General features: G+C 33.1%; 2 protein-coding genes and 1 long non-coding RNA gene across 3 annotated transcripts; 2 read left to right on the top strand and 1 right to left on the bottom strand.

The window, feature by feature from the left end:
* The first annotated feature begins 2,009 nt into the window (after window positions 1-2,009).
* Window positions 2,010-8,590, top strand: LOC120196546. The gene is made up of 5 exons (XM_039198333.1): window positions 2,010-2,063; window positions 7,473-7,613; window positions 7,742-7,846; window positions 7,962-8,067; window positions 8,432-8,590. The coding sequence occupies exons 1-5, from the start codon at window positions 2,010-2,012 to the stop codon at window positions 8,467-8,469; spliced, it is 444 nt and encodes a 147-aa protein (XP_039054264.1). The 3' UTR covers window positions 8,470-8,590.
* A 15,284-nt stretch (window positions 8,591-23,874) lies between these two features.
* LOC120196547 (protein JINGUBANG-like) lies at window positions 23,875-24,987 on the top strand. The gene has a single exon (XM_039198334.1). It carries the CDS (start codon window positions 23,875-23,877, stop codon window positions 24,985-24,987), a length of 1,113 nt encoding a protein of 370 aa, XP_039054265.1.
* A 26,841-nt stretch (window positions 24,988-51,828) lies between these two features.
* On the bottom strand, window positions 51,829-52,977 carry LOC120196723. Its single transcript, XR_005523205.1, has 3 exons — window positions 52,678-52,977; window positions 52,510-52,586; window positions 51,829-52,039 (listed from the first exon to the last, which is right to left on the bottom strand). It is a non-coding gene; the product is annotated as an uncharacterized LOC120196723 (long non-coding RNA).
* Between the last annotated feature and the right edge of the window lie 19,112 nt (window positions 52,978-72,089).

Genomic DNA, 72,089 nt, shown 5'->3' on the forward strand with positions numbered 1-72,089 from the left:
GGGTGATTTGTCAAGCAAGGTGTCATTTGCCAACGTATCCAACATCATACGAGTAGGTGCATTGACACCATTATAAAACATGATGACTTAAGGCCAGTCGTCAAATCTATGGTTAGTACACTTGCGAAGTAAACTTTTGTATCTGTCCCAGCACTCATACATAGATTCATCATCGCTTTGGTGAAAACTTGCAATGTCATTGCGAAGCTAGGTGTGCATATTGGGCGGGTTGTATCTAAGAAGGAAATTTTTTGCATAAGTCAGCGCAAGATTCCATAGAGCCGGATGGGGATCCACTCAACCACGCTCTTTCTCGGTCACACAAAGAGTATGGGAATAATTTTAGTTTCAGCATGTCCTCATGCAACCTTATTATCTAAATGAGTCGCACGCGTCAAGGAAAGCATGCACATATTGTCTAACATCTTCATTAGGCAAGCCATCAAACCAACTAATAGAAATGAGCATGTTGAACATCACCGGCTTGAGTTCGAAGTGAGCTGCATGTATTTCTGGTGCCACGATTCCAGGGTTGAGATAATCGAGAATAGGATTTAAGTGATCTCTTATAGTTCGTGGTCTTGCAGTATTTTGGGGAATATTATTTGCTGCGACGTCGAGATCTACCTGGTCTTTCATAGTGTTATCAGCTTGATATTACAATCGATTCATATAGTATATCTGGCACGCTGAGTACGTCACATTTGTCTAAATGATTGCTCGATCTCAAGGTCAAATGGTATTAATGATTTGTCAGCAAATCTTCTAGTCATGCAACGACTAAAACCTACAAAAGAAAATAAGAAAAAAAAATAAGTCAAACTAAATAAAGAAAATGTGACAAGAAAATAAAAAAATTTCTTTAGCATAAATTATCAAAATTCCTCTAGTTGTTAATCCCCGGCAATGGCGCCAAAAACTTGATCGCTTGTAAATGTATATGCTAAGGTAAACAAATCTGTACAAGTGTATACAATCGATGCAAATAAATAGTAGTAAGTTGAGTATCGTCTCCACAGGGATTGGTGGGAATTTTTGATGTTTTGCTACAGTTAGAACTAGGTGTCATAAGCTAGTCATACTGTTCTTGTCAAAAAGGAAAACAAATGGGATTACTATGCTTAGGCTGCCTGACATGATTACTAGAGTATTCAAGGACGATTGCTATGGTAATACTACTCGGTGTGAGCTACAACCCTTGGTTTGTCAAACTATTGCTATGACAATACCTCTCAACGTAAATTGTAGTATTTGCCTATCTTAGTCAAGTATTTACCCCTTTTAGTCGAATGAAACCCTCTCCTTATCTCTAAGGCATTTTAGAACCTCACCATATTGGATTAGTTTCGTTGTTCACTTAGATCTACCCTAACTATCTCAATATTAGACATCCTAGAAAAATTACAATCTCTCGAAAACTCTTACAAAGTCTAGGAATGTTTTGTCGAGGCATCAGGCAATCTTTCAAAAGCTCTTACAGTGTCAAGGCAAAATATTTAAACAGTGAACAAAATAACACTTAGCATAAACAAACTACATCATTCATTAACAAGAAAATAATGTTTAAACAAAACAATAACCAACTCCAAGTAAAATAGTTCATGGTGCAGTAAATATCTTCAAAAAATCATTCTTTTAAGCACATCCCTTAACATGATATGAATATAAAGAACAAAGCAAGAAAAACACCCAAAATACGAACTCTTCCGTGATATTCTGACCACCACCATGCCTGCTCCAGCGGCCAGCCTCTCTCGAGGGCCTGACTGCTGCTCCGATGAAGCTCAACTATGGAGGTCACCAAGGACGGTCGAGTGGGAACGGTGGAAAGGTAGGGTGCTACAGCCGCTTACTCCAAGCCTAAGGTATATTATCTCCTTGGTTTTGCCTCTTTTTGAAAAGCTATGATGGGGTATTTATAATGGGAATTTCTAGGGTTTAGTGCCCTTGGAAATTCCCTAAATACCCTCATTAACATACCCATTTTATAAATGACATAGTGGCTGGCAATGGTCAATTTCCTTGATGAAGGCATGATTGCACGTGAGGATGAAGCTGGACAAGTGACATCAGCAGTTCTGTTGAGCCACGTCAAACTTACAAGATAAATCTTGCCTTGGCAAAAATATTTGTTCCTCACCGTCGTCTTCTTGTGTTCCTGTAGCCCTGGAGAATTATTTTGTATCGGCAAATAAATTCCTCCTTCGTCATTTCTTGCATCAACACAACTAGCAAGCAACCTCCCTCTTCAGCAACATCAGTTAAACCAAATAAAGTTTTCCTCAGCTAAACTTATCCATCACATGCAAATGTATTCTACAGACAACTATTAGCAACTAAAATGCTTTGACAAATGGCTTTCAATCAAACAATAACCTAAATAAAAAGACCCAGAACACTGTCTTTTACGGAATTATCAGCACTTCAATACCAATGGTTCAACAAAAAATTGAAAAAGGTTGACAGGTAGAAGACATACTGTCTCATATTTCTTATGCACGTTCCAATCTACAATAACAACAAAGAACTTTTTATGGAGGGTGAAAGTATGCAAGTAGTGTTTGAAGTATGTAAGCACTATTTATAGAGGGTGAAAGTATGCAAGAAGTGATTTTAGTTAAAGTATTTTAAGGATACTATAGATCAAAAACTTGATTTTGTTGGCTTTCTTGTAGTTTTAGAAGGATTTTGTGACACTAACTGGATTACCAATAATGATGAGGTAAGCCTTACAAGAGGGTATTCCTACCTTAGGTGGTGTAACGATTTCGGGGAAGTCTACTAAGCAGACTTGCATCACTTTTTCTACCATGGAGTCAGAGTTGATAACTATTGACTTTTCTCGATAAGAAGCCGAGTGGCTTAAAATTTTGTTAGCAGAAATTCCATTGTGGGGAAACTGACTCCTCTGGTGTCCTTATTGTATGATTAACAGACAACAATATGTGTGGTTCATAGCCAAGCTTACAATAGTAAGAAGAGATATATTCACATAAGGCATGAATTAATGAGACACTTGATTAGGAATGGAGTACTCTCTTTAGAGTATGTGAAGTCGGAAAGGAACCTTATTGATCTTCTTACCTAAGGGTTAAGTCAGAAATTGGTTTTGTATTCATCGTGGGGATGAGTCTAAAGTTCATTGGTTGAGGAATTCACGGTAGATACCCAACTTAGTTATCTAAGTTCAATGTTGTCAAAGAATGCCATGGAAAGACTCATAGTGTACAATTACATTTTGTTACCCCTATGACAAATAATGTACATGCACAGTATGAGCTTAATTACTCTAAATAAATTCATAGTATAGTCTTTAGGTGGTCTTAGTGAGACAAATTGATGAATTTACTGATTTTGGTTAAATATCTACTTTTAATAAGTTCATAACTCAGTGTTGAGTGGGTAGTCCTATCGCAAATGACTAGATGAACTTGCCACTAGAGAGGATGTGTTTTCTTAAACTCTTAAGGAATTCAATCCCAAGATTTTGGGTGATCCTATTGAGAAGGGCATATTGAATTCACTAACTAATGAGGTTGAGTATTTATTCTTAATGATTTATTATCCCAGAGTTTGGGTGGTTCATCTAAGATGAACTTAAAGAATTCACCTTATTTGTTTTGAGGTTGAGCTCTTGTAACATCTCTTAATTATTTCATAGCCTGATTTTGAATGGTTTATGTTGAGATAAATCTAATGAAATAACATATGTAAGTGAGGACTAGCCACATTCTATGAAAATATTGGACCTTTTTCTAGTACACGTACTAGAATCCTAAGGAAATATGACTATATATATATATACATTCATATATGTACTTTGTAGACACATCGATGACTTTGGTGGATGAAGTGGTTTGTTGTGTGTTATGAGCTCACGCTAATCTTAGAAAGTTCAAGATTCATTCACTTATCTAAAAGAATAATTACTCATCTTCACTATGTACTAGTTCCATATACGTTTACTAGGGCTTATGCAACTAATCTTGTTATTGCTCTTATCGTGTTTTAATTTCAATGCTCTCATTTTTTATGAAAGAATTCTTTCTTATTAGTGGGGAAATGTTGTTAATGCTCAGAATTCAAACACTTTTAATGCAGTTTAATTTTAGTTTAAATAGCATTTTAATGTTGTTGAATGAAAAAACTTTTTATCCTCACTATTTAGTTTATAAATAGTGCACAAGTCTTCCCATTGGACATATGTCGAAATGATCTAAAAATAGTGGATTTAAGAGCTCGTCTCGACTAATTTCGGGTTTTATTTAAAAATTAAAAATATGGTTCGAAGAGTCGCCACTAATCTTTGATTAAGGTGTGATTAGGCACCCAAATGTTTTTGTTATTTTAACCAAATTTAATTTCTAATATTATTAAAACAACATTTTTTTAGGTTTATGTATCAAAAATTGAGTTCGAGAGTTTGTTACGTGCGGGGAAGGGTTAGCACCCTCACAATGCCCTAAATCGATACCTAGTCGATTAGTTAGTTGTCTTTGCAAAGATACTTACAAATTCAAATTTACTTTAATTTAAGATCCTTTTTTTAAACCATATAAAAATATTAGTCCTTGAAATTAAGAATGAAAAAGAATGATATTTAACTATTTCGTATCGAAAAGAAAGATCTCTCATGTGTTAAAGCAACCGGTTCTTTTTCCAATCGAAATGGAAAAATGTTGTCATTCCATTCAAAAATTCATTATTAATCCATATTTTAAATGCATGCATGATAAAAAAAAAGAAGAACAAATTAATTATAAATTACCAATTCTTTTAGAAAGAAGAAAGATGTTCGATTATTTAAAGACATCGAGATCAGACATATTATGCTTTCTAACAGTCTTTTATTGGTGAATTTAAGTAGACGAATATTTTTTTTCTCTCGTTCCCAAATTTTAGATGAGATTTCTCTTTTGGGGTTTCACTTGATGGGATACCTTTCATTTTAAAATTACCGAAAAAGACTTTATTATGCCTTAAGACAGTCGTTTCACAGTAATCGTAAAATGGAGGGGCATTACCCTTATTCCAGTTATTTAATTAAGTGAAGTTATGTTTATGAGGATATCATACATATTATGCGAAAATGATGTCATTTGTTCAAAGTTATATAAAAATGATGTATTTATCTATAATAGTATAGTATGTATATATTAAAGAATTTAATAGATAACTAAAAATATTTACTTTTAAAATAAAAGTCTAATATATATATATATATATATATATATATATATATATATATATATAAAAGTGCTCTTAATACTAATAAGTTAATACACGTAATAATCTAAAGGAAGCGATTACTATCAATATAAGAACTAAACATAGCTAATATATATATAGTATAATATATATGAACATCAACCTATATAATAAATATAATTAATACATATATACATATAAAATAGGTAATATATATAAACACTTAGTCAAAAAAACATATATGACACAATATATATATATATATATATGGACAGAAAAATACATAATAAATGTAATCAATACGTATATTAAAATGAAACTTACAAATTCAAATTTAATTTAACTTAAGATCCCTTTTTCAAAATCACATAAAAATATTAGTCCTAGAATTTAAGAACGTAGAAGAATGATATTTAACTATTTCATATTGAAAAGAAAATATCTCTCATGTGTTAATAGCGGCATTTGTAGCGGCGTTTTTAGAAAAAACGCCGCTAAAGACTCCTACTATAGCGGCATTTTTATACAAACGCCGCTAAAGAATGTAATTTAGTGGCGTTTTTATACAAACGCCGCTAAAGTCTATAATTTAGTGGCGTTTTTATACAAACGCCGCTATAGACTTGTACTTTAGTGGTGTTTTTTATACAAATGCCGCTATAGACTCATGATTTAGTGGCGTTTTTATACAAACGCCGCTAAAGACTCGTACTTTAGTGGCGTTTTTATACAAACGCCGCTATAGACTCATGATTTAGTGGCGTTTTTATATAAACTCCGCTAAAGACTCGTACTTTAGTGGCGTTTTTATACAAATGCCGCTAAAGACTCATACTTTAGTGGCGTGTTTGTTACAAACGTCGCTATAGACTCGTGATTTAGTGGCGTTTTTTACAAACACCGCTATAGACTCATGATTTAGTGGCGTTTTTATACAAACGCCGCTATAGACTCGTGTTTTTGTGGCGTTTGTGTTTACAAATGCCGCAAGTTTACAAACATGTGATTTCGTTAGAAAATTTTGAGATCAAGTGTTCTACTTTAGTTACACGATTTTGAGAAAATTAATTTCAAAATGATATCAATTAATTCGTTCTTTTGGGTTACTCTTGGATTTGTACACTCTACTTATGATGCATTTAGGACTATTGAACAACTCTGGGATTTGAAAGAAGATTTTGAATATAATGAGTGTTGTGTTTAATGGTCAAGATGATTGTAAAATTTAAAAGATAAACATATATTTTTATAAATATATTTAACAAACTTTTTTCCACCATCAACATAAGAAATGTAATATGATCTAACATATCGATTAAAGTATATTAAATGTTATTAAATACCTTTAAATAATTATCAAATATTTTTTAAATTAATCAATTTATTATTAATGATTATTAAATTTTATTAAATTATTATAAAATAAACGTTAAATTATTATAAAATAAACATTAAATTTATCAAAATATTATACTTGTTATAATATTATAACAACTATTTTATAACATTTATAAATTTAATAAGATTTTTATGACTAAAATTTATGGAAATAATACGAAAAAATTGCTTGTTTAAATGGTGCCTTTGTTGAATAAAATGCCTCAGTGTTAGTGCTACCTGTGGCAACATCATCAAGTGTGAACATCCGACGTGGCAAACTTAATTAGCAACTGTTGGATCAAGGACCACTAAAATCCAACGGCCATAAGAGAAACCTTAAATTGAAAACGGGCCCTTGGTTTCTGCTATAAAATTCCAAATCCCCCTGTAATTTCCCATTCATCGTCCTCTCTTTCATTTCAACTCAAAAGCGGCTCTTCGAAAAGGTTCGATTCCTTCGTCATCAAAATATCAATAATTGTTTTATCCCAATTTTTATTTTCGTTTGTAAATCTTTGTTTCTTTTAATTTTCATTATTTTCGAACGGAATTGTTTAGATCTGTTTTTTATGAGTGATTGTTTCCATAACTTTTATGGAAACAAATTAAAAATAATCCCCACCATATTAATTCATTGCTCTCCATCTGCATCTGCCTCTGTCCACAAACCTTGAAAAATCTAAACTTCAATTCAACCACCCTTTCTGAACCAAAAAAAGAAGAAAGAAACATTTTCCCCCTTTCCCCTGTTCTACTTGCTTACGACAACAACAAGCACAGGAATCTTAGGCGGCAAAATTTTGAAATGGTATATGGCAATTTGGTACTTTGGGTTTTGTTTCTCTTTCGATTTTGCTGTCTTGTTGATGTGTTTTTTGAAACAGGTGATGTTGGCCAGTTTACTTAAAGACCCCGAATTTGCCAATGTTGATTCAAGTGAAAACGAGTATGTTCCTTTAAAAGGAACGATTTTGAGGACTAAAAGTGGTAAATTTGCTTCATCCATCTCGGACCTTGTGTTTCTTGTACCACCTTCAACATCCTGGCTCCTATCTACAAGCGCTTGGACCAGTAGGTGATGTCTTCTTCCCCTTTTTCATTGATTTGTTTCCGTTTGTAAATTATGCTAATTTTCATTTTTTTTATGGAACAGAATCAGAGCGTACATGAAAGTGATTTTAGAACATTTTGGTTAGCTACAAATGAGAGGATAGTTGATTGGTTGCTGTACGAAAGCTCTTCCATTATATGTCTCAAGGTGGGTTTCATGTGCCCTTATCTTCTATTAACAGTTTATTTTTTAGGCACAGTCTTAATTTCAAATATGATGATATAAGCCTTATCTTTGTTGTGGTTATTTGGTTCGATGATAGGAATTTTGGGTTGGAAATGAAGAATTGGTGCAAATGTATGAACAAAGGCTCGGTGATGCCGGCTATAACACCTTTAAGCTTGCAAGAACCAATAACCGAGGAGATGGTACATGCTCATTTAACTCATTTCTTCCCATGACGTAGACATTTTTTAAGAATTGTTAATGCAAATGGCGTAGATTAATAGGGCGTTCTTATATGTTTTCTTCACTATAAGTAGATTAAGCTTAAATAGACTAAAAACCGTTAGAGAACCCTTGTTCGGTACAAAAAATTGTGATGTTAGTTTTATGCAGCTTGCTATTCTTTAGTTTCGTGGTTCATGTCTAACTCATATAACCTTTAGTCTTTGAGCCTTCCATTTGGCTCATTTCCTATCGAAAGCGTTAACCAAAGAATGACCATTTTCTCACCTTTTGGGGGCCTAAAATTCGGCTCCTTATAGTTCACATATTTTCTCATCTTTTCAGTTGCTAGCGATGGGGAAGACGATGGGGATATCTTTTAGGTTGTTTACAATCCTTATATCGTGTACAGACCTTCCTGAAAGATTTAAATTCAATTTCTTCAGTACTTGATGTTTTGTTTTGATTCTAGTTCTTTTTAAAAGTATTCACTAGTTACAAATAACAGTCATGAGATTTTATATTTTCTTTTACTTACAGAGGTTTGTTGATTGCTGTACACAATGGGTACTTTAGGATTTTAAATTACAAGTAGTAGTCAATGAAACATATCAGAGAGAACATAAACTCAACCAAGCACTTGTCATACTCTGCGGGTAAGGGTAATGTTTAGTGTTGTTGTTTGATGATTTCCTCAGAGCAGCACATTCTCATCTGTTTTGTATAATTTTATCCGTTCTTGTAGTGACTGGAACGGAAGCAAACGTGGGCATGTTTACAAGTTCCCAAGGTCCCAGGGATTTGAAACTTGAAAATGCTGCCATTGAGCGATCCAAAGTTGTTGACTCTGTTGTTCTGAGAAGATACAACATATGGAGGAGAGAATTTGAGAATGATAATTCAGATTCCACATTGTGATTGATGAGGGATCAAATTATAATGGCACAAGTTTATATAAGCATAGCAAAGATGAAAAATAAGCTTGGATTTGCAGCAAGAACTGCAGATCAAGCTCAAAGAGAGTCAGTGTGCAGTTGGAGAGTCAACATGCCTATATGTTTCTAAACTTTGTCCAAATTTCTAAAATTCATTTGAATCAAGGATTTTGTTTTCTGTTTTGTTTCTAATTTCTCATTATTCGGTATGCCTTTACTAATAGCTCCTAAGTTATTGAAGTATTACTCTCTGTTATTTTGATTGCCAGTGTTTTCATGCCTAGAGGTGAACTAATGTGTATAGTTTCAATGAGTATAGTTCTGTTTTATGCAACTACTCCTAATAGTGTGATTTACGACGTTTTTAGATGAAAATGCCATTAATAATGGGCTTATTTGCGGCGTTTTTAATTACAAATGTCACTAAATACACAGTCAATAGCGACGTTTGTAAAGAAAAATGTCGCTAAATACACAATTAATAGCGGCATTTATAAAGAAAAACGCCGCTAAATACACAGACAATAACGACGTTTGTAAAGAAAAACACCGCTAAATATAAAGTCAATAGCGGTGTTTGTTAAAAAAACATACACAGTCAAATGCCGCTAAATACACAATCAATAGCGGCGTTTGTATATACAAACGCCACTAAATACACATTCAATAGCGGCATTTTTAAAGACAAACGCCGCTATATGTCTTGACCTATTGCGGCGCTCATTGTAGCGGCACTTCTTGCGGCGTTTTTGCAAGCGTCGGAAAAGTTTTTAGCGGCACTTATAAACGCCGCTATAAGGTTAACAAAACGCCGCTAATGACCCATTTTGCTGTAGTGCAACCAATTCTTTTTCCAATTGAAACGGAAAAATATCGTCATTCCATTCAAAAATTCATTATTAATCCATATTTTAAATACATTCATGATAAAAAAATAAAAAATAAAATATAAATTATCAATCCTTTTAAAAAGAAGAAGTATTTTTTATTATTTAAAGACATCGAGATCGGACCTTTTATCCGTTCTAAAGAACTTTTCTCGGTGAATTTAAATAGACGAACATTTCTTTTTCTCTCGTTCCCAAGTTTTAGGTGAGATTTCTCTTTTGGGGTTTCACTAGATGAGATACCCTTTCATTTTAAAAGTATCGTAAAAGACTTTCTTATGCCTTAAGACAGTCGTTTCACAACAATTGTAAAATGAAGGGTATTTCGTTTAGTCCAATTATTTGATTAAGTGAAGTTATGTTTATGAGGATATCATACATATTACGTGAAAATGATGTCATGTGAATACATTCATATTAAAAAATGATGTATTTATCTATAATAATATGTATATATTAAAGAATTTAATAGATAACTATAAATATTTACTTTTAAAATAAAAGTCTATATATATATATATATATATGTATATGTAAATAAGTGCATTTAATACTAATAAGTTAATACACATGATAATTTAAAAGAAGCAATTACTAACAATATAAGGACTAACACATAGCTAATGTATACGTATAGTATAATATATATGAACATCACCGTATATAATAAATAAAATTAATACATATGTACATATAAGGGCAAAATTTTTAGGATATTGTTGTTGAAAAAAGAATGACTCGAATAATGTGGAAGAAGAATTATTTCATGAAATAAGGTATTTGTTACAATTCGAACAGAAGATGCGTTGGAGTCTCGGCTCAAATTGGCAATTTCATTCCAATTCCAACTCAAATTGCCAATTGCAAATGGAATTGCATGGAATTGTCAATTGAAATAGGGTGACTTACCATGGAATTGCATGCATGTAAGATGGGGAGACGCATTGCAATCCATGTATCTCCCCCAACCCCATTGAAGACGTATTGCCTTCTTAACGTCTCCGATTCAAACTATAACGAGCACCCTATTTCACTAAATAATTCATGCTTCACGTTATTTGAGTCATTTTTTTCAACAACAATATCCTAAAAATTTTGCCTACATATAAGATACGTAATATATATAACACTTGGTCAAAAAAATATCATATATGACACAATATATATATGTGTGTGTGTGTGGACAGAAAAATGCATAATACATGTAATCTATACATATATATAAGGCAAGGAAGACACACATACTATATATGCACGTACTATATAAGTAGAATAATATAACACATTAATGCAATAACCTATATATATATATAATAGATTAGTATACATGCATATAAAGTAAGTTGTAAATATATGATATAATGGCACGAAATGATGGCTAAAATTAAGTAACAAAAAAAGTGTTGGAAACTAAATAAACAAAAATAAGCAAAGGACCAAAATGTAAAGAAAAATAAAGCAAAGGTATAAAGATAAGCTGCTGAAATTTAAAGTGCTATAAAATAAATTGCAAAAGTAAAGGGTTCTGAAATATAAAATAAAGGCATGAAAATTAGAGGCATGAAAATTAGAGGCATGAAAATTAGACGCATGAAATAAAGACTAAAATGTAAGAGCATACAAAAATAAGGATCATAATATAAATAGCAAGAAAATAAAAAAACATGAAAATAGAATAAAATAAAAACTCACATAACAAAAAAATAAGGAATAAAATGAATAAATAAAAAGTTAAAACGCATGAATACAAACTGTAATAAATTGGAAACAAAAGAAAGTGGGATTGTTTCGCATTAATGTTAAAAGCGCAAGGCCCTGTACAACAAATAACACATCAATGAATATGGTCACCAAATGACGTCATTCATACGCGTTGAAGAAAAGTCATTTCTTTGGCTTTACAATTCTCATTTTTTTCATTTTGGTTTTGTAAAAAAGAAAAAACAAGGCACAAAGGCAAAAGTTGGCTCAACCACCGCCTCCTCGCCGAAACCTGTTTTCCGATGACCGAAGCCAAACAATGGAAAAGTCGATGAGCACTCTACTCACTCCGAATACACCGAAAAGGTAAAGTGCGTCGTTTTGTTTTCCTTTTCTTATTGTTTTTTAAAAATTTAAATATCTTTTGATTCAGACAAGACACCCAAAAAATAATACCTTTAAAAATAGATATGAGATTCTTATTGATTTTTGCTTCTCTTACAAATTTTTTTCTTCCTAATGCTTCTCTAGTTTTTTAATCCCAAAAAAAGCTCCTTTTATAAAAATATCTCCTTGGTATATATAACCCCAAAAAAATTAAAACCCTGGAAAAAGAGTTGTACAAATCGTCCAAAAAGTACTAATCTTTGCTACTTTTTTTCTTTCTTTTTTGTCACAATTTTGAGTCTTGCATGAAAGAGGAAAGAAGGTTGGTTGCACACACGGAGCAAGGAGGAACACCAGTGGTCTCACGTACATCATACTAGCTAAAGATGTGACTATCGGACGGCTTGGAGGCACCTAAAACGTTGTACGCATTTCACTGACGTTTAGGGGGACATTTGTTCATTGTAACGATTACACACATCGAGATAAATTCGCTTCAAAATAAGTGGTTAATACCACAACAAAATTAATCAATCCTTTGCTTATATATTTTATTTTATATTTTCCAGTTAATGTCTCATTTTGCAACAATATATTTTTCAACGATGGGTATGAGATGAAAAATGATAATTTTAAAATTATATGGTACAAGTATGGGAAGGATATAGTAAATATAAAATAAATTTTAAAATTTTTAAAGACATAAAATGGTCATAAATATTCATTAAATTTCATAGTGGCTAGAATTCTTTGATAAAATGTGGAGATTTGAGTGAACGTAAACCAAATCTTCAACTTGGATTTAACTTATTCCTTGTGAGTGGACGAAGGAATAAGTATTGCAATTTCTTTAACAATCAGAAGATGTAGTAGGTTGTTAAAGCACTTTGAAAATTAGAGATTGGAATAATGGAGTTCGGCACTAAAGTTAGTCTACTAACTTTTCGAATTTAAATAATACCTCTTTGTAAGAGAAATTAAATCATAATTAAATTATATTATATTTCATCTTTATCCTTTTATTAATCTTAAAAGTAATCTAAAGTATGCGCAGAAAGATCAAATATCATCTCTGATACATCTCCAAAAAAAAAAATATCTCGAACGCACTTAATTTCAAACGTATTCCTTAAACATGGGACATCCCCAATTCGTTGGATTGGATAGTGGAAAACAAATGTAGTCGTTATCTGAGCATGGCCTCTAACGCTCTAAACATAAACGCCTTTAAATATTATATATAATATATGACTACACACCTATATAAAATTTCTTATGGTAAAATAAAAACAAAATTATTTTATTCTTGTTACTACTGTCGCAGCCGTCTTGCGGTTGGGCCCCGGAATTGGGCATCGACTTGAATAATTGGGTTAGAGTCGCCACCGACCAGTTTAAAACGAATTTAGGTGGGTCGGACACCATCTTACCGGATCTGCGTTGTACCAAAAATGTGTCGGGTTCGGGAGTCGGTTATGGTCAAGGGAGGATTAGCACCCTTGAACCGCCCTTTCGGTACCAATTAATTTATCGGTTGTCTTTAATTGCGAAAATTAGAATTTAAATTAAAAACCCGATTCAGATCGCGTACCTTTGATCGATTGAAATTCTTAAAAAAATGTCAAAAATGTTAGAAAAAAGAATGAATAAATAAATAATTACATAAAAAAATCAAGGAAAAAAACCTGAGAATGAAAATAAAAAATAATAATAAAACAAAAATAAACAAATAAATAAAACAATAAATAAAGAAAAAAAATCAAAAGGGAAAATAAAATAAAATAAAAATATATTAAATAAATCAAAAGAAAAAATGTAAAAAAATAAAAATTAAAAATGATAAAATAAATTAAAAGGAAAAAAGATAAAGAAATAAATAAATAAATAAATAACATAATAAATAAATCAAAGAGGAAAAAAAATAAAAGACCAAAATAAATTACATAGAAACATGGAGGATTTAAATATGATTAAACCTAAGATATTCAAAATTGAAACAGTGACCAAAGTGCATACAAATAATATTTGAAACACGTAATGAAAGTAATACATTATTCAGTGACCAAAGGACAATGTTACAAAGATAAGGGTTTAAACTGATGATTTCCCCGCCCCAAAAGTTGAAAACAAAATACACGTAGTGGTTTATAAAAGGAAGGGACCAAGCATGGAATTTTCCTTTTTTACTTTTATGCACAGATTCATCCATTATTAAAGCACCACCACGTTTCCTTCCATTATTAAAGCACCACCACTTTTCATTAAATAACTTAAAATATAAAACTCACAAGAAGATGTTTACACAGTTTAACAAAGGAAAGAGGCTACCTTTTGAAGGTTCTTGGTTGTGAACGAAAATTGCTTCTTCGAATGGAAATGTCAAGTTTTTTACTTGGCTCTTTGCTTCCTTCTTTGTATTTGAGGATATGTTTCTAGTTTTCTCCAATGGATCCCCTCGGATGGTTCTCTTTTTTAATATGAAAAAATAGCCTCTCTTTTGATTTTTGGTTTCCCCAAATGCTCTCGTTTTTCCCTTTTCGTTTCTGAAAAACCCTCTGGTTTTGATTTTTCTAGCTATGGATTTTTTGGGTTCGAATCGTGCTCGTAGTTTTCCTTCCCCCCCTTTGTGTGTTTCGTATGAAATTTTCTCTCCCCTATATCCTCCTCCTTGCATGTGTATTTATAGTGCTAATCCGGTTTTAGACTCCCGTTAGGACTGAAATTCTTGCTTTGCTTGTGATTTGTTGGTTGTTGGCGAGGATTCCGGTGACGTGGAGGAAGACGTGAGGCGAGAGGCGTCTTCGGGTTGACCGTGGAACTCGACGGGCGGTTCCCCCTTGCACGTTGGTTGCGGTGCTTGTGAGAAAATATGGAAGCTAGGGTTGTTGATGTGGGCCATTGGGACTTGTTTGCATTTGGTCTTTGGGCCTGTAACAATAAATAACAAATTAGTAGTTAAATTATAATATATAATATGTATACATATAATACATACACACTATATAATAAAAATAACAACACATAAAGTAACATGTAAATGTCGCGTGATCGGACAAAAATATGTGTCGACAGCTGCCCCTCTTTGTCCTTTTTCGGGGAACGAAAAATAGGACAAAGATGAAAAGACACAAATTTTCGTTCAGTGGAATTAAAATTGGAATAGAATAACTCCCTGTCGAATTAATTTGCGGATGATTCTTCCGTCGCGAAATCGATTTCATCTTGAAATGATCTGGAATTGAAGCCGTAATCCGAAATTTGAATTAGGATGCAGCTTCTTGTTGCCCAATTGTAGTCAACTTCGGTCTTCTTCTCGGTTTAAAGACCTTGGTTTAAAAATTCGAGTAGGAAGTAGTTTCTTGACTCCACCCTATGGTTGATAGGCCCTCGAGCTGAATGAAATCGAACTCAGAAGGTCTTCGTTGGTAGATAGCCCTTCCCGACTTAAGCTAGGCTGCAAATGACATGCCTTGGAGCTGAACGTGGTCAAACTCAAAGGTCTTTGGTTGGCACGATTCCCTTCGTCGTGAAGTTGAAACCATAGATGGCCTCTCGTTGTGAAGTTGAGCCTCGAATTGGATATCCTTCGTCGTGAAGTTGAAATCCAAGTAAGTTGTATTGTTCCAAGTCCAATATCCTCCGCCGTGAAGTTGAAATTGGCTCTGGAACTGGGAAATTGTTTGTTGACAACCAGCCGTCCCTTCGTTGTGAAGTTGAACTTGTGTTGCCTCGAGTCCAATATCCTTCGCAGTGAAGTTGAAATTGGCTCTGAGTTTGGGAAATTGTTTATTGACAACCAGCGGTCCCTTCGTCGTGAAGTTGAACTTGCGTTGTCTGGAGTCCAATATCCTTCGTTGTGAAGTTGAAATTGGCTCTGAAATTGGGAAATTGTTTATTGACAACCAGCGGTCCCTTCGTCGTGAAGTTGAACTTGTGTTGTCTGGAGTCCAATATCCTTCGTTGTGAAGTTGAAATTGGCTCTGAAATTGAGAAGTTGTTTATTGACAACCAGCGGTCCCTTCGTCGTGAAGTTGAACTTACGTTGTCTGGAGTCCAATATCCTTCGTTGTGAAGTTGAAATTGGCTCTGAAATTGAGAAGTTGGTTATTGACAACCAGCGGTCCCTTCGTCGTGAAGTTGAACTTGCGTAGTCTGGAGTCCAATATCCTTCGTTGTGAAGTTGAAATTGGGAAATTGTTTATTGACAACCAGCGGTCCCTTCGTCGTGAAGTTGAACTTGCGTTGTCTGGAGTCCAATATCCTTCATTGTGAAGTTGAAATTGGCTCTGAAATTGAGAAGTTGTTTATTGACAACCAGCGGTCCCTTCGTCGTGAAGTTGAACTTGCGTTGTCTGGAGTCCAATATCCTTCGTTGTGAAGTTGAAATTGGGAAATTGTTTATTGACAACTAGCGGTCCCTTGGTCGTGAAGTTGAACTTGCGTTGTCTGGAGTCCAATATCCTTCGTTGTGAAGTTGAAATTGGCTCTGAAATTGAGAAGTTGGTTATTGACAACCAGCGGTCCCTTCGTCGTGAAGTTGAACTTGCGTTGTCTGGAGTCCATTATCCTTCGTTGTGAAGTTGAAATTGGCTCTGAAATTGAGAAGTTGTTTATTGACAACCAGCGGTCCCTTCGTCGTGAAGTTGAACTTGCGTTGTCTGGAGTCCAATATCCTTCGTTGTGAAGTTGAAATTGGGAAATTGTTTATTGACAACCAGCGGTCCCTTCGTCGTGAAGTTGAACTTGCGTTGTCTGGAGTCCAATATCCTTCGTTGTGAAGTTGAAATTGGCTCTGAAATTGAGAAGTTGTTTATTGACAACCAGCGGTCCCTTGGTCGTGAAGTTGAACTTGTGTTGTCTTGAGTGGCACGATATCCTCCGTCGTGGAGTTGAAATCGCGGGTGTGTGGGTACGATATCCTCCGTCATGGAGTTGAAATCGTGGATGGCCCTTTCGTTGTGAAGTTGAGCCCTGACTTGAATATCCTTCCAAGTATTGTATGTTGCGGGTGGACACGATTCCCTTCGTCATGAAGTTGAAACCATAGATGACCCATTCGTCGTAAAGTTTGGCCTTGAGCTAGATATCCTTCGTCGTGAAGTTGAAATCTACTCTCGAGCTAATTGTGTCGTTTCGAGTCCAATTTTCTTCGCTGCGAAGTTGAAATAGACTCTGAATGAAATTGGAAAGTTGTTTGTTGACAGAAAACTTTTCTTGACTTAAGTTGTGCTGTAAATTTCCTTTAAATGAATGATGGCCCCTTTCGCCAAATTTTGTGAGCCGGATGTCTTCCGTCGTGGAATTGAAATCTGGCTTGAAAGTGTTAACTGGAAACATGCTGCTCATGGTTGAGTTTGAGTCGAACTAGACTTGTTTTAAACTGGTTCTCGAACCTATCTGAAATTGATTCTGAGATGTCAAGTCGGTTGAGGTGTAGCTTATTACTGCCGAGTTAAGCAACCACCATCGTTCTTTAAAGGCGCTTACAAGTCGAGTAGCCTTCATCCTGAAGTCGAAGCTTGACTCTAAAAGCTGCAAAAATTATATATGCTAAAATGATGAATGTGATGCACCTAAGTATGTCTGAGATGCATGTAACATGAATGAGTTATGTTTTATCTCTTGGATTGGAGTCCTGTGTTTTGCCTGCCAATCTGGTTCATGGAATTGACCGTGCCCCATTTTCTTCTCGAGCTTTGGCTTTACAGACCTTTCATATTTGAGACTGTCATGTTTAAAAATGTTTTTCTCCTTTTTCTTGTTTTAGGAGGGAAAAGGATGAAAATTCTGTAAAATATTGTTTGCAATTGAATCAAATTATAAACATGAGTTCAGAGTATATCAAAGGAATCAATAGCTCTTTTAATGCTTTCAGAGTTACAGCTCTTTGACAAGTGTTCAAATGGATGAGTTGGCTTTAGGTTGGTCTCCTTTCTAAGGTTTTGGTAACCCAAAATGTCATTTTTTTTAAAATATCGACATATGCTTTGGCATTTCATTTGGGTGCGGACATAATGACGCAACTAGAATGACCACTTACTAGACATTTTATTTCGGTCCTCTGAAATTTTCCATTTGTTCAAGCTTTGTAGGCTCCTCCAACAAAGGCAGTGCGAAAGATATCGGTCTAAAAATAAAATTCTTGAGTGCTCGTGTGTAGTCGGCTATAACAGGTGTTCCTTAACTCCCTTAATCCATTTTACCAAAAATTTCTTGTTTAGATAAATTTGATTTAACTTGTCATTATCTGGCTAGCTGAATCCATAAAGCCGGGGCATTTAACCAATTGCTTTAGAGGGACATCTTAATATTATAATCACTCTTATCAAGTTAACTGAAGGGTTCATTTTATCACAGAGTCTTCCGCCTGACAAGAGCAGTGGAGCAAACACCGAATTGCCAAGTGTCCGAGCAATGTCATGGTTTGAACGTAATCTACCCATAAGGCCAGGGCTTTCAAGTTTCCTCTATAACCAATTGCCTTAGCGGAATAGCTCAGTTTTTACGGATTTAATTTCTTAAGATTGTCAAGAAGAACCTGTCATAGTCTAGGTGTTTTTGAAAGTCAAGGAATCTCATCTTTAGAGTTCAATTTTCAAGCAACTGACCTAAACTGGATTCACCTACTCGACTCTTTCATTTGTAAAGATCATCATCGTCATTGAACGTCTTAAATAAAAAACATAGTAATTTTCATATGCAAATGATGCCCCGTGTTGTCCGCACCTTATGAAAGGAAAAAGGTATATTGGTTAATTGCAAGAGCAGGGTACGGTGTTTGAGGGTATATTCTGGATAAGGTCAAAGTCCTTGTTTTAAATCATGTTACTTTGTCAAAGATCCGTAACTTTGAACCATTCACATAGTTTCTTAATTCAAATGATATTCAAAGAATTGCAAGTTTGCAAATGTGATTCATTGATCGTCATCATTAAAATAACATAAATGTTCTTACAAAACTTGAAAAAGTGAGAAAAAACAAGTTCAAACAGAATGCCTCAAATGATGAAATGATCTTCCTCACTTGGATGCCCCCAAGTTGTTGAAGTCGATCCAGTTATGGTTACACATCTTCTGTACGACTTTCTTGAATGTGGAGTAGTTCTTGATAGTGCGCCCTGGGACACCGCTATGATATTCACAATGAACATTCTCATCATACTACCTAGGGTACAGGGGCTTCATGGATTTCTCTGGATATGGTGACATCACATGTGCGTCAAACAACTGTTGGTAAAGCTCCTTATATGTCATAGGATCGAAATGTTCTTATTTTTTATGAGACATGTGAATGTAATAAAAAAAAGGAAAATAATGCGAAATATGCAGGAATGCATGATGCATGCAATGTTCGAGGCATTGATCCAAAAATGTGTATGTTATTAAAAATAATCCTTATTGGGGACAAAAGTGTTTTATCTTTTAAGAGACAAGAATATTCTGACAACTTCTGACATGGTGACTAGTCTTCTGCGTTCATCTGTCACCGGTTGGATAACCTGTCGAACCGCTCCGACTTATGCAGATGATGAGTTGTTTGCCCCAAAAAGAGTCTCGAAGGACTGCACCTCCGGCTTCTACTCTCTGCCGAGTCTGTTCCCTAGCAGCAACACCATTGGAGCCCTCTATCGAAGTTTTCTTCTTGAATTCGTCAGCAATGATATTCAGCTCAGCTAGGGTTTCACCGTCTTGTTCTCATAGTTTTTGAAAGGAGCGTCCAGGTCTGTAACATTTTCCTCGTTTTGCTCTGCAACCTTTGGCAGTCAATTCTTCAAAGATAGACTTTCATTACTTGGTGTATACCCGGTTCATCCTGAGTCTTTTATAATGCACCAGAGTGATATACTCTTCAATTGTGGGGACCACATAGTCGCCTTGTAGATTGTCCTCTGCATTTTCATCTCTTGTATTACAACCCCTTTGTCCATTAATGCAGATTATTCATGTTTAACAAACACGTTTTTGGTGGATCAACACCTCGTTTTAATGATGCAAATGATAAACAATGCAAAAGAACAAAAATGAAAGGAGAAAAAAGTTAGTGAGATAAGGATAAATAAAAAAATGAAAATGAAAAGTCCTACCCCACATGATATCTACCCCGCATGCTTTAATTCCTACCCGGACATGATCTCTATCCCGCATGCTAATTCCACACAAATCCTAACCGCATATTTGTCTAGTTCGCATGCTTTGAACAGAAAATAAAGCAGGAAACAAAGCATCCTAGGGTTTGGAATGAGGTCTTGGGGTGAGCTCTAATTCCCTGCACTCTCCCGGTTTAGGTTCTAAAAAGGTACTCGAGTTCTCCTTGCCGGTGCCCCCTTGGGCTTGCCAGACCCTTAGTCCTAAGCCTATTACAAGCTTGTGTGGACTAAGTTAAATTCGAGAGGAAACATTTCCTTATGCCAATACGGAGAATAAATTCACACGAAGGCATAAGGTATATGAATCCCGAAGGTTACTTGCTAGGCCCATACGGTGAATAAATTCACACGAATGCGTCGCTTTCGCCCCCACTTAAAAGGGTTCGGAGCTCGGGTACAGAGCCTGAGATAGAAACTTTTCAAAAATCTGAAATCATTGAAAAAATGTTAGTACAACTATTTATTTGAAAAATAATCAAAGGTAAATAATTGGAACCGAATAAATAAATTAAAATTTAAATTTACAATTTTCGCATAAAAAGACAACCGGAAATTAATTCTGGCCTGACTCACTTACCTGTCCCCAGCAGAGTCGCCAAGCTATCGCAACCGTCTTTCGGTTGGGCCCCGGAATTGGGCATCGACTTGAATAATTGGGTTAGAGTCGCCACCGACCAGTTTAAAACGAATTTAGGTGGGTCGGACACCATCTTACCGGATCTGCGTTGTACAAAAAATGTGTCGGGTTCGGGAGTCGGTTACGGTCAAGGGAGGATTAGCACCCTTAAACCACCCTTTCGGTACCAATTAATTTATCGGTTGTCTTTAATTGCGAAAATTAGAATTTAAATTAAAAACCCGATTCAGATCGCGTACCTTTGATCGATTGAAATTCTTAAAAAAATGTCAAAAATGTTAGAAAAAAGAATAAATAAATAATTACATAAAAAAATCAAGGAAAAAAAACCTGAGAATGAAAATAAAAAATAATAATAAAACAAAAATAAAAAATAAATAAACAAATAAATAAAGAAAAAAAATCAAAAGGGAAAATAAAATAAAATAAAAATATATTAAATAAATCAAAAGAAAAAATGTAAAAAAATAAAAATTAAAAATGATAAAATAAATTAAAAGGAAAAAAGATAAAGAAAAAAAATAAATAAATAAATAACATAATAAATAAATAAATCAAAGAAGAAAAAAAAATAAAAGACCAAAATAAATTACATAGAAACATGGAGGATTTAAATATGATTAAACCTAAGATATTCAAAATTGAAACAGTGACCAAAGTACATACAAATAATATTTGAAACACGTAATGAAAGTAATACATTATTCAGTGACCAAAGGATAATGTTACAAAGATAAGGGTTTAAACTGATGATTTCCCCGCCCCAAAAGTTGAAAACAAAATACACGTAGTGGTTTATAAAAGGAAGGGACCAAGCATGGAATTTTCCTTTTTTACTTTTATGCACAGATTCATCCATTATTAAAGCACCACCACGTTTTCTTCCATTATTAAAGCACCACCACTTTTCATTAAATAACTTAAAATATAAAACTCACAAGAAGATGTTTACACAGTTTAACAAAGGAAAGAGGCTACCTTTTGAAGGTTCTTGGTTGTGAACGAAAATTGCTTCTTCGAATGGAAATGTCAAGTTTTTTACTTGGCTCTTTGCTTCCTTCTTTGTATTTGAGGAAATGTTTCTAGTTTTCTCCAATGGATCCCCTCGGATGGTTCTCTTTTTTAATATGAAAAAATAGCCTCTCTTTTGATTTTTGGTTTCCCCAAATGCTCTCGTTTTTCCCTTTTCGTTTCTGAAAAACCCTCTGGTTTTGATTTTTCTAGCTATGGATTTTTTTGGGTTCGAATCGTGCTCGTAGTTTTCCTTCCCCCCCTTTGTGTGTTTCGTATGAAATTTTCTCTCCCCTATATCCTCCTCCTTGCATGTGTATTTATAGTGCTAATCCGGTTTTAGACTCCTGTTAGGACTGAAATTCTTGCTTTGCTTGTGATTTGTTGGTTGTTGGCGAGGATTCCAGTGACGTGGAGGGAGACGTGAGGCGAGAGGCGTCTTCGGGTTGACCGTGGAACTCGACGGGCGGTTCCCCCTTGCACGTTGGTTGCGGTGCTTGTGAGAAAATATGGAAGCTAGGGTTGTTGATGTGGGCCATTGGGACTTGTTTGCATTTGGTCTTTGGGCCTGTAACAATACATAACAAATTAGTAGTTAAATTATAATATATAATATGTATACATATAATACATACACACTATATAATAAAAATAACAACACATAAAGTAACATGTAAATGTCGCGTGATCGGACAAAAATATGTGTCGACAACTACGTAAACAAATTTGAAAGAATTTATGTATCAAACTTTTTGAATTATTTGGATTTAGTATAAAATAATATATATTTATAATATTTCTTAGTTATTATATATACTTTGCAGACGTAATTTCTTAAATTTGAAATTTCTAAGAAAATCAAAATTTAATTTTACTATTAAGGTCGTTTAAATCCAATTGATGTATCAATATAAAAATGCAATTTTTCTTCTTGTGATTTTTTAGTCAAAATAGTTAATATATTCTTAAAATAATTTAATTTCATAAAATTTTAACAAATTATTATATGTATTTTTTAAAATATGTTAATGTATTATTTATATGAAATATTATAATAGTTTATTTTAACATAGATTAGTTAGAATATAAATTCAATCAATAATGTAAATGTGCATTTGATTGATTGAAAATGAATAAAAATAAACTAATAATAATTTATTATATTTTAATTAAAAAGTGTCAACTTCAAAATATCAATCAAATCACGTTGAGAATCCGCCAACAAATTACACTTGCATATATTAACCAAACTTTAAACGCTCGTTCATTGCATGTACCATTAATGGATAATTAAAAATTTATAAAATAATTCTTCAATTATATGGTACTCTTTTATTTTAGTGAGTTCCTCAATTATTAAAACTTATAAAATAGTCAATAGATTATTTATATGTTTCAAACTTGTTATTTTTATTAAAAAAAATTAACAACAGTCTAAACTAAATGTTAACTTACTGACTGAGGTATGATAAAATTTGAATCTAAAACCGTTTGAATTGTATTTTATTTATCAACTCTCCATTTACATTATATCATCAAATCAATACTTGAATTATTATGTTGTAAAACTAGTGCTTAAAAGCAACAATGGTGCCAGTAAACATCATTAAATTATGATTTTATCATATCCTAGTAATATGTTAACGTCCAGCTCAAACGGCTATCAAATTTTTAACAGAAAATGTGATTTTTAAATATATGGATAGTCAAATGATTATTTTATAATTTTAAAAATCGATGGACTAAAAAACATCATCCTATAGTCAACGGACATTTAGTAACTTTTAATAACTGATAAATTCAACAAAACTACGCTCTATAATCGAAAGACGATTTGTATACTTTACCCTAAAATAAACTCCAACTCTTATATTTTTTCATTTAAAAATAAAAACAATTTCCCCCAAAATAAAAGAAAAAACTTCACCTCTATGTTTCTTGGGACCTACCATTTCAAAAATGGCCGAAAATCAAATCAACATTCTCCACGTGTCCGGCGGAACCACTCTCACTTTCATATATATAAGTACACACAACTCCTCGTCTCTTTCGCTTGGACTCTGCTAAAATGGAAAAACAAAGAATGCCTTCGCAATTGCATAATAAAATTTTCTCCTTTCAATCACTGCAATATCGTCGTATCGCCACTTTCAATGCCTCGAGCCACCACATCAGCTGCCTCGCCGTCCACGATAACCTCCTCTACGCCGCCGCCGTCAACGAAATCAGCGTCTTTGATCTATCGAACCACTCCATTATGGATTCTTTTAACGATGATCCCACCACCGGGTTCGTCAAGTCCATTGCATTCAAGGAAACCAAAATCTTCACCGCTCACCAGGACGGCAAAATCAGAATCTGGAAAATCAACACCCCTTCCAAAAAACACCACCTTATTTCCACTCTCCCCACCGTTAAAGACCGGCTCCTTAATTCCATGTTGCCGAGGAATTACGTTAACGTAAGGCTTCACAAAAAGAAGCTTTGGATGGAACACTGGGACACGGTCTCGGGTTTGATCATAAACGAGGCAAAGGGGGTAATGTATTCGGTTTCGTGGGACAAAAGTTTCAAGATATGGAACTTAAAGACCCAACGTTGTTTAGAATCCGTTAAAGCTCATGATGACGCCGTTAACGCTTTGGTTGTTTCCGACAATGGGACGGTTTATACGGGCGGCGCCGATGGGTTGATTAGAATCTGGGAAGTAGCGGTAAGCGAGAGACGGCATGGTTTAGTGGGAACACTAGATAAGCATAAATCCACGGTGAATGCGCTAGCTTTAAATGGCGACGGAACGGTGTTGTTTTCCGGTGGGTGTGATGGTTCAATCATGGTGTGGGAGAAGAGAGATGATGATACTCAGGTGGGATTTGTGGAATCATTGTGTGGTCATTCGGCGGCGATATTGTGCTTGATCAACGTCGGGCATTCGTTTATTAGTGGCTCATCTGATCGGACAGTGAGAGTCTGGCGACGTGGGAAAGAAGAAGGTGGTTTCCACTGTTGTTTAGTTCTTGAGGGACATGAAAAACCTGTGAAGTCGTTGGTAGCAGTTGAGAGACGTGTGTTTGACGGCGTCGTTTTGATCTGTAGTGGAAGTTTAGATGGAGAAATTAGGGTTTGGGAGATCTCCACATGTTCAAACTTCAAAATCTCTAAAATAAATCATAAGAACTCAATAAAAGTCTCTTGATTTTTCTGTACTCTCTCTGCATTTATGTATATCTATCTCTTTTTTATACATATAATCATTGGTATCCAATTTATTAATCGATCGATCTGGATCTAGTACTCCAGAGATAATAATAACCTTCCAACCTAGTTTGTTCCTTTCGCAAACGCCAAAAATCGAACCTCTAACATTATTTAAGGGATCTAGTGCCTCATCTCACATAATGTGGATGTTGGTATGTTTATCATCTCTTTGTATGTATATTAAGAAGTGAAATATTGCCTATCAAATGATTTCTTAAAAAAAAAATTTAATAATCGATAATGTGTCCCAAAGTGTTTATGTCGAATTTTAAGTAGTATTGTTCTTCCTCATTAATTTCTCTTAAGGACATGAGTTCAAATCTCATCAAGTTCAAGTTAAAATTCACTTCGATACATACATCTTATACTTTTCATATGATATTTTAAATTGTATAAATCATACAAAATGTTTATTAAAATCTTAATAAAGGTTGAAAGATAAATTATTGAGAAAAAACGATTATTAAGACTTATGTTCATTGATGGGAGTTGGTTTAAATGGTAAGTAATTCGACATTGTTTAAGTAAATATCGATTTTGCGTCCTTGTGTATTTAGAAAATTTTCTTTCTGAGATTCATCTATCAAAATCAGATATATAACCTGAATCGATTAAGATTAATCAGGGAGAAACTTTAAGAATTGAGAGGAAAAAATACTTATGTTCAACTGCCCACATATGACGCTCCACAAAATTCTTTCAAAAAATAAAAAAATACCTTAACAATAACACTCATAATTGGGAAACAATCCTGTTAAGTAGAAAGAATGTGATTAAGTAACCTCTTTGTTTTCTAACAATTAATAAATATAGAGATTTTTGGCTCCTCAGCATAATGTATTCAAGAAAGTTGACCCACATGAAATATGTTTTGTTGCAAATAATATAATAAAATGTTGTTGAAATCATTATGTTCAGTTGCGTAACAGATTTTTGCACCGTCCAAAAGTGCCTAACTGAGTTCATAACTTTTGATTATTTAAACAATGATTAATGATTTAATGGAGGAGCTAAACTGAGGCTTTGAATCGCCAATAGCACATTCTTCCCTTTGGCAAGCAACACTATAAATTATAGTATCAATGATGAGTGATTGATTTAAAAATATTTTTTAGGATCGATATATATAATTAATGATAGAAATATTTTGTATGGAATACGTATAAATAAAATTCTAGAATGGACAACATTAGTAAAATGAACAACTAATATAAAGAAATTCAAATTTTATGGTGGGCACGTGCCCACCCTGATGTACACATAGTTCCGCCACTGGGATCAACTACACATTTAGTACATCAATTATAACTTTTGTTCCCTTTTGGCCATCAAATTACTTTTTGTTTTAAAATTATACTTAATGTTATGTTTTTATTTCATTGTAGTCATCCACCATTAAAAAATTAACAGTAATGATGATGTCTCATCATAAGACAATGTCTCATCATAAGGCAATGTCATGTCACCATTGAAAAATTTAAAATTCTAAGTGATATTTTTTTGCACGAACCAAATGATCTCAGACGTGGTTAATGTATTTCTTGTTATCTCTTGAGATCCAAGATTTAAACACCACGTATGTAGGGGTCTAAGCGTTCATTGTCAAATGATTGAGAGTTTATGAACAAATACTATCTTATATTCACCTAGATTTATTACAAAAACATTTTTATCTACTTTTATATTCATAAATATTCGGACAAGAATATAAAATTAGAATAAATCAAATACTCTTTTTAAAAAATAAATATATTTGTGTGATTAGTTGTGGTTTGGTCCATTAACAATAAATATAAAAGTGATTGGATATTATTATATTGGAAATGGAGACGTTGATGTTTGATTGCTTAGAGGTTTACAATTAGTTGTTTATTAATTAAATTTAACCCCACTAATGAGAAACTTCACGTGATGTAATTTTTTGTCTTAAAATTATGATGACTGACATGTGTTTCTCCACCAAATCTTTGTCTCCATAGTGCTTTCAACCTGTCTTGACTTGGTTCGAGGATAACAAGACAAATTATTCATTTAACTTAATATTCTTACAAGCGAATCAATGTATCTACGTAATGTTAATGTTTTCTTTTTTTAAGTTATTTGAATGTTTATATTCCCCTATTTTACATACATTTAGATATATATTAAATCATAATATTTTAAATATATTCAAATATTACTAAATTACTTGAGCTATTTCGCTCAAATCATAGTGATCTAACCTCGAGATGGAGAAACGCCACTAGGCACTAACCCCGAATTGCCGCCCAAAATAATATAAAAATCATTTTATTGATAGGTGCAATAGACAACAATAGTAGATAATAGTCAGAAAGTTATTTTGGTAGTGTGCATCTAGCTTCCTGAGTGAAAAAATATGTATGTATTCCTGTTCTCGATTATATGACTATTTATAATGTTTTAAGTAGATATTGATAGAGAATTATCGTGACATTAATACTGATTGAACATTCTAGTTAAAAGAGAATGATTCAGATCAGTTTATCATAAAAAAAACCTATGTATATGGATACGTAATCGCTGATATCATACACGTTCGTGCTGTTATGCAAATGGTGTTTGTAAAAAAGAATTTGTTGAAAATGAGCAGAGATCCCCGAAATCTAGGATCAAGCTTAGCTACCCTACGAATGATGAAGGACAAAAACAGAGCAACAGTGTCAGCTTTCCATCAGCTTTTCGTTGCATAATATTGCATTCCTCATAAATGGGAGCATGTGAGACCCCATTTACAATAAGCTCGCTTTCCAGGAAATTAAGGCTTCTTGCTTCTAATTCTATTAGAAACAAACCATAGTTTTCTGGTGTAAAAGGCTTATTAATTAAAAAAATGAATGTTTAACTATAAATTTTATTCCCTTGATTTATTTAAAGATTTTGTTAAATAATCTAGTATGATTATAAGATAGTATATGTTCATAATTTTTTTTAATTATTGACAATGCAAACACACCCGCATACGTAGTTGCTTAAACTCAAGGACCTCTAGGTAGAACAACACTCCCTTTAACCATTGAAGCTACTTGATGGATTCTCTAACTTTTCTTTCATAATTATTTCGAATGTTTTGGTCTATCAATGCCGTTATTTGCCAATCACTTAAAACGTGACTAATGTCGTGTTTATATTTATTTTGAAATTTTCATTTGAAAAACTTGAAATTATTAATTTTTTAAACCCTAGATTCTCTAAAATCTCAAAACAAATCTAAATCCCTAATTCTCTAATTTCAAACCCCTATTATTGTTGCTGGCTATCATCACCATCGCCAAACGACAGCTCTCATCCATTGACTGATTCGTTCCCATCCATTGACCTATCATCTGATCATGCTATGAATCTTAACCTGCCTTCGTGCTAAACCTTCTTGATTTTCACCATCTCCAACCATGACGTAAACGGGAGTTCATTTGTATAGTACGGGGTAACGTTCACCGCTTGATACATTGTACCTTGTATTTGAGATTCAAGGTTCAAAAAATTCAGAGAAAACATATATGAGCATTTCTCCCAGAAAAATTCCCAATAATTTAATGAAATAAAACAAAATCATTTATAACACGTGAGTATGGCTGCATGATCTAACAGAGCCAAGCTATTAGTTTCCATTGGCCTATTTCACTGTTTCAAATAGGGGTGTGTAAAAACTCTAATTCAATCTGTTCGATCCATTGATCCGATCCAATAATTTAGATATTTGATATGCTTTTTTATTTATTTTCATATATCTACGAAAACAATCAGATAATTAAATTAGATATGATCGGGTAAATTTTAATTTTGGATTATTCGAAAATCCGATAAAAATGGGTCTTAGATAGTCTGTAAAATAAGAGTGAGTAACCCACTAAGGTTATAGCCCAATAAAAACTAAGATATTTAATTGTTTATTGTTAGTGAATAATTAAATATAATGTATAGAATATGTTGCATAAAGTCACAAAATATAAAATATAAAATTTAAATATAAATTGTTTTCAAATTATATTTTATATTCAGATTCGGATATACGGATATCCTATCCGAAAATCTATATATCTAAAAGAATATCTATTTTTTTTCGGATCATATACGAATCATAGTTTTAATAATTATTTTTTTTTTAAATCATATAATATCTGGCATCCGAAAATATATACCGCTAATTACAAAAGAAGCTTTTAACACATATCATGCAATACACTCACTCCAAAGTGCTTCGTTACTATTGTAGATTCGAACATGCATAAGAACGATGAGGTCTTCTGCCTGTCAACCATTTTCAATTCGTCGTTGAGCCATTAGTACTGAAGTGTACGTATGCGGATCTACTTATGATCAAGGTGAGTAAGTGTTGATCCTAAAATTTTAATTCTCTTAATATCAAACTGAAACAAAAACAAATGCTTAATCAACTAATTTTTGTATATTATATTTATTTTCAATTGGCAACAACTATTATGGTATTTTTGTTTATCTGTAATTGGTTTTTCGAAAAACGTTTTCTTTCATTTTTCAATATTTGGTTTGTGGATAAGAAATAGTCAAACATAATTCATTTTCCTAGTAAATAGAATTTCCTTTGCATTTTTTAAAAAATGACTTACGAATTGATTTTTTATAGGTTGTTTTCCAAACTTTTCACTTCAAAGCATTAATATCCAAAATAATATTATTTATAAATTTAACGTTAATATTCTATTTTATTATCATTTTAATAAAAATATTAATTATTAAAATTTATTATTAATAATTTTAATAATATAATATTATATTTTTTTAGTATTACAATAATATATTAAATTATAATATAATAATATATGATGATTTAATATTTTTATTTTCATAATATATAATAAATTATTAGAATATAAAAATATATTTATTAATAAATTTTAGAATATAATATAATATTCTTAATAAATAATTAATCTAATTAATAATATAATATAATATTTTTTATTTTAATAAATAATTAATAAAATTTTAATTTTTTATAAAATTTAATTCTATTTTTTATTTATAAAATTTTGTATATAAAATTTTAATAATAATATTGACAAATAATATTAAATAAATTATTTCACCAAACAACTAGTTGGTCTAGTGGGATGAGAGATTCCTTAAGCAAGGTCAAGAGTTCAAATATTGAGGTTCTTTAATGGAGCAAACTGGGTTGGGAGGGTCGTCATTGCCTCTGTAGTACCCGATTTGAATTAGTTAATCAATAGATCAAATACCAGTGATTAATTCAAAAAATATATATTTCAATATTTTAAAAATAATAATATTAAATTATTTTTAATAAATAATATTATTAATTATATTTGATATTTATAATAAATAATTTGTTAAAAAACTTACCAACCAATAAAAAATGATTTATATGCATCATCCAAAGACAATAAAATGATTTTCAAAATTTATTTTCCAAAAAATATAATTCATTTTACGAAACTCATTTTCCAGAATTTATTTTTCTTGAAACAAATGAACCCTTAGTTGAAATCCAAACAAAACCCATAATTTAGGTTTCTTTATTGTTGAGACTTTTAGAGAAATTTGATTTTTTTTAAATTAAAAGTTTAAAATTAAAAAAAAAAATTTAAAAATATAAACATGACACATGTCACGTTTTGAGTAATTGACATTTTTTTTAATGATCATGACAGATCAAAAACTTAAAATTATAACAAAAAAGAAACATTAAACACATACTTTGACAAAAAAAAACACTGAAATGAATAAAAGGTATAATTTATAGGAAAATTCTAGAATGGATTGCAAACATTAATATCCACCACTTATTTTATAAGGTAAAATTCATAAATAGACATTAAATTATAACAAAAATGATCTTTTTAGATATCAAACTTTCAAGAGTTATATAATAGACATTAAACTTTAGATTTTGTTACAAAATTGGCACAACGTCATTATCTATCGTTAAAGATGTGATGTGGCATGCTAAATTAATAGAAAATATCTCATTTTACCCTTTAAATGTAACTAAAATTTAATTTTACTATTAATTTTAACTAAAATAATTTTTATTATGTTCATTGAATTGAAAACAAAATGGATATAAATAAATTAAATATTATTTTATGTCATTTTATAAATATTAAATTTATACCATATAAATTACTTGATACTGTCGACACTATTTTTCGCCCGGGCGGGGAAAAACTAGTACCGACTTGGGGGGTTTTCTTTGAAAAGAATTTTGAAATGTGAGGAGTCACCACCAATCATTTAAGGTACGATTGGGACACCATAAAAATAAGGTGATTTTAATAAAACATTTTACTTTTATCAAAATACCAAGTTTTAAGGTCTGCGAAAATCCAGAAATCAGGTTCGGGAGTCGGTTATGCGTGGGGAAGGATTAGTACCCCCACAAGCACCCTAAAATTGGTACCTAGTTGATTACCCTATATTTAAAATCAAAAATTTTGAGTTCGAACTTTATTTAATTTAAAAATCATTACGGTTGCAAAGTTTAAAAATGGTAATTGTTTATTAAGGTCGATAGCATCGCCCCTAGCATGAATGCAAGAAATCAGCTATTGTGCCCGACAATCGAATATTGCCTCGATATTTTAGAAATCATGATGCGGTTTTGAGAACGATGTCGACCTATTTCGGGAATGACCAGTAGTCACCCACAGAGCATACTTGCGGGAGATATACTATTAATTCCCTAATAAATGAATATTGCCTTAGATTGAAAAAAAAAATGCAATCAAACAAATTTTTATTCATCCTAATTAAGCTAAGGGTAAATTAAGACTTTTTCTAACTTAAAGTGTCGAATTATGAAAAATAAAGAACTATATTTGATTTTTAAACCAATTATTGAATCGAATAACCAAGACGGTCCCTTAACATTTACGCGAGGGCTGACTCAAATTATTCCCTAAATTAAGAGGACTATATTAAAATCTAGCTAAAAGTGGAGGCTCTATTTAACCTATTTGATTATGTCAATCTTAAAGGTCTAATTGAAGTTTGGGGACTAAAAGGTCAAAGATCTAAAATATCGAGTTCTAAGAGACTAAAAGTTTAAGAACCTAAATCAATGTTTTCTAAAGTTTGTGGACTAATTAATAAACCAAAATCCTAAGTATTATATAAATTAACCTATTAAAAAGGAATTAAACCTAAAGTGTTCTTTTTAGAAAATATTGATGACTTATAAATTTTAAAAAGTCGAGCAATCAATTCGAGTAATCGGGCATCTTCTGTGAAAACTCGACTCTAATTGCTCCTTAATTAATAATTAGGGTGTCGTCGTAATTTCTAAGTCCTATTTGAGTGTTAACCCAATTAAAGAGATAAATCTAAAGATTAAAACTATGAAATAACGAACCATTTAAACCTAATTAAAATAATAAAAACAGAAAAAAAACAACATAAAAAATAAAATAAGCATAAATACAAGGACTAAATTGCATAAACATTAAATTACCAAGCTAAAAAAAATAAATTAGACATATAATAGGGGTTAAATTAAACAAATTGAAATTTAATGGGTAAATCTAAAGAAAATAAAAAAATAGATTAGGGACTAAAATGTAAAAACATGCGGAAACTATAGGTACCTAAAGATAATTATCCATTTTATTTAAGCCTAAAATAACCTATTAAACTAAAAATGGAAAAATACAAAATTAGCCCATCGAATTAAAATAAAATTTAAAAGGTCACTACACATGACTAAAGTGTAAAAACACGCCTAACTTACAGGGACCAAAAAGAAAATAACCCAAAAAATAAAAACATGCAATAAAAGGGAAAATTATAATTTAAAACCATACAGGTGACCAAAATGAAAAAACACAATAAAATTAGAGGGACTAAAACAAAATTAAACAAAAAATAAAAAATAAAAGGCACGCATATAAAAGGTAAAATAGCATTTGTGGTCCCTACAGGTGACCAAACTGCAAAAACACGCTAAACCTAGGGGGACCTAAGTGTGATTTTACCCTAAATTTCCTCTATATATATCAACATTTTTTATTCATTTTAAACCGAAGTAAAGAGAAACATAAACAAAATCTAAAAATACTCTCTTCTTCCATTGGCTGACCTACTGTCGGTCGCCTCAAACCTCCTCTGGCCGCCGCTCACGGTAGTCGAAATACCCAAAAAAACCCAAAAAAATCCGATCTGTTATTCCATTTATTTTGTTAATATTTTTTGTGCTTATTATTCGATTAAAAAACTCTATTTTTTATTTTTCATTTGAAATCTAAAAACTTTCTACATGTTATTACCTTTTAAAAATAAACCCCAAAACTAAGCGTTGGTGTATTTCGAAAAATAAAAAAGGTCGAGAGCAGTAAAGACATAAAGAAGCTATTCAAAAAGAGAAAACCTTGAAACGTTGTTTATTTGATTTGAAAAATCAGTGTTACAACCGAGTTTCAGAACCAAAAAAACCGAGAGAGTTTTACATTTTTAATGCATGGGTTTTATACCCATTTACACTAGAAATAGAAATTATTGCAATTTATTTCTTCTTGGTTGTTTCTGATGCAGGGTGGCGTGTTGGAGTGACTCTGCTAGTATTGGGGCAGAGAAATGTGGCCTCGGGTTGGGGGAAAGGAGCGACTATCCTAGGGTTAGGGTTAGACCCAGGTCAGGTCTAGTTTTGGGGCCCGAGTTCAGTTTGGTTAGGTCTCGGGTCAAGTCCTGGCTTGGGCCCCGGGTCGTGTCTTGATATTATTTTGTAAAGGGGTTGGTTAGGGTTGGACTTAAGGCTTGGTTTGGTTTGGGGTAGAAAATGATGATTACAGCTGCCCCTCTTTGCTCATTGCAGTGAAACGAGAATAAAGCAAAGATAATAAAGAACCATTTTCTAGCATAATCTATGTTTTTCAAGCTACGGGTTCTTCTCATTACAAGCTCTCTACTGGAAATGTTGGTCCCTCGTGTGAGGCATTGATGATTCGAAATGTCGTGAATCGAGCAAAGGTTGAACAAGTTCTTCATTACGAACTTCTTCTCCATTGGAAAATGTTGGTTTATCATCTCTTTGAAGAGTTTTGAACTTTTTTCTGAGATCTATTTCTTTCAATGATGCAAAATATGGACTGATTCTTTGCTGAAATCTTCTTCTTCTTCTTCATGCAATCGTGAAATGAAATCTTCATTAACTTTTTTGAATTCCTTCCAAATATTCAACATTTGTGAGGAAAATGAATGAATGAAAAGAAATTTGTTTGAATTGGAATTATCTCATGTGATATAAAATTTGTTTCGAGGAAAAATTATCTCAAGTGAGACAAAGTTTGTTTTAAGAAAAACAATCTCAAGTGCGGTAAGCTTCTTGTTTCAAGTGAAGTAATTTCAAATTTTATATTTCAAGGGAAACTTTATCAAGCGAGATGAAATTTGTTTTAAGAAAAACAATCTCAAGTGAAATATAATTTCTTGTTTCGAGTAAAAACTGTCTCAAGTGAGACGAAGTTTGTTTTAAGAAAAACAATCTCAAGTGAGATAAAATTTCTTTTTTGAGTGAAACCTGTCTCAAGCGAGACGAAACTTGTTTTGAGAAGAACAATCTCACATGAGATAAAATGTTGAATCTGAAGAAGATTGCTCATTCTCGCTGAAGACGTCTTGTTTTCTTTTAATTTCATTCCTTCCTAAAAGATCTGTAAAAAAATATGTATTTGAATGTAACTATCCTGAATGTCCTCATGAGAGGAAAAATGTTCTTGAGAAAGACATGATTTCAAGAGAAATTTTAATGGTACCCTCGTGATAGAGAAAATTAAAGTTTTTATTGTACATGATGATGGATGTTTGATGCAAAGATGTAAATTCATGTATGTGTAATGCATGTTTTTCTTGATTAATAGCAGTGAATAGGTGCTCAAGCAATCTTGATTCTCTTCTTAATCTGTTCATCTTCATTCTTTCCCCACACCAAGGTGTACCATTGCATTTCTTTGCAAAAATCAGTTTTTTCTTGCTCCCTAACATTCAAATTCTTTGTCCTAATTTCTGATTTTGAATTAAATCTAAGGGCCCTTTGTCAATTTCCAAGATAGACTCCCTGGAGAGATTGTCTTGTTTGAAAATATTTTTTTTCAAAAATATGAAAAGTCTATTGAAGAGCTTCTTTTAGTCTCACAATTGAAGAAAATTACATATCATGAGTACACTAAAGATCAAAAGAATCAACAACTCTTTTAATCTTTTAAAGTTATACTCTTTGAAAAGTATTAAAAATTGATAGGTTGGTTTTCAGGTTAGCTCCTTAAAGTTTCTAAGGTTTCAGTCATCAAGATGTTATTTCTTTCTTGGTCATTATGAACCTTACGACATGCCCCTCTTTCTTGGCTTGGTATTTTAACCAGATGCATACAAAATGACACAACTAACATAACCAATTACTTGACTTCTAGAATACTTCTATTTCGGTTCTCTAAAATCTTTCATTTTTTCAAGCTTCATAGACTTCCTTTAGCAGAGGTAGTGCAGGGACATCATTCTAAACATAAAATTCCTGAGTGCTTGTGTGAAGTCGACTATAATAGGTGTTCCTCAACTCCCGTAGTCCATTTTCATCGAAACTCATTATTAGATCAAGCATAGGCATTATATCCTTTATTTATTGGAATTTATTTAATTTTCCTTTGTTCAGGCATAGCTGAAGGATTTATCTCATCATAAAGTCTTCAACTTGACAATTGCAGTGGAGCAAACACCGAAGTCCCAAGTATCCGATCAATGTCATGGTAGGAATGCAATCTATTCATAAAGCTAGGGCTTTTGAGTTGCCTCTATAACCAATTGCTTTAGTGGAATAGCTCAGCTTTATTTTATAATTTATAATAATAATAATTATTAACCTTTTGAGTATTCAGATTTAGGATTTCTTAAGCTCATCGACAAGAACATGCTATAGTCTAGGTGTCTTTTATGGTTAGGAAATCCCCATTTAGAGTTCAGTTCCTAAACAACTAACCTAAACTAAATTTGTCTACTTCACCATTCCATTTACGAAGATTAGTGTCATCACTGAACGTCTTCAACATAAGTGTAGTCTAGGCAGTTTTGTAATGTCATACACAATAGATGGAACATGTTGTCTTCTCCTATTCATACCTGAATACCAAGCCTCTTGATCATTTTCTCATGAGAGGAGAATGTTATATTGGTCCCTGCAACAGAAGGGTATGGTGTTCGAATGTATCCTCTGGGGTGGGATCAAGGGATCCTATTTTATGAGGGTTTCTTTTTGTCATTTTTATCAAAGATCTATAACTCTGATTCTTAAAAGAACTTTTAATCCAGTGGATATTTAAAGAATTTCAAGTTTGAAAGTTACTCATTGCTCATAACCTTAGAAGGTAGCATTTTATTTAAGATGTTCGATTGTCAAGTGCCTTGCAAACCTTTTAATGAAAAGAGACAATATATGAGTGCATCAAAAGTTCATAGTGGCTGCAATGATTTTTCTCGGTTTGCATCAGAATGCCACATCATTCATCGAATGTCCATGCCCCTGAATCAATTAAATTATGAACCTTGAGCTTCAATGCCCCATAATTCTCAATAGTATACCCCGAGCTTCCCATGTGGTAGCTACATACTACATTAACATCATACCCTTCAGGAAATAGGGGTTCTTTCGGTTTAGATTGAATTAGAGTCATGAGATTCTTTTCAACCAGTAATGGGAGCAGTTCTTCCTATGTCACTGGAATTTCACCAATGAGATTCTTCTCTCATATCACTCTATAATGTTTGGTCCCATGATTAGCTGAATAAGACCTCATTGTATTAACCTCAACTCCGTTCTCGACGTCAGTACTGTTCGAGCCTCTTATATTGCCATTCTTAATAGATGTTTCGATCATTTCTCCACATATGACGATGTCATATAAATTCTTAGTGGCAGTCCCTATCATGTGATTAATATAGGGACATTTTAATGTATGGATGAAGAAAGTAACGAACTCCCTTCAGTCACTGGTGGATGCACTTGAGAAGCAACGTCCCTCCATCGTTACGAATATTGTCAAAAGCTCTCGTTGCACTTCATCTCCATGTTCTGTAACGTTGTTCGATACACAAAGGTGTGCTCAGGAATGCGAACAGGTGTAAAACCTGAAGGATGTGTGGGGTCTTCTACAAGAGTCTTTCCAATGGTCAAATATCTCCTAAATATTTCTTCCACCTTATTTAGTAGATCGAGCTGAGAATTTGATATCTTAGCGTCAATTTGTGCCAACTTGCTCCTCACTTCTTCTTGCATCTCTTTCTGCTCTCTCTCAATTTTGGCTAGCCTATCCTCTGTTTCTTTAGGCATTTTCTTATGTCGTACGGATGTTTAGCATTCTTGCTACTAGTATGAACCAGGATCGCTGTGATCAAAAACCTTATTTTTTTTAATGAATGAATATTTTAATGCATGATTTGGAAATGTATTAAGGAATACAAATGTCATGCAAAATGATTGTATGAAAAAGACTTTGATTCCAAAAATAAAACACAACAAAGCACACAACAAGACAACATGAGATCAACTTAGAGAAATAATGATCAAATAAAAGTAATGTACATTGAAAAATCCGAAATGATTAAATTCAATCGGTAAATAAACCATGAATATAATGAATAAAGCATACAGATAAAATTAGAACCCTAACCGCATGCATTCTAGTTCTCTTAGGCTATCCACATAGCTCTAGCGGGTAGGTATACTAAATTCTCTATATGAGGTTGGGTTCTAGAAAAGGAAGCCATATTTACAACCTTCTAAGGTTGACTCCGATTCTGGCCCATTACAGACTTGCGAATCGAGTTCAGATTAGGGGATCACATCACTAAAAGTGTGTCTCGAAATTGATATTCGAACAGGCAACATAGGATGCTTTCCAGAGGTACTTTTTCAGACCCACACATGGAAGCCCAATGCTCCTCATGAGGTGTGACGTTTCTCCTACTTAGATAAACCGAGAATGAGCTCGGGTTTAGAGCTATGGTATGCAATAGTCCTAAATAATTTCATATAAGTGAAGCTCTAAGCAGAGAGAAAATCTTTTTTATTTGAAATAACATAACGAATTGTAAATTAAATAAGATCGAACTCATAATTTCCAAAATCCTAAATATAGGGTAACTAACTTGTGGCTCGACTCTCAAGTTGTTTTAAAAATAAAACGTCTACAGCGGAGTCACCAAGCTATCAACATTGTTTTCCGCCCGAGCGGGGAAAGACCAGTACCGACTTGGGGGTTTTTTCTTTGAAAAGAATTTTGATATGTGAGGAGTCGCCACCAATCCTTTAAGGTGCGATTGGGACACCATAAAAACCGGGTGATTTTAATAAAACATTTTACTTTTATCAAAGTACCAAGTTTTAAGGTCTGCGAAAATCTAGAAATCACGTTTGGGAGTCAGTTACGCGTGGGGAATGATTAGCATCCCCACAAGCACCCAAAAATTGGTACCTAGTTGATTACCCTATATTTAAAATCAAAATTTTTGAATTCGGACTTTATTTAATTTAAAAATCATTACAGATGTAGAGTTAAAAAGGTATTCGTTTATTAAGGCCGATAGTATTCGCCCCTAGCATGAATACGGGAGATCAGCTATTATGCCTGATCATCGAATATTGCCTCGATATTTTAGAAATCATGATGTAGTTTTTAGAAGGATGTTGACCTATTTCGAGAATCAAGAGTAGTCACCCCATGAGCATACTTGCGGGAGATATACTATTAATTCCCTAATAAATGAACATTGCCTTAGATTTAAAAAAATAAAATGCAATCAAACAAATTTTTATTCATCTTAATTATGTTAATGGTAAATTAAGGCTTTTTCTAGTGTAAAGTGTCAAATTATGAAAATTAAATAACCTAAAGTGTAGGTTCTAATATTAACCATATTTGATTTTTAAACCAATTATTGAATCGAATAACCGATACGGTCTCTTGAACATTTACGCGAGGGTTAACTCGAATTTTTCCCTAAAGTAAGAGGACTTTATTGAAATCTAGCTAAAAGTGCAGGCTTTATTTAACCTATTTGATTATGTCAATCTTAAAGGCCTAATTGAAGTTCGGGGACTAAAAGGTCAAAGATCTAAAATACAGAGTTCTACGAGACTAAAGGTTTAAGGACCTAAATCAATGATTTCTACAGTTTACGGACTAATTAATAAACCAAAATCGTAAGTATTATATAAATTAAACTATTAGAAAGGAATTAAACCTAAAGTGTTTTTCTAGAAAATATTGATGACATATAAATTTTAAAAAGTCGAGAAATCGATTCGAGTAATCAGACATCTTATGCAAAAACTTGACTCGAATTGCTCCTTAATTAATAACTAGGGTGTCATCATAATTTCTAAGTCCAATTTGAGTGTTAACCCAATCTAAAGATTAAAACTATGAAATAACGAATCATTTTAAACCTAATTAAAATAATAAAAACAGAAAAACACAACATAAAAAATAAAATAAGCATAAATACAAGGACTAAATTGCATAAACATTAAATTACCAAGCTAAAAAATAAATTAGACATATAATAGGTGCTAAATTAAGAAATTGAAATTTAATGGCTAAATCTAAACAAAATAAAAAAACATATTAGGGACTTAAATGTAAAAACACGCGGAAACTATATGGACCTAAAGATAATTATCCATTTTATTTAATCCTAAAATAACATGTTAAACAAAAAATGGAAAAATAAAAAGCCAACCCACTGAATTAAAATAAAATTTAAAAGGTCACAACACATGAGTAAACTGTAAAAACACGCCTGACTTACAAGGACCAAACAGAGAATAACCCCAAAAAATAAAAACATGCAAGGAAAAGGAAAATTACAATTTTAAACCATACAGGTGACCAGAATGCAAGAACATGATAAAGTTAGTGGGACTAAAACCAAAATAAACCAAAAAAATAAAAGACAAGCACAAAAAAGGGAAAATAATAATTTTGGTCCCTACAGTTGACCAAACAACAAAAACACGCTAATCCTAAGGGAACCTAAGCGTGATTTTACCCTAAACTTCCTCTATATATATATCAACATTTTCTTATTCATTTTAAACCGAAGCAAAAAGAAAAAAAGAAAAACAATCTAAAAATACTCTCCCCTCCCTCGGCCAGCCACCTTGAACCTCCTCCGGCCGCGGCACACGACAGTCAAAAAACCCAAAATATCCAAAATCGTAGATCTACCCTCCTAGGACCTAGCTTAGGGCTTAAAACCACCTAAAACATCCCTAAACTACCCAAAACTCTTTTACCCTCTCGGCTTCCCCGACTTCAGCGACCTCCTCTCCGACTCAGGTAAGACTCCAATATGTTGTTTTGTTTATTTTTTTAATATTTTCACTGTAAACTGATTGGCTGTGGTTATTTTATGCTAAAAAAAACTCTATTTTTATTTTTCATTTGAAATCTAAAAACTTTCTACATGTTATTGCCCTTTTTAAACCGAAACTAAGCGTTGGTGTATTTTGAAAACTAAAAGAATGTTGAGAACAGTAAAGGCAAAAATAAGCTATTCAAAAAGAAGAAAAAACCTTGAAACATTATTTATTTGCTTCAAAATATCAGTGCTACAACAGAGTTTCAGAACTAGAAAAACCGAGAGAATTTTTTGTTTTTAATGCATGGGTTTTATACCCATTTACATTGGAAAATAGAAATGATTGCAATTTGTTTCTTCTTGGTTGTTTCTGATGCAGGGTGGCGTGTTGGAGTGACTCTGTTGGTATTGGGGTAGAGAAGGGTGGCCTCTGGTTGGGGGAAGGGGTGGCTATCCTAGGGCTAGGGTTAGACCCGACTCGGGTCTAGTTTTGGGGCCCTGGGTTGAGTTTGGTTAGGTCTTAGGTCGGTTCCTGGCTTGGGCTTCGGGTTGGGTCTTGGTATTATTTTGTAAAGGGGTTGGTTTGGGTTGGGCTTGAGGCCCGGTTTGGGTTGAGGTGGAAAATGGTGATTACAGATACGTTATTGAAAGTTAAAGATTATTTCTATTACTTTTATTTAAGTTTGGATGTATTTTTCTTATTAATGTAATATTATAATTTTCTGAATGTATTTTCTAAAATTGCGTTTAAACTTTCTAAACAAAATTCAAGTGCTTGAATCAGATCATTTAATAAAAATAATTACATTGTTTGATAATTCAATTTTTAATCTCGAAAAATATAAATTTTTAATTTTACAAATACAATCATGATTAATAAATAATTAGTTATAGAATAATTTGATGAATGAAAAAAATTAAAAATATATAAATTTTAAAAATTAATTGTTTTCACATATACATTATACATATACATATACATATACATATACATATACATATACATATACATATACATATACATATACATATACATATACATATACATATACATATACATATACATATACATATCCATATCCATATCCATATCCATATCCATATCCATATCCATATCCATATCCATATCCATATCCATATCCATATCCATATCCATATCCATATCCATATCCATATCCATATCCATATCCATATCCATATCCATATCCATATCCATATACATATACATATACATATACATATACATATCCATATACATATACATATACATATACATATCCATATCCATATCCATATCCATATCCATATCCATATCCATATCCATATCCATATCCATATCCATATCCATATCCATATCCATATCCATATCCATATCCATATCCATATCCATATCCATATCCATATCCATATCCATATCCATATCCATATACATATACATATACATATACATATACATATACATATACATATACATATACATATACATATACATATACATATACATATACATATACATATACATATACATATACATATACATATACATATACATATACATATACATATACATATACATATACATATACATATACATATACATATACATATACATATACATATACATATACATATACATATACATATACATATACATATACATACATATACATATACATATACATATACATATACATATACATATACATATACATATACATATACATATACATATACATATACATATACATATACATATACATATACATATACATATACATATACATATACATATACATATACATATACATATACATATACATATACATATACATATACATATACATATACATATACATATACATATACATATACATATACATATACATATACATATACATATACATATACATATACATATACATATACATATACATATACATATACATATACATATACATATACATATACATATACATATACATATACATATACATATACATATACATATACATATACATATACATATACATATACATATACATATACATATACATATACATATACATATACTATACATATACATATACATATACATATACATATACATATACATATACATATACATATACATATACATATACATATACATATACATATACATATACATATACATATACATATACATATACATATACATATACATATACATATACATATATTTTTTAAAAATCTTAATTTTTATTTTTTTTTTGAAATTATTACTTAAAAATATTAAAAAATCAAAAAAGAAATTTTAGTTATAATTGAGGCGAAATAAGATATTTCATATTAATTTAACATTGGATGTCACCCCCTTAACAATATTTTACAGTGACTATCTATTTTTTAATAAAATCTGAAGTTTAATGTCTATTCTATAACTTTTAAAAATTCAAAGACAAATAAAATAATTTTAATAAATTTAAAGACCGTTTATGAATTTTACCATATTTTGTATATTAGTGACACATATGGGTACACATCAGCGTGTAACTCACTCTAGACTCATCTTAATTTATATTTTTTATTTTTTTACTAAAACTTTGTAAAATTAACAAAAACTCAATCAGGTCGTTTTCAGTTATGTAAACCGCAGAAAGTGGCCATTAAAAATCCCGTCTTTGACTCTCGACTTCATCGCATAATCGGTTGATTGAGTGGAATGCGACATTAGATTTCTTAAATAAGGTTAGGGGTTCAAATCATGACGTTAACGAATGAAGCAAACTTGGTCAGGAAGGTCACTTTCGACTCTACAGTATCCGATCTGGATTAATCAATTAACAATTATTTTCAACCTTATAATTTCATCCATACATTTTTTCTGGAAAATGAGGCCTTAAAAGCTAAGATTCCTAAGCTAGAAGTTACAGTACATAAATGCCATCAGCGAATTCAGCAGTTTGAGGAGAGTCGACCATGGACTAATCAAGAACTTGGAACCGCGCTACGTCAGACTCAAGATACTATTCAAAGACAACATGAAACAATGAAAAGAGCACTGAATCATGCAATGGTGTTGCTCGTCAAGTCTATGAATTATCTGAAGAAGCGACAAGCTTAATAATTTTCGTGATCCAGAGGAAGAATGGTGAATCATGGAATTGATGATAGAACTTGAGAGATTAGCGAATAGGGCAAGATTCTACGTTTAAGTTTCCATGTTGATGTACTCTCTTTGCCTAAGTGCTTAGACATTGTGTGTTATTGAGTACTTTTTATAAACTAAGTTATTTTGGAATCAATATCGGGTTGCATTTGCATCTCGCATTTTTGCACACCCATTTTGCATTTGCATTTGGCATCCACATTTGCATTCGCATTACTTTAATTTAAGCATTTTTACATGCATCAATCATGAAAATGTGAGAGTAACTCGTGAAAGATACTGTGACAGAAGCTCTGAAAGTAAATTAAAGTTACCCGGGGCGTGTTTCTGAAAAGATAGAAAACAATGAATGAGATATTAGCACGAGTTGGTAGGATCGAGAGAATTCTATAGCAACTTGTAAGGACGCAACAGGAGATGATCGATCAAGCAAGAAGGTTACAAAATGAATCAAGAGAACAGATGGCCAAATTAACGAAGATGATGAATGTCGTGATCTATGGAGAGAAGCCACTAGAAGATACCGTCGTAAACGCTTTGAATGGGATTGTGAATGTCAGTGGTGGAATCAAAATGACAGTAACATGTAATCAAGAACCCATTAAGGAGAAAGATATCTCAAGCCAACTCCAAAAATCAGATGTGGTTGAAAAAGGACCAACAATGAATGAAGAAGATAAGCTTTTCTCAAAGAGGAGGGGCATAGAAGAGGATCGAGTGCTGGTCAAGAAAGCTAAGAATGATCAATCTCTCGTGTTATCATGGGGGGTAGATAAGAAGAAAAAGAAAGTATAGGGTTTTCAGTTCCCTCTCTTCTACTTTTCGTGTAAAGAATTACGTTCAAAAATGTTCACATCCGGGTTGATTACGCCGCGATATGCCCCGCCACAGTGGCCTCCGAATGAAAAGTGGACCTATAATGAGGTTCCCTGGATAAAACAGACTGGAGCCCCAGATTGTTCAGTTAAGGTTTCTAGCAACCTTGAGGGAAAGTTCCAGGATCCTTTAGAGCAAGAAATTCAATGGTGCAAGGTAGAAGATAAAGGGGTTAAGGTTCAATGCTCATAAATCGTCGTTCCAATAGAGATTAGTGCAGCCAAATCCGATGAAGAACACATGGTGCAAGAAGAAGGGAAAGAAAATCAAAGCAAAAGGGCTCCAATGAATGTAATTCGTGATTGGCCCACATGTTTAAGAATGATTTGGGCAGATACAACCCTAGAAACTCCTCAAACACATATATCAGATTTCTTGATGATAAGTGGGGCTCTGGAAAGTTTAGAGAGTCTGATGAATACTCCAAAAATCACAGCTGCAATAAATGCTCAGAATAAATCCAAAAATATCATCACCAAGGAGAATCTCTTTGGATCTGGACTCAATTTCCAACCAGGGAAGAAAAAGCTGAAGGGGCAAGAAGAAAAGAGAAATGCCAACCTAAAAGGAGAGGGTAGTCTTTCAGAGAATATGAAGAATACTTTCTAGTTTGGGAATGTTAATGCTGAGCCACAGTTATTGGATGTAATCGAGGAAGAAGATCCAATTGAGGATCCAAAACAAGATGCTTGAAGACGACGATAATGAAATTTGTGATTGGTATATGGCCTTGTTTTCCATCAAACAATTGGACTACGAAGGATCTTCTTGTAGTTTTTGGGTGAAGTTTAAAGTAATATTTGGAATTAACCCTTATGCTTTTGCCCACGAGCATTAAGAAATTTTTTGTGAGGGATGCTATGTTAATTCTTACTTTTCGACAATTAAATATGTTTTCATTTATTTTTCAAAGGGCAATCATTTTATACATTCTCATTATTTACATTATTTATCATTATTAGTATTCTTTTGTCTACCCCATACAAACATTTATTATTTTTTTAAATGTATATATTCGTTCCAAATTTTCTTGACAGATGTCTCAATCGTTAATAACATGAATGTTTATGGATTCTAATCATGAGATAAAATTCGAGCAGCTTGTGTTTAGAAGAAACCTATGAGCGCAAAAAATAAGGCAGAATATGAGGTTTCTAATGAATTATTTAGGCTGATGGAAAAACAAAGTAATCAGGTCTTATATAGTGGACAAGAAGTCGAGATTCCGAATCTGAGAACAAAAGAGAAAAGTGACAGTTAAAGATTTGCAATACTTCGTTAAGATCATCTTTTCCTAGTTTTATCAAGCATAACAAGATTGGATATAGAGGTGGTAGTACACAAGTTCCTGATAGTTTGTTAATCCTCTATTTAACAACCTTCGAAAGTCCATTAAGATGAGTGGTGGGGGGAACATAACAAATCCAGAAAATGGGAGACTCGTCCAGTACTAGGGGCAAGAAGCTCACCAATTACGAGACCCGATAATCGTTGATCCAGCAGTCATAAGTTGGTCGAAGACACAAACAATACATGTTTCCTTTTTACTTGGTGAATATCCAAATTTGTTCCCCTAAAGTGATTGATGAAATCACTAACTCTAACAGACAAATTGGTGACTGAAAATATTGTTTGACCTAATATGTAAGCCAAAAACAGTTAAAGGAAGTGTTGTGGCTGATTTAATTACAAGTAGGGCTTCTGAAAAGTATGAACCACTAAACTTCGATTTTCCAGACGAAGATTTAATGGTTGTTTCAACAGAGGAGTCAATTTCCTCTACTAATGAACAGTGGAAGATGAATTTCGATGGTGCCTCGAATGCCTTGGGGCACGAGATTGAGGCAATTTTCGTTTCACTTGGTGGAAAACACTATCCTTTCACCAGTCGATTGAATTTTGATTGCATAAATAACATGGTAGAGTATGAAGCATGTATTTTGGGTCCTATAGCTCATAAAAGAATTCGAGAGGGTGACATTCCATTACCTCCCCAGAGAAGAGAATCAAATGGCGGATGCTCTGGCCACTTTGGTAGCAACCTTCAAAGTCAATGAATGTTCAAGCATAATGCCTATTATGATGCAAGCTTACGGGTATCCAGCCCATTGCTATAGCATAGAAGAGGAAAATGATGGAAATCCATGGTATTACGACATCTTACAATACCTTAAATATCAAAGCTACCCTGAGCATGCCACTGAGAATGACAAAAGAATAATTCGAAGAATGGTCGCATGATACGTGCTTGATGGTGAGATATTGTACAAGAAAAGTCATGATCAGGTCTTGTTGCGATGTGTGGATGCTAAAGAAGCTAGAATGATCATTGAAGAAGTTCATGAAGGAGAATGTGGTACTCATGCTAATGGACATGCAATGGCTAAACAAATAATGAGATTTGGATATTATTGGTTAACTCTGGAAACTGATTGTATCAATTTCTCCAGAAAATGTCATAAATATCAGATTTATGGAGATAAGCTCCACACCCCTCCTCATCCATTACATGTAATGACTACTGCGTGGCCATTCTATGTGTGGGGCATGGATATCATTAGGCAAATTTCACCCAAAGCTTCTAATGGTCATCGTTTCATATTTGTGGCAATAGACTACTTCACTAAGTGGGTAAAAGCGGCCTCCTATGAAAATGTCACTCAGTCAACGGTTTTCAAGTTCTTAAAGAGAGAAATTATCTTTCGTATGGGCTACCAGAAAGGATCATCACCGACAATGCCTTGAATTTAAACAATAAGATGATAGAGTCAGTATGTAAACAGTTCCAGATTAAACATCATAATTCCACCACTTACCGCCCAAAGATGAATGGAGCGGTAGAGGCAGTCAATAAGAACATCAAGAGGCTCATACAGAAAATGACTGAGACTTATAGAGACTGGCATGAGAAGCTACCATTCGCTCTGTTTGCCTATCGAACTTCAGTAAGGATGTCCACTGGGGAAACTTTGTTTTCTTTAGCTTATGGGATGGAGGTTGTGTTACCCATCGAGGTTGAGATTCCGTCACTATGGGTGCTGTCAGAGGTTAAACTAGATGAAGCAGAATTGGTGCAAACTAGGTATGACCAGTTGAATCTGGTTGAAGAGAAAAGATTGAAAGCTATCTGCCATGGTCAAATATATCAGAAACGTATGATAAGGGCACATAACAAAAAAATTTGCCCACGAGAGTTTCAAGAAGGAGACCTGGTGCTAAGAAAGATTTTGTCAATTCAGAAAGACTTTCGAGGAAAATGGATGTCAAATTGGGAAGGACCTTATGTGGTAAAGAAGACCTTTTCTGGAGGAGCTTTGATACTCACTGAGATGGATGAACTAGAATTACCTAACCCCATGAATGCTGATGTAGTCAAGAAGTACTTCGCCAAAAAAAGAAAAAAAGAAAAAAAAGAGAAAAAAGAGAAAAAAAGAGAAAAAAGAAGAATAAATAAAAAAAGAATAAGGAAGATTGAAAAGGGGCTCGATACCAGAATCCACCAAGATCGTTGTAAAGCTAAAAGAAGGAATTGAGGTGAAAGGTTAAAAGGGTAACTCGAATACATTTTGATAGGCATCAGGCAAGTAAAACACCCACAAGAGTCTGATGTTTTGAAAGAAGCTATTTTGGCAACATTTGCGTTCTTCTAGACATAAGCTTACCTCAAATTGTATTAAGTTGATTGGTTCAGGAACATTCATGTTGGTGATGCTTGAGGCATTTGAATTTATTTCTTGATTTTTATTATGATTGCCATGATTTTATAAAATTCCAATTTCATCATTTCTAACCCCAACTGTGTGCATTTATAAGTGTCTTATAAGTAGGTTAACATAGTTCAAAATAAAACAAAAGATTTCTTAGTATTACTTTAAATCAATCTTTTAAAGTGCATAAAATCCTAAGTAGTCCAAAATCTTGACACTCGTATTTATTTGTTAAAGAGTGTATGCCAAGGAATGATTTGGAATGATCTGTGAACTAAATTCATAACCATTTGATCCTCATCAAAGACGTCTCTCTGAGATATTTGGATCGGGGCAAAAAAAACAAGTTGATTTCTTGAGTGATGGAGATCTTATAAGCTGTTTCTTGGAGAAAAAGAAAAGGTGATGCCAGAGTAATGAAACATTCCCCAATCTTGAAAGCAGATAGTCCGGGAGATCAGAAGGACTGAGGAATAGAGCTTGTAATAGCCCTTTGTAACATTGTCAACAATCTATCAAGAAGATTATCACCCTATGGGAGAGGGGCATATATCCTAGTGCATAGCAAAAATGCAAGAGTGTGATCAGTTAAGAATAAGATGATCACTTTATTTGAAGAGAAGGGCATGCATATCCCAGCTCATAACAAAATGCAAGACATTATGTTAGAAGGGTTGACTACTTCTTAAGTGTCTATGGCAGCATGAAGAAAAACCCTCATGCTATTTGACAAAACTTTTGTTCAGTGACACCAGGTTGAGACATTCAAGATTAAGATATGTTGGACACAAAGAGAGCCATGAGTACCCACTTTGGGGCATGACCAGAAACCCAAATCATGTTGAGATGACAAGATTCAAACCAAGAAGGCATTGAGAATGAGCCTTACAAGTTGAGGTGTTGGGGCATTTTGAAGGCCCGTACCAGTGTAAGATAATGTTGGGGCACTAGTGAAGGCCTGTTTCAGCTAGAAGTATTAATGTGAGGTAGTTTGGGAAGCCCATGTTATCATATGGAAAAATCATTGAACTGAACAAATAGTTCCAATGGGATAGAAATGTATGAAGAATGAAAATGGTGAAATAGTGACAGTGGAGATTATTGTATATGATCATTTTGTCCATCATCAGTTGCATTACTCTTGTGATTTCATATGCATTAATGTTGACAAGCCAAAACATCCCACTTTAATTTCCAGTGAGTTTTGGTATCCTTGTAATACCACATAAAAACACTGAATGCTGTGAAAAGAGCTTCTCTTGTTGAAAGATATGGGCAGAAGCCATAGGAAGGATGAATGTGTTGACAATTGTTTCACGAACCAGTAAATATGATGTTGAACCAATGTTGCAATACCCAAGGTGGATGTTGTTTTCTACAACCCCAAGGTTAAAAAGGGGAAACAATGAAGATTTCTTTCCACAAAAGAGGTGATAGACTTTTAACAACAAGAGACTAGTGGAACCAACTGAGGTTGAATGATGGGATGTTATTAGATCTCTCGACATGGTATCATGTAAACAAGTCTTATTTGATATCTGATTAAATACGGTGACATGAAAATTTTGGATAGATCCTCCTTGTGACATGAGTCCAATCAGAATAGACGATGTTATCCCATTGATCTTTGCGGAGTTTGGCATATTCATATACATAGTCTCCAAAATGGGGCAACAAAGTCCCATTTCTAACCATGGAAAGAAGTTGAGAGATAAAACACTTCCTCTGAAATGAAGACAGAAAGTAAAGACTACAAGATGATCAAAAAGATCTTCAGAAGAATGCAAGCTTGAAATGATGAGTTGTTACGCCAATGTCTGCGTAAACCCTAGAGAAGAATAATCAAGAGGAAGAAGACCTAGTTCCCCACATTCGAGTCAAAGGAAAACTGAATCACCATTTACACATGCATGAGAACATATTGCATTGCATTCACATTTCACATATAAACATTTGGTTTTTACAGATTTTCCAAGGAAAAAAGATTCATGATATCCAAATCCTAAAAATCGAAGCTAGAATTTAAACCTCAAACACAAGAAATTGCATTTAAAGAGGCAAACTTGAAGAACAGGGTGGGTCCAATCCACAGAGGAATCATTACTTTGAACTGAGGCATATTCCCCAACCATTAAGTTGTTTTATAAGTAAAAAATGAAATGAGAAAGATTTCTCATTCCAATCTGAAAATTGAAATTTTTTAAAAGTAAGAAAGGTTTCTTACCTAGTAAAATATTTTCAAAAGATAATAAGTCCTTCGGGCCATCCATAAGACCTTCGGGCAGGATGTTTTCACATGTCTATCAAAAAATGAGAAAGGTTTCTCATTTAAATCTGAAAATTGAAATTTTTGAAATTTAAGAAAGGTTTCTTACCTAGTAAAATATTTCCAAAATTTATAAATCCTTCGGGTCATCAATAAGTCTTCTGAGCATGATGCTTAAATCCTCCGGGTCATCAGTAAGTCTTTCGAGCATAATGCTTAAATCCTTCGGATCATCAGTAAGTCTTCCGAGCATGATGGTTAAATATTTTGGGTCATCTATAAGCCTTTCGAGCATGATGATTAAGTCCTCCGGGCAATCTAAAGCCTTCACCGAAGAGTAGTGAAGAAAATAAATCTTAAGCCTTCATAAAAGAGTAGTGAAGCAAATTCAGATATGATATTCCCTCAGAGGAAGCGGAACAGATCCCTCTTTTTCAAGATTTGATATTCCCTGAGTGACAGCGAAACAAATCTACCCCGATTCAATGGATCAACTCTCTCAGCTCTGATATTCCCTCAGAGGAAGCGGAACAAATCTCTTTCTTTCAAGATTTGATATTCCCTGAGTGACAGCGGAACAAATCTACCCCGATTAAATGGATCAACACTCCCAGATCTGTCGATCTGATATTCCCTCAGAAGAAGCGGGACATATCTCTCTCTTTCAAGATTTGATATTCCCTGAGTGATAGCGGAACAAATCTGCCCTGATTCAATGGATCAACTCTCCTAGATTTGATACTCCCTCAGAGGAAGCGGAACAAATCTCTTTCTTTCAAGATTTGATATTCCCTAAGTGACAACAGAACAAATCTGCCCCGATTCAATGGATCAACTCTCCCAGATCTGATATTCCCTCAGAGGAAGCGGAATAGATCTCTCTCTTTCAAGATTTGATATTCCCTGAGTGACAGCGGAACAAATCTGCCCCGATTCAATGGATCAACTCTCCCAGATCTGATATTTCCTCAGAGGAAGCGGAAAAGATCTCTCTCTTTCAAGATTTGATATTCCCTGAGTGACAGCGGAACAAATCTACCCCGATTCAATGGATCAACTCTCCCAGATCTGATATTCCCTCAGAGGAAGCGGAACATATCTCTTTTTTTCAAGATTTGATATTCCCTGAGTGACAGCGGAACAAGTCTACCCTGATTCAATGAATCAACATCTCCATATCTGATATTCCCTGAGTGACAGCGAAACAGATCCCTCATCATAGTTCAAACCATGAAGTTGACCAGACGAAAATACGCATTGTCTTTTCATCTTTGCCCTATTCTTGTTGACACAAGAATGCATAAAGAGGGGCAGCTGTCGACACTCATTTTTTCGTCTCGTCTTTTAATATTTTATTATTATTATTATTACTATTATTATTATTAATAATTATTATTGTATTTTACATTTGCAGGCCCAATTTACAAACTCAGATTACAACAAATCCCGGAGCCTAGAAAATCAACTCGAATACCCGAAGACCTGAACCAGGCCCGAATTTGAACTCTAAATTAACACCAAGCCGCCAACAGCCCTTCCAGTTTCCAGTTGATGCCATGACCGAGCTGAGACCTCAATCGAAGCCAGCTGCCGTCGCCAACCTATTATGAGCTGCCACCATTGAAATCATCTACACAAATCATCCACAGTGGCTAAATCAACACCAAAGTAATGAAAGCAATTTAATCCCGAAAAATTCAGGATTTCACTTTACCTGCTCCAATCAAAGTCTCACCAAATCAGAGAAAAATCACTCACCTATTCTCACCTAAAGCTATCAACATGCAACAAAAGGACAAAAAACTAGGTGAAGAAAATAGAAATAAATAAGGGGGTCTCGTCCATGAAAGGGAGGGGGGAATAACAAAGGAGAGATTGAGATTTTTGAGGGAAACAAATTGTAAACTGGGGGGCTTCACCGTCTAAACAGAAAAAATGTGAGCAGAGGAATTTCCTCTGATTCTTGTCGATAAGAACAAGTAATGCAAAAGGGGTTTTCTTTATTTCTTTCAAAGTTTATATAGTAAATCTGTATTTTCTTTGTGTTCTTGTTTATATCATTTTGAAACTCAAAATAAAAGTGAGAGAGGTTGGGTTTACCTTCGGGTATGTGTGTCGTTACCACCGGAGAGTGGTGTTTTTGTTGAAGTATGGAATAAATAGTCGGGTTTAGGTTCCTAAAAAAAAGAAAATAAAGTCAGTGGGCATCTTGAAATCCATTTGTTTAGGAGATTAAGGAAAATAAAAAAAAGGATTTTAGTATATTACCTTACTCACTGGAGATGCTGCCATTGATTTCGTCGGCATAGAGAATAGAGGTTGTCGAGAAAGTGAAGCTGAAAGACCAAGGAATCTTTTTTTGTGAGGCTTTTACAGTCTTGTTTGTGTGTCTTGGACCTTAGATCGGAGGTTAGTATGGCAAGGCGAGGGTTGTGGTGAGTTTGGGTGTCGGTTTGGGTCACTATACTGCTATGTATGATGGTCGGGATTAAAGGTTGAAGGCCTCGAGTCTTCTCGGCCATGAAGAAGGCCGGGGAGAGTAAGAGAGATGGGTTAAAATGGGACAGAGGAGAGTAAATGAGGAATATGGTTTGTTTAATTACCAAAACATTATATTTATATTTAATTACCAAAACAGTAATGTTTCAATATATGTTAACTTGCGTTTTGTGAAGGGAGGAGTAAACTATGCAACTAATTCTTTGAGTTTCGAGGTGTACTGTACGGGTCATCTCATTTCTTTTTTACTCATTCTAGTCATCAAATCGAATGTTTGCATGTTAATTTAGTCTCTTTATTTTGTGGACATTTAATTTTAGTCTTGAATGTTATTATATTTAATTGTTGTTATTTTAGACATTAAACCTTTAAGTTTTTGCATGTTACATTTTAGACTTCAATTTGGGTTTTTTTTATGCTTTTAATTTAGTCTATGTATTTTAGCACTTTTAACTTTAATCCAAAAAATTGATTTATTTATTTTTTGTTAATCAGACATTAGATCTCTAATTTTTTGCATATTACTTTTTTAGTCCTGCATATATTGGATTTATTTCGGTTTTAATCCTTTGTAATAATTTTAGGTACTCAATATGATAATATTTGCCTTTACTCTTTAATTGTTATTTTGTTTACATTATAAATAGTAAATTTCGGTTCAATATGATTTAGCCATTAGTTTAATATGTATAGCTATTTTTTTTAGTTTGGTATGTTATGTTTTCATTTTTTGTATTTAAGTCATTTGTATATTGCATATTAATATATATATATATATATATATATATATATATATATATATATATATATATATATATATGTTATAATGTGTAGTCATAAAATATGTATATATTTGGTTTTGGTATTAAAATATTATTGCATGATATTTTCATATATTATTTATTAATTAGATAATCATAATATTTGTTTGATATTCTCATGAGCATTACTTGACTCAAATTGAAATAAATTGACTAAGGGTAATATTCGATCATTTTAAAATTATCAAAAGAAATTTTCTAATACGTGAATATTTAATCCATTTTAATATATAACATTAAGTATTAATACTAGAACTTATATTTTAGATTTGAGCTCCTTGGTTCCTTAATTTTCATAATTTGAAACTTTAAGTTAGAAAATGCCTTAATTTACTTTTAGTTTAATTAGGACAAATAAAATTTTGCTTGATTGCATTGTTTTTACAAAACTAAGGCATTGTTCACTTATTAAGGAATTAATAGTATATCTCTCGCGATCGTGCTCAGGGGGTGACTACTGGTAATTCTCTGAATAAGTCAACATCATTTTCAAAACCGCATCATGTTTTTTTTTAAAATAAGGCAATATTCGGTTATTAGGCACAATAGCTGATCTCCCGCATTTACGCTCGGGGGCGAATGCTATCGGTCTCAATAAACGAATACCCTTTTAAACTTTTCATCCTTAATGATTTTTAAATTAAGTAAAGATCGAACTCCAAATTTCTGATTTTAAATATAGGGTAATCAACTAGGTACTAATTTTTGGGCGCTTGTGGGGGTGCTAATCCTTCCCCAGGCGTAACCGACTCCCGAACCGGATTTCTGGATTTTCGCATACCTCAAAACTCGGTATTTTATTAAAACAAAATGTTTTATTAAAATCATCAAGTTTTTACGATGTTCCAATCTCACCTTAAATGATTGGTGGCGACTCCTCATATTTCGAAAACATTTTCAAAGAGAAAACCCCGAGTCAGTATTGGTCTTTCCCTTCCCGGGCGAAAGACGGTTACGACACAATACAATGGCCGAATGACTCCATGGGGTTAGCACGCTCTCCAACTTTCATACACCCAAAAGATGAAATTGACTTGGGTGGTACTACTCTTCTCTCAACTCAAAACAACACTCAAGGAAGTGGCTTAACTTGGTGATAGAGTTAAGGGGCCAACTTAATTTTTTTTTTAAAAAAATAGATGTTTAAATTTTCAAAAATTTAAAGGGTTCAATATATATTTTTTCCAAAAAAAATATTGGGTATAACTAAAATTTTTGAAATTTTGAGAGGCTTAATGAGATTTAAAAAAAACTATGGGAAGGATTTAATTAAGAACTTAAAAAAATTAAAAAAATAAAAAAATAATCTGAGTTAGATATAAGAAAATAATCATAAAGAATAGTGCAATCACCATTTTTTTATAGTTTATTATTTAAATATTTTAAATATTTTTATTACAAAAATATATAAAATACAAAAAAGTAAGGGACAAAAAATCTCTTTATATTCGGGGCATTCAATGCCCCGGCTGTTTCCCCTACTGCCCCATGCCTGAGCTCACCAACCACCAGCCAGTATCCCATCCCTTGCCATGCGAGCAACCACGCCACCACCAATTGCACCAACCAAATCAGCAAGCAGAATATTATTTTATTTGACCGATGTAATGATTATATAACCCGAAAAATCAAACAATTGTAAGGAGGATATTTTTTTTGAAATAGCAAAAGAGGAGAGCAAAAATCCTTCCATCATTGCAAAGTTCAGTTTAAACCTCATTTCTTTTTTATTCTTTCGCGCATCCATGTATTTTCGAAACAAAAAAAAGACAGTAAAGTGGAAGTGTTTTACCTGCATCTTTCGGAGTCCCTCACCAAAGATTAGGTCGCTGGGGTTGGGAGTTGAAGCGTCGGTGAGCGAAAACTTTAGATGGGGAGGGTTCAATCATTTTTTGGGTTTATTTTGGGTTTAGAATAGAACTTGACCACTGATGATGGTGGTCGGAGTTGCTCGTCGTCGATTTACGATATCCTTGGGGGTTAGGGTCTTTCGATTGAGGAGGAAAAGAAGTAAGAGGGAAGTTTTTTTGGTTTGTTTGGGTTGATGGACTGTCTCCTCAGCCTTTACCGGGGTTGAACGGAGGTGGAACGACCACCAAAGCTTGGTGACCGGCGACGTTGTTTTTCTTTGGGAGTGAGCGGCGCAGGGCATGGAAAGGGGAAAGAGATGAAAAAAAAGTGGATTTTTTTTGTTCTTCACGTAATTCTGGAAAGGAATAAAGGGGTTGTTTGTTTTAGACTTTTGGGTAAATCATACATCAGGTCCCTATTTTCAGTGTATTTCATGCTTTTGTCACCAAAATTAAGGATTAATTACGCTTAGGTCCCCATACTTTAGGCACATATTTACATTTCAGTCACTATTCCAAGGTTAAATTACTCTAAGGTCCTCAACTGTTTAGAGCCTCTTTGCATTCTAGTCACTTAATTTAAGGAAAAATTACGATATGATCATTCTATGTTTAGTATGTTTTTACATATTGGTTACTATGTATTTTTTCATTTTATTTGTTATAGTTTTGGCCTATGGGTTTATTTTATTTCAACTTAGTCACTCATTTATGCTTGTTTTATTTTGAATTATTCACTAATTTTTATTTTCTTACATTTTAACCACTGTAATATTTATTTATTTATTGTTATTATTCGAATGACCTTGTGGTGACCTGATCTGGGGTACGATCCACATTATTATGGTCCAGACTCTATTAACATCTAACCACTAACTGCTAACTTGTTATTTATTTATTTATTTATTTTATATTCGAACCATAGTATGACCTAACGACCTGCCCCGGGGTACGACTCGCATTATTTACGATCCGGGTTAAATATTAAAAATTAACACTAACATTTTATTTTTATTGCTCTTTTATTTTTTTATTTTATTTTCTGCACATTTAAATTTCTACCCTTTTCTTTTTATTTATTTAATTTCAATCCTTTAATTTCATCACTTTATTTTTCTATTTTTTGTTTTATTTTTACCCTTCATTTTTCAGTACTTTAATTTCAGTCCTTTAAATATTGCAATTTATTTTCTGCTTATTCCATTTTAGTCTCATGTGTATATATATATATATATGCATGTTTCATATTTTATCACATTGAATACCTTATTTTGCTGTCTTGCATTTTGGTTCTTATATTATTTATGATCTTATCTTGTTTAAGCACTTATATTTGTGTGATACTTATTTTTGGTCTTTGTTTTTTATTGTGTTTATATTTTTGCCATTCAAGTTTAAACTTTCATCATCTAGCATGATTAATTAAATTTTTCCAAATATTTGTCCACCTGATCTAATATATTTAAGCTCTAAAATATGTTTATCCATGCCTACTTTAGTTATTTCATAGTGTAGACACCCGTTTTGTCCGGGTTAAAAAAATCAGCCACCGAGTTAGCCCGAGTCGAGTCACCGCCGTGCAACCACTGATTGCATCATCACCTACGTCAAAAGCCACTACATCAACAAAAAACAAATTAATCACCGAATATCACCAAAGGTAAAAGGAGAAGAAAAAATTTTAAATACCATAAAATCTGGGATTTTACTTACTCCAAAGAAATCATCACATGCAACAGCCATTATAAAAGGAGTAGGGATTTGGACATGAAGGAAGGAGGGGAAGAAGGCTAAAAAAAGAGAGGAGAGAACTTACCCTTGTCGGAGCTTCCAAGCGTCGTCGGAAAACCGAAACATCGATGGTATCTTTTTTTAGATCTAGATATTTTGGGGACTTTTTAGGAAAAACGGAGGCTAGATTCGACTTTAGTGGGATTTGGGCTTCGATTTAGGCTACTTTGATATTTTTCGGCCACCATCGGCGGTAGCCTGTAAATCGATTTCCCTCCGGTGAGGGAAAACTAGAGAGAAAAGAAAAAATGAAAAATGAGAGATGGGGAGGCATTTAGGCATGTTATAGGATATAAATACCCTCCCCAAAACTACGTCGTTTTGGGGAAGGACCTTTTTTTCAATTCAAAAATGGGTAAAACTCGTCCTCAATTCCTGTAATTTGTAACTTTTATATTTTAGTCATTAAATTGAATTTTCAGTATTTTAATTTGGATTTCAAATTTTATTATTGATATTATTTCCTATTTTTATATATTTTTATTTCTTTTAAACATTAATATTTTCTTATTTATTGTTTATTTTAATATTTTTCTTAATTTTTCTTTATTTCTCTTGTGTCATTTTCTTATATTATTATTATTATTTTTATCTTACAAGTTTTTATTTTTAATCTAATCTTCTAAAAAAAAATTCTTTAGCATTCAATATTTTACTTTACCATCTAATATTTTGTTTGATTTTTTCAATAGTAATTTTAATCAATATTAGGTAAGTAATTCGAATTGAATTTTTAAATTCCAATTTTAATTTTCGCAATTAAGACAACCGACAAATTAAATGGTACCGAAAGGGCAGTTAAAGGGTGCTAATCCTTCCTTGACTGTAATCAACTCCCGAACTCGTTTTAATCGAATCTTTGTAAACGCATACCAGTTATTTTGTCTTAAAAATAATTTTTCTTACATTTTTTAAAAGTTGTTTTTAGGTATTCGACCTACCTAACCCAAAGGTCGATGACGACTCTTTTTCAATTCTATTCAATTTAATTTCAAAATCCCTAATTTTTCAAAATTAAAGTCGTAACTATTTTTTTAAAACAATAAATAATTGTTCCACTCGAAAAATGGTTATGACACATAGTAGATAGATTGTAATATTACATTTAATTTATTAATACTTAATTTTCCTCCTTTTCCATGAAAATTTGTTTATGCATATATATTTTAGACATTTCGAATATATATAAAAGCTTCATAAACATAACTCTGCCGATTTCATAATTGGATTAAAGGTAGTGTTTATTTATTTTAAAATATTAAGAAAGGACCGTCTTAAAGTAACTAGATGTTCTATTTCGATATTTTAAAATAAATAAATACCCTACTAGGAAAACTAAAAAAAATCGAGCTTGTTTAAAATTAATCATGATTGAAGGAAAATGAAATGTTCTTTTATTTAAATTTATCAAGACAATTCGTCTAATTTTTATTAGGGATTTGGTCTCGACCCTTTTAAATAATTGAACATCCCTTATATTTTCTAATTAAATTTGTAATTTGGATTAATTAGTTTTTTTTTATTTTTGGTCAAATCAAATTATTTAATCTTGAATTATTGGGAGAAATTATTATATTATTTTTATTTCAGTTGGAAAGAGAAATATTTATCCTAAAGTATTTTATGGATTATTTTCTCTTCGATTGGAAATATTGGAATATTTTCTATTTCTCCTTAGAATTTTCCGTTAAATAAAAATTGTATGGTTGAATTTGAAATAATAGGATTGTAAATTAAATTTACATTCAAATCATTAGATTTCCTCTATTAGAGACAATTTATAATTGATGGGGTACCAATTTTGGGCGTTGTGGGGGTGCTTATCCTTCCCCACGTGTAATCGACCCCGAACCCTTCTTTATTTTATTCAAAAAATGAATTTATGGATACATGTAGACTTATTTATCTTTTAAAATGATGTTTTCTTAAAAACTCTTTTTAAAACCATTTTAGGTATTCGACCTATACAACCCAAAAGGTCGATGGCGACTCCAAAACATTTCTTCACAAAATTGAATTTTTCACAAATATGTCGAGACTCATTCTGAGTTTAAGGGACGTTTACGACAGTTTGGCGACTCTGCTGGGGAATGTAGTTGGTCAAGCCCTAAGATTACATATTGTCTCTACAGTTTGACGACAGTTTGGATTCGTTTTAGCTTTATTTTAGTGTGGTTGTTTGTCAAATGTTTGAGAATTTCTCTTCACACACGACACTTGCATTGCATAACATAAGCTCTATTCCTGAGCTCTTTAAGTGGGAGTGAAAACGACGTCTTCGTAATAATTTATTCTCCGTGTCAGACGTAGCAAGTAGCTTCCAAGATTCATATGGCCTATGTCTTCATGAGGATTTATTCTTCGTGTCAGGCATAGGAAAATGTGCCTTATCGAATTGAACTCGATCATCTTAAGCCTATAATGGGTGAGGATTGAGGGTTTGGCTCGCCCAAGGGGGAACCGACAAGGACAATTCGAGTACCTTTACTCCTAGAACCGAAACTCTGCATATAATAAACTGCAGAAACCCACCTGATCTAAGACCATGGCAAAATTCTATCCATATGTACCCAAATAAGTGTACACAAAGGAGAAATGAACTCAAACCTTCGTCTTTTAATTTATTTGATAGATTATTTTTGAATAAATGAATGTGAACTAGAACACATACTGTTAGGGTTTTAATTTCCTCTATGTGTTTTATTCACTGTATTTTATGGTTTATTTACCAGTTGAATTTAATCTTTTCATATTTCACTAACACACATTTCCTCTCTTTGATAATTATTTTTGCTAACATCTTTTCCTTGTCTTGTTGCTTTATTTTATGCATAAACCTGGTGTTAATTCCTGGTAATTATCAAATTAGAAGGCTTTTAAAATGATAACGCCACACGAAGGGTTAGATATTTTTTATTTGCTTTGACATATTGGGACGTTGTGAGTTCTTTGAAAGTTGTTCTAAGAGAATTACCTTGGAATTAACACATGTTTCATACATGTCATGTCACAAAAGGTATTGATTCCCAAGTTAATAGTTACATTATAAGGCTTTCAATGTGACAATGTCATTCGAAGGGGTATAATAGAACTGCAAAAACACATCAATGGTCCAGAAGGGTTCTCCAGAAAGCAGCTGAAGAGGTACATCAAGTTGGAATACATAAAGCTCAAACAATGCAATTGATCAAGTCATTGATACAACTAGCTGAAAAGAAGTACTATATTTGAAGTCATCAAACAATAACGAAAGCTAATGTGAGACAGTGGATGATGCTAGTCATATATGGTTGCTCAACAAATACACTTTTTGGGAAAAGAAGTTGAAATGTTGGAGTTATGCATCAAGCCATAGATAGAAGAAGGATGTTTCCTTGCATGTTCGATCAAAAAGAATTTATCAAATCGAGCAATATGACGTGATTTGTTGTTTCTATTTGCCTCGGTGTATTGAGACATTGTGTATTTTTTAGAAGTTGTTTTATGACAATTACTTTGGAATCAATACCTTCATGGCATTTGCATTTGCATTTTGCATTCGCACCTTTGCATCTTTACATTTGCATTTATTTATTTATTTACATTACGCATTCACATTTTGTTTGTTTCAAATCTTTTCTACATGTATTCAATCATGAAAATTTGGTAGTAATTCATAGAGTATTCCATGGAAGAAATTCTAGAAAGCAAATAAGAGCCAACTTGGTCTTCCCAGAGAGGGATAAGAGCCATGAATGAGATTTTAGCACGTGTTGGTAAAATCGAGAAACTCCAAGAGAAACTTATCAAAAATCAACAAGAAATGATTGATTAAACAAGGAAATTCCATGACGAGTCAAGAGAACATATATCTAAATTGATGCATATGATGACTGTTTTGATTCATGGGGAAAAGCCACTAGATGATCTCGCTGTAAAGGTTGTGAATGAGATTTTAAATAGTAATGGTGGGGTCGAAATGACATCGACTGATGAGTAAGAACTTATTAGGGAGTAGAGTATTTCAAGCCAACTCCAGAAATCAGATGTGGTCCCAGAAGACTCCATTGAATTAATAATGAGGGATAGGCCTCACTCGAAGAAAAGGGGTATAAAGGAAGCCCAAATACCGATCAAGAAAGCCAAAAACAGTAAGACTCTTCCACAATGGTCTCCGAATGAAAAATGGTCCTATAATGAGATTTCTTGGATAAACCAAACTAAAACCTCAGAACATTTAGCTAAGGTTTTTAGTAATCTTGAAAGAAAATTTCAAGATCCTCTCGAGCAAGAAATTAAGAGATCCAAGAAAAGGAAAGAAAATCCTAAAATTTGATGCCCATAAACCCCTTTCCCAACAAAGGTTAATGTAATTAAATCCTACGAAGGTTACATGATGCAAGAGAATGATAAGGGAAATTCAAGCAAGAAAGTTTTTATGGATGTAATCTGAGACTGACCCATAGGATTGGGAAAAAAGTGGTCAGATACAAGCCTTAAAACATCTTAGACACATGTATCAGATTTTCTGATGATAAGTGAGGCATTAGACATTTCAAAGAGTCTGACAAATACTCCACAATCACTGCAGCAACTGATGCTCAAAACCCAGCTAAGACTATCATCCCCAAGAAGAACCGTTTTGGATCCAAATTTGGACTCAATCTCCAACCAGGGAAGAAAAGGCTAAACAAGCTAGAAGAAGAGAAAAAGCATAGCCTGAAGGAAGATGATGGTCTTTTGGGGCATATGAAGAATACTTTCCAGTTTGAAAAAGTTAATGTTGAACCACATTTGGTAAAAACACCTAATGAATTAGAGAAGATGAAAGATGAAGAGTTGCATGTTAGCAAGATGCCTGAAGATGCTAGGGTTGGAAAATTTGTACTGAAATCTGACTATGTTTCCCTGAAGATGAACTAAACAAGTGGACTACAAAGGATTGTCCTGTAGTTTTTAAGATAAAATTTAGAGTAATGCCTGGAATTAACCCTTATACTTTTTCCCACGAGCATTAAGTAATCTTTTGTGAAGGGCTTCTATGTTAATTCTACTTTTTGCAATTGAAGACGATTTCCTTCATTTATCAAGTAGCAATCATTTTATACATTTTCATATTCTTTATCATTCTTTACAATCTTTTATTTCATTTTTTTATTATTCTATTCATTACATACAAATGTCTATTACTCTTTCAAATGTATATATTCATTCCAAATTTTATTTGCAGGTGCCCTAATCATTAATAACATGAATGTTTCTGAAATTTAATTATGAAATAAATTTCGAGCGGCTTGTGTTTAGTAGAAATCTCTGAGTACAAAAATAAGGTGGAATGTGATGTTTCTAACAAATTATCGAGGCTGGTGGAAAAGAAAGATAGCCAAATCTTATCTCACAAAGAAGAAGTCAAGATTCTGAATCTATGATGGATGAATAAAGAAGGGATATAGAGATTGGTACTACTTTGTCGCAAGAAACAAGACAAGAGCTGATAGAGTTGTCTTAATATTCCAAAGGCATCTTTTCCTGGTCTTATCAAAATATACCAGGATGGAATACAAATGTAGTAGCGCACAAATTCCTGGTAGACCATTAATCCTCTATCTAACAATCTTTGAAAAAATCATTGAGATATGTGATGGGACTGCATGATGAGTCTGGAATGATGGACGAGCCATTTATTATCTTAGCAAGAAGTTCATTGATTGCAAAATCAAATACCTACCAATCTATGAGGTATGATGTGCTTTGGTATATGCTACCTGAAGGCTCAAGCAGTACATGTTATACTATACTGCTCGATTGATATCGAAACTTGGTCCTCTGAAGTGCTTAACACAATCACTAGCATTGACTAGAAGAATGGCTCAATAGCAAGTGTTATCAGAATCTGGCATTGTGTTTATGAGCCAAAAGATGATAAAACAAGGAATGCCATAATAGATTCTCTAGTAAGACGGGCATCAGATGATTATGAGTCCCTAGGTTTTAATTTGTTTAGATGAGGATTTATTTTGAATCTTTAATGAAGAATAAATTAAAGCAGGTGACGAATCCTGGAAGTTATAATGGGGTATCCAATGCTTTGGGATGAGAATTTGGCTCGATAGCAAGTGTTATCATAATATGGCATTGTGTTTGTGAGCCAAAAGACGATAAAAAAAGGAATGACATAATAGATTCTCTAGTAAGACGGGCATCAGATGATTACGAGTCCCTAGGTTTTAATTTGTTTAGATGAGGATTTATTTTGAATCTTTAATGAAGAATAAATTAAAGAAGGTGACGAATCCTGGAAGCTATAATGGGGCATCCAATGCTTTGGGATGAGAATTTGGGGCAGTGGTGCTTTCTTCAGAAAATATATGTTATCATTGCGTAAGAAGACATGAGTTCTTTTGGATTAACAATATGGTAGTATTTCAGGCTTGCGCCATAGAGATAAGAGCAGTCTGGAAATAAAATTTAAGTGTTGAAAGCATGTTGAAGTTCCTCGTCAGTAATCTTTCAACTATGAGGATGAAGTAAAGATAAGGTAAAGTTGGACGTGCTCAAGCTCAGTATAATTAGTTGAACTCCGTTGAAGATGCTAAAAGCCATATGTCATGGACAGATGTGTTAGAAGCAGATGGTACAAGCTTATGATAAGAAAGTTTGTCCAATAAAGTCTGAGAAGATGCTCTAGTGTTTGAAATGATCTTTCCAATTCATAAAGATTTTCATGGGAAATGGATGCCTAATTGTGAAATGAACATACGTTATCAATTAGGTCGTTTCCAAAGAAGTATTATTTCTGATTAAAATAGATAAAGATGAATCGAGTTATCTAATAAATTCATATTCAGGATGAGAAGAATTACACCAAAGAAAATAAAACAAAACAAAACAAAAAGAAAAAGAAAAGAAAAGAAAAGAAAAAAGAAAAAGAAGAGAAAATAAAAGAAAAAGGAAAAAGAAAAAAAGAAGAAAAAAATAAAGAAAAAATAAAGGAAAAAGAAATAAAAAGAAAAAGAGAGAAGAAATAAAAAGAAAAAGAGAGAATAAATAAAAAGAAGAAAAAAGAAAAGAGAAAAAAGAAAACTAAAAGGAGGTTCAAGACGAGAATCTGCAAAGGTCATCTTGAAACCAAAAGAAGGACTTGAGTTGAAAACCTGAAAGGGCGACTCAAATGCTTTTTGATATTAGGCATCCGACAAGTAAAACCCTCTCAAGATTTTGGTACTTTGGGATGAGTTTCACGTCTACAAACATTTTTTTCTATTTTTGAAGTCCTTTAGACACAAACTCACCTCTATGCTTCGGGCCTGTATTTAGTTGATTAACTTGGAAGAGCCTGATAATTTGAAAGGAGTTTCACATCTACAGACATTTTGGCACCATTTGAGATCTTCTAAACATAAGCTTACCTTAGTGCTCCAAAATATATCAAGTCGATTGGTTCAAGAACATTCATACTATATATACTTGAGGCATGTGACTTTATTTCTTGATTTTTATCCTTTCCATGGTTGCGATGACTTTGTAAAAATTCTAATTTTCTCATTTCAAACTCCACTTTTTTCATTTACAAGCATCTTATAAGTAGATCAACATAGTTCAAAAGAAAACAAAAGATTTCTTGGTATTAGTTTGAGCTAATCTTTTAAAGTGCAGGGAATCCAAAATAACCCAAAACCTTGACACTCGTGTTCATTTGTAAAAGAGTGTATGTCAAGAAAAGATATATGAGATGAATTCATGAGGACATCTATTCAATCCCCATCAAAGACATTTTTTCAAGATGTTTTCATCTGGGGTAAGTAAATAAAATGATTTATCAAGAATGATAGATATCCTTGAAACTGGTGAGACTTATTCTGCCTCAAATAAAAATGCAAGGGCAAGGGAGACATTCTCTGATCCTTGGAACAATGAAGTCTGACAAATCATAAGACAAGAATAAAACTTTTAACACTTCTTTGTATCGTCATCAATAACTGACCAAGAAGCAGGCGACCGCCTTAGTAAGAAAGGGACATGTATTGTTTTAAGATTTTCTAGCATCTCAAGTCATAACAAATGTTCAGGGCATTCTTGTATTAGATGTATTGGTCATTTTTTTGAGCAAGTTTGAAAATAAGAAGTTTTGATAATGACGTTCAAGAACTTCATAGGTACCCACATTGGGGCATGACCAAAGACCCAAATCATGTGGGGATAACAAGATTCAAGTCATGAATGTATTGAGAATAAACCTCGCTGTTCGGAGTATCAGGGGCAGAATATAGAGACAAGAAGAGCTTACTTTGAATAGTAAAAAATTCATTCTTCAATTAGCAAAAAATTCTTGAAGAAACAACTCTGATAAAACAATTGGGTCAGAGATGAAAGGCGTCAAGATCATGTATCTGACCGCAACAAGAATTAAAAGGAGAGCATTTTTTTTGAGATTTTCATGAAGAAATAAAAGCAAGAGGAGAGAGAAGACATAGCGAAACAAGCTGATGAGATTGTTCTTAAGAGAATGCTTGCTTGAACTGACAAATCATCGTGCTAATGTTGGAGTAGGCTCTAGCCAAGATTGATTAAGTGAAGGAAGACCGAGTTCTTCACTTTGAAGTCAAAAGGAAAATGAAACAACATTTTTGTATCCATGAGAACATCATTTGTATAAGAAAATGCATTACATTTAGCTACATTCAATTGCATTTACATCTTTATAAATAGACTCATGATCCTTCACAGATCTTCTAAAGAAGGTGGAAGATTTGTGACATCAAGACCTCGAGAAGAGGAAGTCACAATTCAAACCTCAAATAGAGGAAATCATGTTCGGAGTGGCGGAGTCTCAAGAGTGGAGAAACCCAATCCATAAAAGAATCATTGCTTTAAAGTGGGGCATAATACTTGATCATTATGATGTTTTCATATGATATTCATGGAAAATGAGAAGGCAGTTTTCAAGTCTTCTCATTCAATACAAAAATTTTTATCTCACTTTAAATTGTTTTTCACGAAATAAATTTTGTCTCACTTGAGTCAGTCTTCCTTAAAACACGAATATTTGATATTGTTTTTCTTAAAAACAAATTTCGTCTCTCTTGGGAAAGTTTCCCTTAAAACATAAATTTTGAAATTGTTTCACTCGAATCAAATTTTTATCTCACATGAGATATTTTCTCTTAAAATACGAATTATGAAATTATTTCATTCAAAATTTTTTTCTTACTTGAGACAAGTTCCCTTTGAAACACAAATTTTAAAATTGTTTCACTCGAAACAAAATTGATCTTACTTTAGATTATTTTTGTCAAAACCAATTTTATCTCGCTTGAGATAGTTTTCCCTTGAAACACAAAATTTGGAATTTGTTTCACTTGAAACCAAATTAATCTCACTTGAGATTGTTTTTCTTAAAATCAATTTCATCTCACTTGAGACAATTTTCTCTTGGAATATAAAACTTGAAATTGTTCACTCGAAACCAAATTTTATCTCACCTGAGATAGCTTCTCTTGAAACAAATTTCTTATTCATTTTCATCCAGATGTTGAATATTTGACAAGAATTCCAAAGTTAGCAAAGATTTCACATTTCCCTGTTGAAGAAGATTTCAGCAAAGAATTAGTCCACTTTTCAATCTTTGAAAACGTGGATCTCAGCAAAGAATCGAGGACCTTTGGGTCAATACCTCCAGGTATTTCAAATACAATTGTTACTGACATATGATAATCTTTTTACAGATTCAAATCAATCATAGAAGAAGGTGGATCAACATTTCCAAAAGAGAGTTCATAACGTAAAGAAATCATCCACAGAAGAGAAAAGAAGTTCATAATAAGAAGAACTTGTTCAACCTTTTCCTCAACTCTATCGCAGAAGGAGATAGATCAACATCAATATTTTACTCAAATCCATCACAAAATAAGGTGGATCGTCATTTCCAACGGAGAGTTCAAAATGAGAAGATTTCATCCAAATAAGGGGAAGAAGTTCATAATGAGAATTACTTGTTCCTTTCAAATCCATCACAGAAGGAGATGGACCAATATTTCCAGAAGAGTTCATAATGAGAAGAACTCGCCCCAAAGGAGAAAGTTCATAATGAGAATATCTTGTTCCTTTTAAATCCATCACAGAAGGAGATGGATCATCATTCCCAATGAAGAGTTCATAATGAGAAAAACTCATTCAAAGAGGGAGAAGAAGTTCATAATGACAGAACTTGTTCAACCTTTTGCTAAAATCCATTACAGAAGAAGATGGATCATCATTTTTAATAAAATGGTTCATAATGAGAAGAACTCATTCAAAAAGGAAGAAGTTTATAATGAGAAGAACTTGGTCGACCTTTTACTCAAATCCATCACAGAATAAAGTGGATCGACATTTCTAGTGGAGAGGAAGTTCATCATAAGAACTCGTAGCTCAAGAATTTGAATAATTCAGACCAAAAAATGGTGTTTTATGTCTTCGCTCCACTCATGTTTCACATCAATGAGCGAAGATGGACAACTGTAATCACCACTTTTTTATATTTATATTTTATATATTATTATTTTTATTATAAAAATATATAAAATGCAAAAAGTAAGGGACAACAAATCCCTTCGTATTCAGGGCATTCAATGCCCTAGCTGTTGCCCGTGCTGCACCATGCCTAAGCTCACCAACCGCCAGCCAATAGCCCATCCCTTGCCATGCGAGCAACCATCCCCATACTTCAGGCACTTATTTGCATTTTAGTCACAATTCCAGGGTTAAATTACTCTTAGGTCCTCAACTATTTAGAGCCTCTTTGAATTCTAGTCACTTAATTTAAGGAAAAATCATGATATGATCCCTCTATGTTTAGCGTGTTTTTATATATTGGTCACTATGTATTTTTTTCAATTTATTTGTTATGGTTTTGGCCTATGGGTTTATTTTATTTCAACTTAGTAACTCATTTATGATTGTTTTATTTCGAATTAGTCACTGACATTTATTTTCTTGCTTTTTAACTACTGTAATATTTATTTATTTATTGTTATTATTCGAATCGACCTTGTAGTGACTTGATCCGGGGTACTATCCATATTATTATGGTTCATAATCTATTAACATATGACCACTAACGGCTAACCACTAACCACTAACTTGTTATTTATTTATTTATTTTATATTCAAACCATAGTACAACCTTGCGATGACCCGCCCGGGGTACGACTCGCATTATTTACGATCTGGGTTAAGTATTAAAAATTAACACTAACATTTTATTTTTATTGCTCTTTTATTTTTTTATTTAATTTTAGGCACATTTAAATTTCTTCCCTTTACTTTTTTTTATTCAATTTCAATCCTTTAATTTCATCACTTTAATTTTCTATTTTTTATTTTATTTATACCCTTCGTTTTTCAGTACTTTAATTTTAGTCTTTTAGATATTGCACATTATTTTCTGTTTATTCTATTTTAGTTGCATGAATATATATGCATGTTTCATATTTTATCACATTGAATACCTTATTTTGCTATATTGCATTTTGTTCCTTATGTTATTTATGATCTTATCTTGTTTAAGCACTTATATTTGTGTGATACTTATTTTTGGTCTTTGATTTTTATTGTGTTTATATTTTTTTCCATTTCAAGTTTAAACTTTCATCATCTAGAATGATTAATTAAATTTGTACAGTCTAACATATTTAAGTTGTAAAATATGTTTATCCATGCGTACTTTAGTTATATTCATAGTAGATAGATTATAATATTACATTTAATTTATTAATACTTAATTTTCCTCATTTTCCATGAAAATTTGTTTGTGCATATAGATCTAGACATTTCGAATATATGAAAGCCTCATAAACATAACTCATTCGATTTCATAATTGGATTAAAATAAATAAATACCCTACTAGAAAAACCTAAAAAAATCGAGTATGCTTAAAATTAATCAAGATTGAAGGAAAATGAAATGTTCTTTTATTTAAATTTATCAAGACAATTCATCTAATTTTTATTAGGGATTTGGTTCGACCCTTTTAAATAATTGAACATTTCTTATCTTTTCTAATTAAATTTTTAATTTGGATTAATTGGGTTTTTTATTTTTGGTCGAATCAAATTATTTAATCTTGAATTCTTGGGAGAAATTATTATATTCTTTTTATTTCAGTTGGAAAGATAAATATTCGTCCTAAAGTATTTTAGGATTATTTTCTCTTCTATTGGAAATATTGGAATATTTTCTATTTCTCCTTAGAATTTTCCATTAAATAAAAATTACATGGTTGAATTTGGAATAATAGGATCGTAGCTTAAATTTATATTCGAATTCTTAGATTTTCACTATTAGAGACAATTTATAATTGACGAGATAACAATTTTGGATGTTGTAGGGGATCTTATCCTTCCCCACACGTAATCGACCCCGAACCCTTTTTTATTTTATTCAAAAAATGAATTTATGGATACACATATACTTTTTTATCTTTTAAAATGATATTTTCTTAAAAACTTTTTTAAAAGACAATTTTTAGGTATTCGACCTACCTAACCCAAAAGGTCGATGGCGACTCAAAACTTTTCTTCACAAAATCAATTTTTTCACAAATAAGTCAAGACTCGATCCGAGTTTAAGGGACGGTTAAGACATAGAGAAAAAGAATTATATTGCAGACAATATAGCTGTCAATACTATTAAGAAGAAGAAGGATCAGTGATGGTTCCCACCTCCAACTGATTTTTATAAATTCAATGTAGACGAGGTAGTTAGACGTGATGGTTTGAAGGGTGGAATTGGAGGTTTGCTGAAAGATTCGAATGGTTCTATCTTGATCACTTTTTCTAAGGCCGTGGTACCTGGTCCTCCTTTGTTTGCTGAGTTGAAAGCTATTATTTGTTTCTTAATTCGAATTGGGTGTTGAAGGGAAGACTTATTATGGAGAGTGACTGTAAAACAGTAGTGGATTGGATTTTGAGGCCCTTTGCCGCCCCTTCATTTTTTTGTTCTTTGGTTGGGGAAATTGGGGATTTTATTTCTTCTAGGGACATTATGGTTAGGCTGGCTCCTAGGGTTTGTAATTGGGAGGCTGACAAGTTAGCTAAGGAAGGGATATGTTGAATGTCCTTAGTGTTATAATGGTTGTTTGGTCTTTTATTTCGGGTTTTTCTATAAACTATAGTCTTATGTAATTTTCAGTTATTAATCTACTGAGGTACTCTTTTCCTCCTTCAACTAGTTGCCTCTTCTCAAGAGGCAATTATGATGGAGGTTTTTAGTGAGACCTCCTATTCCTATAAAAAAAAATTATATTTCATTTCAAGTGTTTACACTCAAGGTCACTATTCCTTATATATTGGAATAGTCACTACATACTCATGACTAACAGAACGTAAACAACCCTAACAAATCTTAGACAGCTCACTAACAATCTTGACAGCTCACTAACGAACCTTTGGCTTTCCACACATCTCACGCAACCATTATTTGATGGCTCATATTATAACATTCTCTCATCTCCTTCCACCTTCAAACCTTCTGTCACCACTACCTTCTGTCTGAAAGATGCAAACACAGACTTGGGATGTGGCTTTGTAAGACCATCAGTGGACTGTTCTTCAGCTGGAACATAATTCACATGAAGAAGACCAGCCAACACCTTCTCCCGAACAAAGTATTCATCCAACTCAACGTGTTTGGACTTGGCATGAAGCACTTATCGCGACTGCACTGGTGTTGTCGCACCAGATTGTAGGTTTAGCACAACACAAAACACCAAGATCAGTAAGAAGTGTCTCCAACCATGCGATTTTGGCTGCAGCATCAGCAATGCTAGGATACTTAGCTTCCATGGTCGATCGAGTGTCGGATTTCTGTTTCTTTGTGCACCATGACACAAGACTCGATCCCAAAAACACACAATACCCGATAACCAACCGTCTATCATCCGTATTACTTGCACAGTCTGCATCAGCAAAGGCTGTTAAACAAGGAGGTGCACTAGATGCTCAAAAACCCAGCCCGAAGTCCATTGTGCCATTCAAATACCGTAAGATGTGTTTGACCGCTAACCAGTGATCCTCCCATGGATGCTGCATATACAAAGCAACCCTGTTAACACTGAATGCAATATCAAGACTGCTGTAATTCAAATATAACAAAGCACCAACAACACTCCTATATAACGTCGGATCTTCAAGTGGCCTTCTACCATCACGGGACAATTTAGAGGAAGCCACCATTGGCGTCGAGGCTGACTTAGCTTGATACATGTTTGTTTTAACAAGTAATTCCTTTAAAAATTTCCTCTGCCTTGGAATCAACCAGTCCTTGCCTCATTCTACTTCAAGACCAAGAAAATAGTTCAATTCACCAAGATCCTTAAGGGAAAACCTTTGACCCTACAGCTGCACAACATTGTTAATCTCATCATCGAATTCTCCAGTAACTATTATGCCGTCAACATATACAAGGACATAAACTCTCATTCCACTAGTGTTTCGAACAAACAGTGAAGCATCTGCGGCTGAACCCTTAAAGTCGTGAGCAAACAGAAATTGTCGAAGTTGGGAATACCACATCCGTAGAGTTTGTCGTAATCCATATAGCGCTTTCTTAAGCTTACAAACCAGCAACGAGCCATCAAAAGCAGTCTGTTCAAACCCGGGTGGCTGGGTCATATACACTTCCTCACTCAACACTCCATTGAGGAACGCATTGTTCACATCTATTTGACGTAAACTCCAACAATTAGAAACAGCCAAAGAG

Source organism: Hibiscus syriacus, unplaced genomic scaffold (assembly GCF_006381635.1).
Source record: "Hibiscus syriacus cultivar Baekdansim isolate YM2019G1 unplaced genomic scaffold, ASM638163v2 tig00117034_pilon, whole genome shotgun sequence".
In the NCBI taxonomy this organism is placed as follows: domain Eukaryota; kingdom Viridiplantae; phylum Streptophyta; class Magnoliopsida; order Malvales; family Malvaceae; genus Hibiscus; species Hibiscus syriacus.

What these genes read in the sequence shown, in the direction of transcription:
- LOC120196546 (XM_039198333.1), top strand. Translation starts at nt 2,010, where the DNA reads ATGGTCAATTTCCTTGATGAAGGCATGATTGCACGTGAGGATGAAGCT. An exon ending in TCTCGGACCTTGTGTTTCTT is followed by an intron (nt 7,614 to 7,741) that starts GTACCACCTTCA and finishes TTTATGGAACAG; the next exon opens with AATCAGAGCGTACATGAAAG. An exon ending in AACCAATAACCGAGGAGATG is followed by an intron (nt 8,068 to 8,431) that starts GTACATGCTCAT and finishes TCATCTTTTCAG; the next exon opens with TTGCTAGCGATGGGGAAGAC.
- LOC120196547 (XM_039198334.1), top strand. Translation starts at nt 23,875, where the DNA reads ATGCCTTCGCAATTGCATAATAAAATTTTCTCCTTTCAATCACTGCAA.